Genomic DNA, 72,089 nt, shown 5'->3' with positions numbered 1-72,089 from the left:
CTCTGTGTTTCTCCTCTGCTAGCAAAGGAATAAAAGTTTTTTCCCTTTTTTTCCAAAACCTTGTCCTCATTATTAGATTGGCATCATGGACAAGAACCAAGCTTTTGGTATCAAGGACAGGAGAAGACTGACACCCAAGTAGATTAAGAAGGGCCTTGAATCTCATAATGGACACAGTTTTGGAAGTGCATGGAGAATGAGAGAAAGCTAAGTCATTCCAACAAAAGTTATTCAAAATAAAGAGAGTAAAGATAGGAACACAGTCTATCTCCCAGGAAACACAATTGATGAGAACAAGTAGGTAGGATGCAGAAAAGACACCTGCCTCCTCCAGGCTCCAGCCTCTAAAGGGTAAGGGCAAGAGAAACTTCAAGTTGGAGAATCTATGGAGAAGAATTTAGTCCTCCTGTCTGGAGTCTTCTAAAGGAATGCTGCCAGGAGTCTTGCTGAAGTATTTGAGGCTTTAGTAAGCAAAGAACAACAAAAAATATTTCAAACTCCAGTAAGACTATGGCACTACTGTAGCCAATTAGCCTCTCATTGGTTCCATCAGGGGGCAGTATAACATCACATTTTCCCAAGTAGGCACTGGCTTGGAGGATATTCTCATAGAGGGTAAAATAACAGGACAAAGCAGGACAATATCCTGGGGGTAATACTAATGTTTAAGAAATTTGAGGAAAAGGATCCTGAGGAGGAAAGTGAGAAGGATTAGTTGGATAGACAGAGAGAAATTGGTGTCTCAAAAAGCCAAGGAAGAATTTCAAAACCAAATCCAAATTAGCAGAAAGTATGTCCACTGCATTTAGCAATCATGTGGTCCTTAGTAACTTTGACCTTGGTGAGAGACATTCTAACAGAGGCAGAAATTAGATTCTCCTTTTCTCTTCTCTTCTTTTTCTCCCTACTTCCCTTTCTCTCACCCTACTGAATATTTCTTGAGCTACATCTGGGCTAGTCCTGCTTATATGCAACCTCAATATCATGGCAAAAATAGAGAAGCAAACTGTGGTTGTGAAATGGGAAGGTCATGGAGTCACGCAGAAAGGGCATGTAATGCAAACTGTTTATTATCCCAGCGGGGTTCTGGGAGATAAGGAAATAGGTGTGGCTTCCTTGAAGAATAGAGGAAGTGTGTTAGTTAGAAAGAGTGAATATGTATAAAATCTGAGAGTCAAAGATCTTCACTAGTTCTAGAAAATGAGAAACTGAAATGAAGAAAAGACTGGCTAAGGAAATCACATCAATATTATCAAGGTTTTAGCAATCTTTAGTAACACTTACATATGAATAAGCATTTGAATTCTATCCTAAAGGCTTGTGAGGGAGGTAATTGAAAGATTTTGAGCAGATGAGTGAAATACTTGTATTCATCAATTAGAAGGAATACGCCAATGGAAAAGAAAATGAGGCTAGAAGGAAGGAGGCTTTATAAAGCTACTGAAAGAATACAGTTAAGCCATAAAGAAGACTTAACTGAGGCAGAGCTCTTGGTATAAAGGGAAGTGCCAGAACGAGCACAACTTGATAACCGGTTGTCTATGGGGTCAAAGGGAATGGGAAAAGGCGTCTGGTTTATGGCTTGGGTAATGAATCAGCACACAGGATAAGGGACAAGCTGGGACATGAGATATGCTAAGTTCAGTTAGGAATATGTTAAGATTAAGATGTCCATATATGTGCAGTGATGTATAGGTGACTAAGGAGGTTGAGGCAGGAGGATCACAAGTTTGAGGTCTGCTCGGGCAATTTAGTGAGACCCTGTTTTAGAATAAAAAATAAACAGGGCTGAGGGTATAGTTCAATGGTAAAGTGGCCCTGGGTTCAATCCCCAGTACCACATGCACACACACACATACACACACACACACACACACATACAAAAGATTAGATGTCTGAGACACAGATGAATATAGTATCTGGGGCTCAAGAGAGAGATATCTGTACTACATACCAGATATATGAATAATCACTATACAAATTATGATTGAAGTCATGCCATATATACACACATGAAAGATCTCACTCAGAAAGAATATGTGAAGTGAAAGGGTGACTAAGGAGGGAATCCCCTAGTAGTAAAAACATTTAGGCGATGGCAAAGGAACAGTTATATACAAATGAGACTGGGAAAGATTTACTTGAGCTCTGCGTGATGGTGCACACCTGCAATCCCAGCTGAGTTAATAGAATTGCAAGTGTGAGGTCAAACTGGGCAATTTAGCAAGACCCTTTTTCAAAAGAAAAAAAATAAAAAGGACTGGAGATGTAGTTCAGAGGCAAAGCAACCCCTCTTTCAACCCCCACTATTGCAAAAAAATAAAAGATGAAAAAAAACACAATCCAGAGAAGGAGGAATTCCTTGATGTTAACACACATCTACCAATCTGCACAAATGTCTTACTGTGTGGGGAAACTCATTTGTTTTTTAATGTTCTCTTCTTCTCCTTAAACCAAAATATCCCTCACTGAATCACATGTGTCAGACACCAGACCAAAACAATTGGACTTCTTAGTGACAATACTGAAAGGACATTACTAAAGCTGTGGTTCCCCATTTAGATTTCTTTAAACATTTTTTTTTTTTTTTTTTTTTTTTGGTACCAGGGATTGAACCCAGAGGTGCTTGACCACTGAGCCACATCCCCAGCCCTTTTTCATTTTTTATTTTCAGATAAGGTCTTACTGAATTGCTTAGTGCCTTGCTAAGTTGCTGAGTCTGGCTTTGAACTTGTGATCTTTCTGCCTCAGTCTTCAGAGCTAATGGGAATACAGGTGTGTGCCACGACTCCCACCCCTGTTTAGATTTTGAAGAGTGAGAATTCTGTAGCTTTTGTTTTATTTCATCAAAATTCAGTTTGGCTTAAGAAATGTCAATCACCTCACTCTAAACTGGGATTTCTCAAACTGGGAACTATTGACACTTTGAGTTGGATAATTCTTAAATCCTCGTCGTGAGTGGAAATCCTGTGTATTGTAGAATGTTAGCAGCACCCCACACCTCCACCCGTAGGTCTCCACCATACCCGTGGCACACTCTGGAGCCCAGTTGTAATAACCCAAGTGTCTCCAGACATTGTCAAATGTACCCTAGAGGACAAAATCTCTTAGTTGAGGACCATTACACCATACTTCCCTGTTCAGAGCATCAGATAAAGACATCACTGGGTTTTTGGGGACTTCTTATTTTTGGTAGTTCACAGAGGGGGACATTGTAAAGTGGTTATATATTGCTATTGGTTATCAACCCATGTCTTGCTTGAAATGTTGTTTAAGTAAAGTAATTTTAATAAAACTGGACCTGATTAAAACTCATTGATGATTAAGGTAAGGAAAGGGATCTGTGGGAAAGGAGAAAGAGGTAGGGAACTTTATCACTGTCCCCAGGAGTGGTTTTGTCTCCCTCCCTTCCTTCCTTTCTTTGTACTGAGAATTGAACCCTGGGGTGCTCTACCACTAAGCTACATCCCCAGCCCTTTTTATTTTTCTTACTTTGAGACAGAGTCTCCATAAGTTACCCAGGCTGGCCTTGAACTGCAATTCCTGAGTTGCTGCGATTACAGGTGTGTACCAATGTTCCCAGCCAGTTTTGATGAATTCCAAGATGGAGGTACTGAACCCATTTATCAGTCAGAGACGAGTCAACAGAAAAGATAGAGTGAAAATTAAGGGGATAATTGGTGGGACACTTTTTCTTTTTTCTTTTTTTGGACTAGGGAGTGAAGCAGGGGAGCTTTGCCACTGAACTATATCCCCAACCCTTTTTATTTTTTATTTTGAGACAGGGTCTGGGTAAATTGCTGAGGTTTGCCTCAAATTTTTCAATTCTCATACTTCAGTCTCCTTAGTTACTGGGATTATGGGCTTGCACCACTGTTCCCAGCTGTGACTCAGTTCTTAACGAGATGAAACGGTGGTCTCCACAGCACCAGTGGACAAAAGAAAGGACACCTCTGCACTAAGAAAGGGTAAAAACTCAAGTAGGTGACACCTAATATTACTTTGGCACGTGGATCAGAGGCTGAGGTTATATACCACAAGACGCATTAGAGCCAATTGAAATGGGAGCCTGCTGAAAATGGTGACAGACAGAATAACTATTGTGGGGAGTGGGAATGAGAGCAAAACAGGTGTTTAGAGCTAAACAAGGCAGCTGAAGTTGCAGTGACACAAGTTCCCCAGTAGGAGACAGTGTGCTGGAAGGAAATGACAGCAACCCTTTCCTGTTGGGGGAAAGCAGTTTATTCTGAGGACACCGTTGGATTGATTCATAGCCCCAGTCACTGGGGCCACATTGTGGCAGTTGCCTACACAAAATGCAGTTGAACCTGAACTGATACAAACACCCCATGATTTCTGTTTTTTCTTCCATATGTTTCCTGGCTCTTAGTGCTCTTGCTCAAAAGACGGCCTACCCCCAGGTGGTTTTTCTCTTCTTGGCTGGCTCTTTACCTTTCCTGTTCTGATTGAATGAGGGCTCTCCTCTATTATGGCAGTCTGATCATCACTGTATTTACATATGTAGATGGTTATTTATTCAACTTACATTTATTTTGATCTTTTTTTTATTGTAACTGAAAGAACAAATACAGTTTTATGTCTCATTTTGCCTGATGAAAAGACTGGCAACATAGCAAAAGCCCAGACTACATTTGAAGAATAATTGGCCTGTGGATGTGGCCAGATGTGGTATCATTTCCCAAGCAGGGAAGTGAGATCATGACTATTTGGTAATCTGAGTATTCTTTGAGTACTTTCCCTCAAACCTGATGAAACTCAAAACCATTTAGAATTCATAAGTTCACAATTCCAATCCATTGCATGTGCCTGAATTTAAAATGGGACAGAACATTGGCTCCAAGTACATTCATGCTCTACTTAGCACATTTGATGTCCCCCTGAGAAAAGAAAGTTGAATGGATACAGTGGGATACTATTTCTAACAATGCCAAACAACCAAAATACAAAAGAATGTTGTTAGTTACTCCAAAAGTAGAAAGATAAAGAAAGTTGAGGAAAAATTACAGGATTTGGCAGCACTGAGGGAAAAGAACTACTGTTTAACAAGCACTTGAGTCAAATTTTGAGCAAGGGGATTGGCATATGTGAGCTCATTTATTCTTCATAGGGACTCTGAGAAGTAGACAGTTATTGTCCTGGTTTCACAGATGGAGACAGTGAGGTTTGGAGAAGCCAAGCAAGTTCATGTTTGCAAAATAAATAAGGACTAAAGTTGGTGTACAGACCTAAGTACATTTATATTACCCTGACTGCTTAGGAGATTGTGAAAAACTGTGAGAGGGTAAATCCAGGTGTGCAGGGGTAGCTAAAGTCATACTGCAAAAGATGTATAGGCAGGTAGAGGAAGCCACAGATTTGAGCATTATCTACTATCAGAACTCCTGGTGTGGTATGTCAAAACTCAGCTGTACTTTCTTCAGGACTGCCAATAATTCTTTTACTTGTTCCGGGTTGGCTTCTTCTCCCCATTCTCAGAGATGATTTCAAGACTTCACATACAACCTGTTATGGTTTAGATGTGAGGTGTCCCTCCAAAGCTCATATGTGAGATAATGCAAGAAGGTTCAGAGGAGAAATGTGTGGGTTGTGAGAATCTTCACCCAATCAGTGATTAACCCCCTGATAGGGATTAACTGACTGGTAACTGAAATGGTAGGGTGTGACTGGAGGAGGTGGGAACTGGGGTGTGGCTTTGGTGTGTATATTTGTATCTGACAAGTGGAGACCTCTCTCTCTGCTTTCTGATCATCATGTGAGCTGGTTTGCTCTGCCATGCTCTTCTGTCATGATGTCCTGCCTCACCTTGAACTCCAAGGAATGGAGTTTACTGTCTATGGATTGAGACCTCTGAAACCCTGAGCCCCTAAATGAAACTTTGCTCCTTTACAAGTGTACTGGTTGGGTCCTTTAGTCACAGCAGCAAAAAAAACCCAAAAAACAAAAAACAAAAAAAAAAACAAAAAAACTGACTAAAACAGAAATTGGTACCAAGTGGGGTTGTTGCTGTGACTATCCTGACCATATGGTTTATAAGCATTCGGACCTTTTTTGGAATTGGTGGGAGGAATTTTGAGATGCTTAGCCGTACAAGTTGAAAATACTTTAGACTGTTGTAAGCACAGCTCAATGACTGATTCTGGTGGGAACTCAGAAGACCAGAACGGCAATAGGACTGTGGTCAGTGAAGACAGGGCTCACGAGGATTCAGAAAGAAGGTTTCTATTGGAATTTGGAGTAGAGGCCATTCATGTTATTCTGGTTGAGAAATCTGCATTTTGCCTGTGTCCTGAGACTTCCTGTGAAGCTGATTTTGAAAGCAATGAACTTCTTTATCTGACCAAAGAAATTCCTAGGCAGCATACATTCAGGAAGTGGCATGGATATTACTGGAGGCAAGTTTATTGTAATAATCAGGAGCAGAAATTAGAGCAAAAAGATTTAAAAAACTTGAACTTGAAAGGCGGGAGTACAATTAGAGGAATGTTGAAGACTTTGCCCAGAGACAACGAGAAAGATGGCCTGAGGGCATCTCAGGAATTGACAAGACCACCCCCCATCTAAGGCTCAGGGAGTAAAAGTGAAAATTCTCTTAAGAAGACACAAATGGGGAATCTTTCTTGCACAAAGAGCCTACAAAGGTTTTTGATTGTGCTCAGCCACCCACATACTCAGAAACTGCTGCAGCCAGGGTCCCTGGAGGTGTGGTTACTGCTGAAAATGGTGGCAGAACTTGGAACCACATGGTGCTGGTTCTGCATGAATGCAGGATGCTAGAGTTAGGGGGTCTTGGAGACTTCCACCAAGATTTCAAAGAAAGGCCTTGGAAGCCAGGTAAAGTGCAGCTGGATGAGTGTCCCTTCAGGCACTCCTTGAGAAGGCAAGGTGTGGAGACTTGAGGAGGAAGTCAAAGCTGCAGTGGAGATCCCCAAGATTAAGAAATGCCAGTAACATGGGACATCATTCTAGGAAAGCTGCAGGAATTGAGCAGAGACAAGTCAGCAGAAAGGCTACTTGGGCTGCAATCAACAAGGCCACAGGGGTGGAACTACATAAGCCCCTTGGAAAGAACATCATGCCATGTGTTTCAGATGCCAAATGCAGAACTACAGGACTTGTTTGCCCATCTGGATTTTGGTCTTTCTTGGATTCCATCCCTTTTTTCTATGCCCCCAATTTTATGAATGGAGATGTTTACTCTGTCCATTATATGTTGGATACTTGTAAATTGCTTTTAATTTTACAAGAGCTTACAATGTGAGATTACTTTGAGCCTCAGACACGACTTGGAACTTGAACTTTGAGCAATCGTGGAACTCTTGAGACCATGGGGACTCTTGGGAATGAATAAAATGTGTTTTGCATTGTGAGATGAGTGTGACCTTTTGGGGCCCAGGGACAGAATGTTATGGTTTAGATGTGAAGTATCCACCCCCACAGCTCATGTGTGAGATAATGCAAGAAGGTTCAGAGGAGAAATGTGTGGGTTGTGAGAATCTTCACCCAATCAGTGATTAATCCCCTGATAGGGATTAACTGACTGGTAACTGAAATGGTAGGGTGTGACTGGAGGAGGTGGGAACTGGGGTGTGGCTTTGGTGTGTATATTTGTATCTGACAAGTGGAGACCTCTCTCTCTCTGCTTTCTGATCATCATGTGAGCTGGTTTGCTCTGCCACACTCTTCTGTCATGATGTCCTGCCTCACCTTGAACTCCAAGGAATGGAGTTTACTGTCTATGGATTGAGACCTCTGAAACCCTGAGCCCCTAAACAAACCTTTCCTCCTTTACAATTGTGCTGATTGGGTCCTTTAGTCACAGCAACAAAAAGCTGACGGAAACACACCCTCAAACAAACCATTACAGCTCATCTTCCTTTTTTTTTTTTTTTATTTTTAGAACTGGGAATGAACCCAGCAGTACTTAACTACTGAGCCACATTCCTCAGCCATTTCTATTTTTCCTCAGGCTAAATTACTCAGAACCTTACTAAGTGCTGAGGCTGGCTTTGAAATTGCAATTCTCTTGCCTTAGCCTCCTGAGCTGCTGGGATTATAGGTGTGTGCCACTGTATCTGGCTCATCTTCCTTCCTTTTTTAAAAAATTTTCCCATTTTACTTATACATGACAGTAGAATGTATTTTGACATATCATACATAAATGGAGTATAACTTTCCATTCTTTTTTTTTAAGAGGAGTGTTACTATTTTTTTTATTGTAAACAAATGGTATACATGTTGTTTATGTTGTTTCTCTGTTCGTACATGGTATAAGGCATACCATTTGTGTAATCATAAATTTACATAGGGTAATGTTGTTTGATTCATTCTGTTATTTTTTCCCTTCCCCCCACCCCTCCCACCCCTCTTTTCCCTCTATACAGTCCTTCCTTCCTCCATTCTTGCCCCCGTCCCTATCCCTAACTCTAGCCCTAACACTAACCCCTCCCACCCCCCATTATGTGTCATCATCCACTTATTAGCGATATCATTTGTCCTTTGGTTTTTTGAGATTGGCTTATCTCATTTAGCATGATATTCTCCAATTTCATCCATTTGCCTGCAAATGCCATAATTTTATCATTCTTTATGGCTGAGTAATATTCCATTGTATATATATACCACAGTTTCTTTATCCATTCATCCATTGAAGGACATCTAGGTTGGTTCCACAATCTGGCTATTGTGAATTGAGCAGCTATGAACATTGATGTGGCTGTATCTCTGTAGTATGCTGATTTTAAGTCCTTTGGGTATAGGCCAAAGAGTGGGATAGCTGGGTCAAATGGTGGGTCCATTCCAAGTTTTCTAAGGAATCACCACACTGCTTTCCAAAGTGGCTGCACTAATTTGCATCCCCACCAGCAATGTACGAGTGTACCTTTCTTCCCACATCCTCGCCAACACCTGTTGTTGCTTGTGTTCTTGATAATCGCCATTCTAATTGGGGTGAGATGGAATCTTACGGTGGTTTTGATTTGCATTTCTCTTATTACTAGAGATGTTGAACATTTTTCCATATGTTTGTTGATTGCTTGTAGATCTTCTTCTGTGAAGTGTCTATTCATTTCCTTAGCCCATTTGTTGATTGGATTATTTGCATTCTTGGTGTAGAGTTTTTTGAGTTCTTTATAGATTCTGGAGATTAGTGCTCTATCTGAAGTATGATTGACAAAGATTTTCTCCCACTCTGTAGGCTCTTTCTTCGCATTGCTGATAGTTTCCTTTGCTGAGAGAAAGCTTTTTAGTTTGAATCTATCCCAGTTATTGATTCTTGCTTTTATTTCTTGTGTTATGGGAGTCCTGTTGAGGAACTCTGGTCCTAAGCCGACATGTTGAAGATCTGGACCTACTTTTTCTTCTATAATCTACAGGGTCTCTGGTCTGATTCCGAGGTCCTTAATCCATTTTGAGTTTAGTTTCGTGCATGGTGAGAGATATGGGTTTAGTTTCATTCTGTTGCATATGGATTTCCAATTCTCCCAGCACCATTTGTTGAAGAGGCTATCTTTTCTCCATTGCATATTTTTGGCCCCTTTGTCTAGTATGAGAAAATTGTATTTATTTGGGTTTGTGTCCGTGTTCTCTATTTTGTACCATTGATCCACCTTTCTATTTTGGTACCAATACCATGCCGTTTTTGTTACTGTTGCTTTGTAGTAGAGTTGAAGATCTGGTATTGCGATACCCCCTGCTTCACTCTTTGTGTTAAGGATTGCTTTAGTTATTCTGGGTTTCTTATTCTTCCAGATGAATTTCATAATTGCTTGCTCTATTTCTGTAAGGTATATCATTGGGATTTTAATTGGAATTGCATTGAATCTGTATAGAACTTTTGGTAGTATGGCCATTTTGACAATATTAATTCTTCCTATCCAAGAACATGGGAGATCTTTCCATCTTCTAAGGTTTTCTTTAATTTCTTTCTTTAGTGCTCTGTAGTTCTCATTGTAGAGGTCTTTCACCTCTTTTGTGAGATTGATTCCCAAGTATTTTATTTTTTTCAAGGCTATTGTGAATGGGGTAGTTTTCCTAATTATTCTTTCCAAAGATTCATCACTTATGTATAAAAATGCATTAGATTTATGTGCATTGATCTTATATCCCGCTACTTTACTGAATTCACTTCTGAGTTCTAAAAGTTTTCTGGTGGAATTTCCAGGATCCTCTAAGTATATAATCATATCATCAGCAAATAGGGATAGTTTGAGTTCTTCTTTTCCTATTCGTATCCCTTTAATTTCTTTGGTTTGTCTAATTGCTCTGGCTAGAGTTTCAAGGATGATATTGAATAGAAGTGGTGAAAGAGGGCATCCTTGCCTTGTTCCAGTTTTTAGGGGAAATGCTTTCAGATTTTCACCATTTAAAATGATATTAGCCATGGGTTTAGCATAGATGGCCTTTACAATGTTAAGGAATGTTCCCACTATCCCTATTTTTTTCTAGTGTTTTGAGCATGAAGGGGTGCTGTATTTTATCAAATGCTTTTTCTACATCTATTGAAATAATCATGTGATTCTTGACTTTAAGTCTATTGATATGGCGAATTACATTTATTGATTTCCTGATGTTGAACCAACCTTGCATCCCTGGGATGAAACCCACCTGATCGTGGTGCACTATCTTTTTAATATATTTTTGTATGCGATTTGCTAATATTTTGTTGAGAATTTTTGCGTCGATGTTCATTAAGGATATTGGTCTGAAATTTTCTTTCCTCGATGTGTCTCTGTCTGGTTTAGGTATCAGGGTAATATTGGCTTCATAGAATGAGTAGTGGAGAGTTCCCTCCTCTTCAATTTCATGGAATACTTTGAGAAGTATTGGAATGATCTCTTCTTTAAAGGTTTTGTAGAACTTGGTTGAGAACCCATCTGGTCCTGGACTTTTCTTTATTGGTAGGCTTTTGTTGACTTCTTCTATTTCATTACTTGAAATTGGTCTATTTAAATTGTGTATGTCCTCCTTGTTCAGTTTAGGCAATTCATATGTCTCTAGAAACCTGTTGATGTCTTCGAAATTTTCTATTTTGTTGGAATATAGATTTTCAAAATAGCTTCTAATTATGTTTTGTATTTCAGTCGTGTCTGTTGTGATATTTCCTTGTTCATTCCGAATTTTAGTGATTTGGGTTTTCTTTCGTCTTCTCTTTGTTAGTGTGGCTAAAGGTTTGTCAATTTTGTTTGTTTTTTCAAAGAACCAACTATTTATTTTGTCAATTTTTTGTATTGTTTCTTTTGTTTCAATTTCGTTGATTTCAGCTCTGAGTTTAACTATTTCCTGTCTTCTACTACTTTTGGTGTTGGTCTGTTCTTCTTTTTCTAGGGCTTTGAGCTGTAGTGTTAGGTCGTTTATTTGTTGAGTTTTACTTCTTTTAATGAATGTGCTCCATGAAATAAATTTTCCTCTAATTACTGCTTTCATAGTGTCCCAGAGATTTTGATATGATGTTTCTTTGTTCTCATTTACCTCTAAGAATTTTTTAATTTCCTTCCTAATATCTTCTGTTATCCATTCATCATATAATAGCATATTGTTTAATCTCCAGGTGTTGGAGTAGTTTCTGTTTTTTACTCTTTCATTTATTTCTATCTTCAATTCATTATGATCTGATAGAATACAAGGTAGTGTCTCTATCTTCTTGTATTTGCTGACATTAGCTTTGTGGCATAATATATGGTCTATTTTAGAGAAGGATCCATGTGCTGCTGAGAAGAAAGTGTATTCGCTCTTGGTTGGATGGTATATTCTATAAATGTCTGTTAAGTCTAAATTATTGATTGTGTTATTGAGTTCTATGGTTTCTTTGTTCAATTTTTGTTTGGAAGATCTGTCCAGTGGTGAGAGAGGCATGTTAAAACCACCTAGTATTGTTGTGTTATGGTCTATTTGGTTTCTGAAATTGAGAAGGATTTGTTTGACATACATGGATGAGCCACTGTTTGGGGCATAGATGTTTATGATTGTTATATCTTGCTGATTTATGGTTCCCTTAAGCAGTATGAAATGTCCTTCTTTATCCATTCTGACTAACTTTGGCTTAAAGTTCACATTATCTGAAATGAGGATGGATACTCCAGTTTTTTTGCTGAGTTCATGTGCATGGTATGTTTTTCCCCATCCTTTCACCTTTAGTCTATAGGTATCTCTTTCTATGAGGTGAGTCTCTTGCAGGCAGCATATTGTTGGATCTTTCTTTTTAATCCAATCTGCCAGTCTATGTCTTTTGATTGATGAATTCAGGCCATTAACATTCAGGGTTATTACTGAGATATGATTTGTATTCTCGGTCATTTGGTTCATTTTTTAAATTTAATTAATTAATTAATTTTTTTGACACGACTTGGTTCCTCCTTTATTTGACAATTCCTTTAGGATAATTCCTCCCTTTGCTGATTTGCTTCTTTGTTTTTCATCTCTTCCTCATGGAATATTTTGCTGAGAATGTTCTGTAATGCTGGCTTTCTTTTTGTAAGTTCTTTTAGCTTTTGTTTATCATGGAAGGATTTTATCTCATCGTCAAATTTGAAGGTAAGTTTTGCTGGGTATAAGATTCTTGGTTGGCATCCATTTTCTTTCGGGGCTTAAAAAATGTTGTTCCAGATCCTTCTAGCTTTTAGGGTCTGGATTGAAAAATCTGCTGATATCCATATTGGTTTCCCCCTGAATGTAATTTGGTTCTTTTCTCTCACAGCCTTTAAAATTCTGTCTTTATTTTGTATGTTAGGTATTTTCATTATAATGTGCCTTGGTGTGGGTCTGTTGTAATTTTGTGTATTTGGAGTCCTATAAGCCTCTTGAACTTGACTTTCCATTTTATTCTTCAGATTTGGGAAATTTTCTGATATTATTTCATTGAATAGATTGTTCATTCCTTTGGTTTGTTTCTCTAAACCTTCCTCAATTCCAATAATTCTTAAATTTGGCCTTTTCATGATATCCCATTGTTGGGGGCTGTGCCAGCCAGAATGGCACCTGATCACATTGGCAGTGAGGAGGTTAATTGACATAAGCGCACTCAGGTGATTTATCACTGGCTGTATTCAGTTAAGTCCACGCGCACAATGCATGCACAAGTATTCCCGGGCGCGCCTGCTCAGGCCTACTCGTTTTAACCCTTGCTGTGATGTGGCAGCTGGCTTCTCACCTAATCGCAACTGGTGTGGCCCCACCCTCCGCCTTCTGGAGGGAATATAAGCGGGCAGTGGGTTGGGGCGTGAGAGACAGAAAGGAGCGACAGTAAGGCGCGACAGTAAGGAGCAGCAGTAAGCAGAGCAGTAGCTAGCAGAAAGAAGAGAGGAGAAGCCACTAGCAGAAAGGAAGAAAAAAAGGCAGCTAGCAGATAGAAGCGGCTCGCAGAGAAAAGCAGCAGGCAGCGGCAGAAGGCAGATCACAGAGCAGAGAATTGAGAACACACCTCTAGATGACAGATAGGCAGATCACAGTATGCGGGATGCATCATTAGGAAGCACCTCAGATAGACGCACGCTTAGTTCACAGGATGCAGGACGCACCTTTAAGAAGAAGCAGCAGAACTAAGAAGATAAGATTTCTGAAAGTGTAGTCTCTCTCTCTTAAGCAAAGTCTCTTTCTCTCCGATAAGCAAAGCCTCTCTCTCTCTCTCCTCTCAAAGCAAGCAAACCTCATTTCCTCTATCCTCTATAAACAAGCAAGCAAGGAAGGAAGTAGCTCAGAAATAGAGGTAGCTCAGTTTCCAGTCCACCACCCATAAGGACCCACGCAAACTTTTGCTGCAGGCGGTGACAAATACCTGTGGATTTGGCACCACAAAGAGTCAGTGACATCCCATAGTTCTTGGAGATTCTGTTCATGATTTCTTACCATCTTCTCTGTTTGTTCAACTTTGTTTTCAAGGTTAAATATTTTGTCTTCAATATCTGAGGTTCTGTCTTCCATGTGTTCTATCCTATTGGTTATGCTTTCTATGGAGTTCTTAATTTGGTTTATTGTTTCCTTCATTTCAAGGATTTCTGTTTGGTTTTTTTCAATATCTCTAACTCTTTATTGAAATGATCTTTTGCTTCCTGTATTTGCTCTTTTTAACTGTCGATTGGTGCGATCATTCAATGCCTGCATTTGCTCTTTCATTTCATCGTTTGCTTCCCTTATCATGTTAATTATGTACATTCTGAACTCCCTTTCTGTCATTTCTTCTGCCATGCTGTCATTGGATTTTATTGATGTAACATCTAGATTTGTTTGAGGCATTTTCTTCCCTGGTTTTCTCATATTGTTCAGGTATCAGTGGACTACTGAGATGTTGCAGATTTCCTCTATTGACTTATAATGTCCCTGAAGATTTCTGGTATATCCCCTCTTAGCCTTCAGTAGCCTGATGTCTTGGAGGAAGTTGATAATGCAGTGCTCCACAAGGAAGCTGCCTCTCTAGGGGTGGTGGCCTTCAGGTGGGGTATATTCCCTGCTAGTGGGCAGAGGTGCCTCCACTTGTTGACCAATGGTCAACCAAAGGGGAACTAGGCTGCAGGCTGAGGCAAGGTCTGTTTGTGCCTGTGTCTCTGGTTTTACCGTCCCTGTGGGAAAACCTCACCCGGCAGGGAAGACTCACTCAGTGGGGACGTCTCGCTGGTCAGTTCCCCTCCTGGAGGTTTCCCTCAATCCACAACTACCACCTGGGCAGGGCAGCCTTCCTCTGCAATGTTCCCAGGGGCCCAGACCTACCTCCTGGGCCTGGGAGCCTTGCCCTTCACAGATGAGTCTCCTTAGGCTGCCCCTCCTCAGAGAAGCTGCCCGCAGTTCTGGAACCTTCGCTCCACCCCTCAGCTTGTCTCTGTGCAGCTCTTCCACCGAGAAGCCGCCTAGGTCCTGGGACCCTGCTCTGTACCTAATCGCCTGGCTATGTGGCCCCTCCTCTGAGCTACCACTTGGAGCCTCATACAGATTCTTCGAGCCCCAGCACACCTCTTCCTCCAGGCAGCCACCCGGTGTTCTGTGTGGTCGCTTTGAGACCAAGCAACTCACTGCGCACCTCCTTCTCCTCCAGGCAGCTTCAGGAGCAGTTGCTCTGAGTCCAAACAGCTCGCAGCGCACCTCTTTCTCTGGGCAGCCGCTGGAGCCCGACAGGTTGCTCCGAAACCAAGCGTTGTGCTGAGCGGCCTCCTCTACAAAGCTCCCAGTTGTCCATGTTCACTGCTCCAGCGGGGAAACGGGTGTCTTGCCGCCTGGGCTGGGTTGCCTTCCTCTGCAGCGTTCCCAGGGGCCCGGACCTACCTCCTGGGCCTGGGAGCCTTGCCCTTCGCAGACGAGTCTCCTTAGGCTGCCCCTCCTCAGAGAAGCTGCCCACAGTCCTGGAACCTTCGCTCCACCCCTCACCTTGTCTCTGTGCAGCAATTCCACCGAGAAGCCGCCTAGGTCCTGGGACCCTGCTCTGTACCTAATCGCCTGGCTATGCGGCCCCTCCTCTGGGCAGCCGCCAGAGCCCCAGTGGTTGCTCCGAAACCAAGCGTTGTGCTGGGCAGCCTCCTTTACAAAGCTCTCAGTTGTCCGTGTTCACTGCTCCAGCGGGGGGAGGGGTGTATCGCTGGGCAACTCTACTTCACAAAGTTCCCTGTGTTCCGGTACTACCGCCCCATCCGGGACGCCTCCCCAATGGGAGAGACTCACCCGGCGGCTTTGAGTTGGTCCCAAGTCTCTCAATATCTCCACTTTTGAATCCTGAGTCTTGGAGCAACATGAAATGCAGCCACCCTCTAGTCCGCCATCTTCGTGTTACTCAACTTTCCATTCTTGTAATTGTACATGATGTGGAGTTACACTGGTTGTGTATTCACATATGAACACAAGAAAGTTATGTCCCATTCATTTTACTCTTTCCCATTCTCTCCTGTCCTGTCTGGTGAACCTCCACTCCTCCCTCCCTGCACCTATCGTGAGTCAGCATCCTCACATCAGAGAGAACATTCAGCTTTTGTTTTGGGGGGGATTGGCTTATTTCATTCAGCATAATAGTCTACAGTTCCATCCATTTACTGGCAAATGCTAGAATTTCATTCTTCTTTATGGATGAGTAGTATTCCATTGTGTATATGTACCACATTTTCTTGATTCATCTGTTGAAGGGCACCTAGGTTGGATCCATAGCTTGGCTATTGTGAATTGGACTGCTATGAACATTGATGTGGCCAGTCACTGTAGTATACTAATTTTAAGTCCTTTGGGTATGTGCCAATGGGTGGACTAACTGGGTAAAGTGGTAATTCCTTTTCAAATTTTCTGAGGAAACTCCATACTGCTTTCCAGAGTGGTTGTACCAATTTGCAGTTCCATCAGGAAAGTATGATGTTTTTCACCACACCCTTGCTGGCGTTTATTGTTACTTGTATTCTTAATAATTGCTATTCTGACTGGAGTGAGATGAAATCTCAGTGTAGTTTTAACTTGCATTTGTCTAATTGCTAGTGATGTTGAACATTTTTTCATGTATTTGTTGACTGATCATATTTCTTCTGTGAAGTGTCTGTTCAGTTCCTTTGCCCATTTATTCATTGGGTTTTTTTTTTTTTTTTGGTGTTAAGTTTTTTGAGTTCTTTATATATCCTGGAGATTAATGCTCTATCAGAGATGCAGGCGGCAAAATTTTCTTTCATTCTGTACGCTCTCTCCTCATGTTCTTGATTGTTTCCTTTGCTGTGGAACTTTTTAGTTTGATACCATCCCATTTGTTGATTGTTGATTTTACTTCTTGTGCTTTAGGGCTCTTGTTGAAGAATTCAGTTCCTAAGCCAAGATGATGGAGGTTTGAGCCTACTTTCTCTTCCAGTAAGCACAGAATTTCTGATCTATTGACTAGGTCCATGATTCACTTTGAGTTTTGTGCAGGGTGAGTGATGGGGTTCTAATTTCATCTTATTACATATGGATTTTCAGCTTTCCCAGCACCATTTGTTGAAGAGGCTATCTTCTTTTCATTGTCTGTTTTAGGAGCCTTTTTCCAGTATAATGGTATTTAGGTGGGTTTGTCTCTGTGTCTTATATTCTGTACCACTGGTCTATGTATCTGTTTTGGTGCCAATACCATGCTACTTTTGTTACTATAGCTCTTAGTATAATTTGAGGTCTGGTATTGTGATGTCTCTTGCTTCACTTTTCTTACTGAGGATTGCTTTGACTATTCTGAGTCTTTTATTTTGCCAAAATAATTTAATGACTGCTTTTTATTTCTATGAAGAATGCCATTGGTATTTTAATAGGAATTGCATTAAATCTGTATAATGCTTTTGGTAGTATGGCCATCTTAACAATGTTAGTTATACCTATCCAAGAGCATGGGAGATCTTTCCATCTTCTAAAGATTTTCTTCAATTTCTTTCTTTAGTGTTCTGTAGTTTTCGTTGTAGAGGTCTTTCAGCTCTTTTGTGAGTTTGATTCCCAAGTATTTTATTTTTTTTTGAGATGATTGTGAATGGGATAGTTTTCCTAATTTCTCTTTCAGTGGATTCATCGCTGATGTATAGGAATACAGTTGAAATATGGGTGTTTTTTTTAATTTATCTTTTAATTTTTTATGGACTGCATTTTGATTCATTGTACACAAATGGGGTATCATTTTGTTTCTATGGTTGTACATGATGTAGATTCATATTATTCATGTAATCATACATGTACATAGGGTAATGATGTCTGTCTCATTCCAGTATTTTTCATACCCCCTCCCTCTCATTTCCTCCTACATAATCTAAATTTCCCCTATTCTCTCTCTCCCCACTCCCACTCCCATTATATATCATTCTCCCCTTATCAGGGAAAACATTCAGTCCTTGACTTTTGGGGATTGGCTTATTTTACTTAGCATGATATTCTCCAATTCCATCCATTTATTTGCAAATGCCATAATAATATTCTTCTTTATGGTTGAATGGTATTCCATTGTGTATATATACCAGAGTTTCTTTATCCATTCATCTGTTGAAGGGCATCTAGGTTGGTTCCACAATCTAGCTATTGTGAACTGAGCTGCTATTAACATTGATTGGCTGTGTTACTATAGTTTGCTGATTTTAGGTCCTATGGGTATAAACTGAGGAGTGGGATAACTGGGTCAAAAGGTGGGTCCATTCCAAGTTTTCTGAGGATTCTCCATACTGCTTTGCAGAGTGGCTGCACCAATTTGCAACTCCACCAGCAATGTAAAAGTGTTCCTTTTTCCCCACATCCACACCAATGTCTGTTATTGTTTGTGTTCTTGATAATAGCCATTCTAATTGGAGTAAAATAAAATCTTATAGTTGTTTTAATTTGCATTTCTGTAATTACTAAAGATGTTGAACACTTTTTCATATATTTATTAATTGTCTGTGTGTCTTCTTCTGTAAAGTTTCTGTCCAGTTCCTTGGCCCATTTATTGATTGGGTTCTTTGTATTTTTGGTGTAAAGTTTTGTAAGTTCTTTATAAATTTTGGAGATAAGTGCTCTATCTGAAGTGTGTGTGGAAAAAATTTTCTCCCACCTTGTAGGCTCTCTCTTCACATTCTTGATTGTATCCTTTGCTGAGAAAAGGATTGTATCCTTTTTAGTTTGAATCCATCCCTTTTATTGATTCTTGCTTTGATTTCTTGTGCTTTGGGAGTCTTGTTGAGGAAGTCTGATCCTAAACCAACATGATGAAGATTCAGGCCTACTTTGTCTTCTATTAGGTGCAGGGTCTCTGGTCTAATTCCTATGTCCTTGATCCACTTTGAATTGAGTTTTGTGCAGGATGAGAGATAGAGGTTTAATTTCATTATACTGCTTATGGATTTCCAGTTTTGCCAGCACCTTTTGTTGAAGAGGTTATCTTTTCTCCACTGTATGTTGTTAGCTCCTTTGTCTAGTATGAGGTGACTGTATTTATGTGGTTTTGTCTCTGTGTCTTCTATTCTGTACCATTGGTCTGCCTGTCTATTTTGGTGCCAATACCATGCTGTTTTTGTCACTATTGCTCTGTAGCATAGTTTAATGTCTGGTATTGTGATACCTCCTGTTTCACTTTTTCTACTCAGGATTGTTTTGGCTATTTGAGGTCTCTTGTTCTTCCAGATGAAGTTCATGATTGCTTTCCCTATTTCTATGAGGAACGTCATTGGGATTTTAATTGGAATTGCATTGAATCTGTATAGTGCCTTTGGTAGAATGGCCATTTTGACAATGTTAATTCTGCCTATCCAAGAACGTGGGAGATCGTTCCATCTTCGAAGGTTTTCTTCAATTTCTTTCTTTAATGTTCTGTAGTTTTCATTGTAGAGGTCTTTCACTTCTTTTGTTAGCTTAATTCCCAAGTATTTTACTTTTTTTGAGGCTACTGCAAATGGAATGGTTTTCCTACTTTCTTTTTCAGAGAATTCATCACTTATGAATAGAAATGTATTAGATGTATATGTATTGATTTTATATCCTGCTACTTGCTGAATTCATTTATTAGTTCTAGAAGTTTTCTATTGGAGATTTTTGGATCTTCTAAATGTAGGACCATGTCATCAGCAAATAATGACAGATTTAGTTCTTCTTTTCCTATTTGTATCCCTTTAATTTCTTTGGTCTGTCTAATTGCTCTGGCAAGTGTTTCAAGGACGATTTTGAATAGAAGTGGTGAAATAGGGCATCCCTGTTTTGTCCAGTTTTTAAAGGGAATGTTTTCAGTTTTTCTCCATTAAGATTGATGTTGGCTGTGAGCTTAGCATAATAGCCTTTACAATGTTGATGTATGTTCCTACTATTTCTATTTTTTCTAGTGTTTTAAGCATGAAGGGGTGCTGTATTTTATCAAATGCTTTTTCAGTATCTATTGAAATAATCATGTGATTCTTAACTTTAAGTCTGTTGATGTGATGAATTATATTTCTTGATTTCCAGATGTTGAACCAACCTTGCATCCCTGGGATAAACCCCACTTGATCATGGTGCACTATCTTTTCAATATATGTTTGTATGCAATATGCCAGTATTTTGTTAAGGATTTTTGTATCTATGTTCATCAGAGATATTTGTCTAAAGTTTTCTTTCCTTGATAAATCTTTGTCTGGTTTTGGTGTCAGAGAAATACTAGCCTCATAGAAGGAATTTGGAAGGGTTCCCTCCTTTTCTATTTCCTGGAATACTTTGAGGAGTATTGGTATCAGTTCTTCTTTAAAGGTCTTGTAGAATTCGGCTGGTCCTGGGCTTTTCTTGATTGGTAGGCTTTTGATGGCTTCTTCTATTTTGGTGCTTGAAATTGATCTGTTTAGATTGTGTACGTCTTCCTGATTCAGTTTGGGAGGATCATATATCTCTAAAAATTTGTCAATGTCTTTGATATTTTCTATTTTGTTGGAGTATAGATTTTCAAAGTAGCTTCTAATTATGTTATGTATTTCAATGGTGGCTGTCATGATCTTTCCTTTTTCATCATGAATTCTAGTAATTTGAGTTTTTGCTCTCCTTCTCTTTGTTAGTTCGGCTAGGGGTTTATCAATTTTGTTTACTTTTTCAAAGAACCAACTTTTTGTTTTGTCAATTTTTTGAATTGTTTCTCTTGTTTCAATTTCATTGATTTCAGCTCTGATTTTAATTATTTTCAGTTTTCTACTGTTTTTGGTGTTGATCTGTTCTTTTTCTAGGGCTTTGAGCTGTAATGTTAGGTCATTTAGTTGTTGACTTTTTATTTTTTTAATGTATGAGCTTAATGCAATGAACTTTCCTCTTAGTACTGCTTTCAGAGTGTCCCAGAGATTTTGATATGTTGTGTCATTATTCTCATTTACCTCTAGGATTTTTTGATTTCTTCCTGATGTCTTCTGTTATCATTGCATCATTCAGTAACATATTATTTAGTCTCCAGATGTATGAGTAGTTTTTGTTTGTTATTTTATCATTCATTTCTAATTGCATTCCATTATGGTCTGATAGAGTACAGGGTAGTATCTTTATTTTTTTGTATTTACTAATGACTTCTTTGTGGTATAGCATATGGTCTATTTTGGAGCTGCTGAAAGGAAAGTATATTTACTCTGTAAATATCCATTAAGTCTATATCATTGATTTTATTATTTAGTTCTATAATTTCTTTGTTCAGTTTTTGTTTGGAGGATCTATCCAGTGTTGACAGCAGTGTGTTTAAGTCCCCCACTATTAATGTGTTTCGGTCTATTTTAAAATTGAGAAGTGTTTGTTTGATATACACAGATGCTCCATTGTTTGGGGTATAAATATTTAAAATTGTTGTATCTTGCTATTTTTTGCTTCCCTTAAGCAATATGAAATGTCCTTCTTTATCCCTTCTGACTAACTTAGGTTTGAAGTCCTCTTTATCTGATATGAGAATGAAGACCCCTGCCTTTTTACTGGGTCCATGTGCATGGTATATTTTTCCCCATCATTTCACCTTTAGTCTGTGGATGTCTTTTTCTATGAGATGAGTCTCTTGAAGGCAGCATATTGTTGGTCTTTCTTTTTAATCCAATCTGCCAGTCTATGTCTTTTGATTATTGAGTTTAGGCCATTGATATTTGGGGTTATTATTTAGATATGATTTGTATTCCTGGTCATTTTGGCTTATTTTTGGTTTTTTACTTGTCCTTTGATTGACTTTTCCTTTAGAATAGTTCCTCCCCATGCTGACTTGTATTGTTGCTTTTCACTTTCTCCTCACAAAATATTTTGCTGAGAATGTTCTGTAGGGCAGGCTTTCTATTTGTAAATTCTTTTAACTTTTGTTTATTTCATTGTCAAATCTGAAGGTTAGTGTTGCGGGATATAGGATTCTTGGTTGGCATCTGTGTTCTTTTGGAGCTTGAAATATATTGTTGCAGGCCCTTCTTGCTTTTAGAGTCTGGACTGAGAAATCTGCTGATATCCATATTGGTTTCCCCTTATATGTAATCTGACACTTTTCTCTCACAGCCTTTAAAATCCTATCTTTATTTCATATGTGAGGTATTTTCATTATAATGTGTCTTGGTGTGGATCTGTTGTAATTTTGTGTACCTGGTCTTCTGTAAGCCTCCTGTATTTGATTTTCCATTTCATTTTTTCAAGTTTGGAAAATTTTCTGATATTATTTCATTGAACAGGTTTTGCATGCCTTTGGTTTGTATCTCTGTGCCTTCCTCAATCCCAATAATTCTTAAACTTGGTCTTTTCACAATATCCCATAATTCTTGGAGGCTCCGTTCGTGGCTTCTTAACATCTTCTCAGTTTGTTCAACTTTATTTTCAAGATTAAATATTTTGTCTTCATTTTCTGAGATTCTGTCTTCCATGAGGTCTATTCTTTTGGTGATGCTTTCTATTGAGTTTTTAATTTGGTTTGTCATCTCTTTCATTTCAAGTATTTCTGTTTTTTAAAAATTTTTTTCAGAATCTCTATCTCTTTATTGAAGTGTTCTTTTGCTTCCTGCATTTGCTCTTTTAACTGTTTACTGGAATGGCCATGCATTGACTACATTTGCTCTCTTATCTCGTCTTTGGCTTCATGGATCATTTTAATTATGTAGATTCTAAACTCTTTTTCTGTCATTTCTACTGCCATGCTGTCATTGGTGTCTATCACAATAGCATCTTGGTTTGTTAGGGACACTTTCTTCCCCTGTTTTTTCATATTGTTTCTATATATTCCCCTCTAGAGTGAAGATGAGAGATACTGAAGTTCCCCCACTGCAGGCTTATTATGACCCTGCAGTTTTCCACTACCTCTCCTTTGAAGGGGAGATCAATACCAGTAGCACCCAATACAGAGAAAATGTAGCTCTGAACCAGATAACCCCTAAAAAGACTTTAACATTATTAAAATAAACAGAATGAGTTTGATTACTATTTACAGTATTTCTAGTTGTGAACGGGAGGATGGGCAAGGGTGTAGAATGTAAGTAAGTAAATAGATTTACCTGTCAAAGGTCCTCTAGTCTCCTGTAGGTGTCTCAGGAAGGGAGCCACCCTTCAAACTGATGAATGTCATGCCCTCAGGAATAATTCAGAATGCCTGCACCAGCCTCCAAAGAAGCTGGGGAGCCCCAGTGAGGGTGCACTGAGTCAGCACGGAGGCAGGCACAGTGTCTTTCAGCAGTAGGGGGGGCAGGCAGACAGGCTCAGTTACCAGCCTCTGTCCTCAGTGTGGGGGCAGGTTGGGGGGCTCAGTGCCGGTCTGTCTGCAGTGGAGGGGTGGGCTCAGCGCTGGTGTTCGACCTCCGCGTTGCGGGGCAGGCCAGGCTCAGCTGTGTTAATATTATAATCTGCTACTTTGCTGAATTTATTTGTGAGTTCTAGAAGCTTTGTGGTTGCCTAAATAATCATGTCATTAGCAAATAGTGATAGTTTGAGTTCTTCTTTTCTTATTTGTATCCCTTTAATTTCTTTCTTCTAATTGCTCTGGCTAGAGTTTCAAGGATGATGTTGAATAAAAGTGGTCAAAGAGGGCACCCTTGTCTTCTTCCAGTGTTTAGAGGGAATGCTTTCAATTTTTCTCCATTTGGAATGATATTGGGCTTGGGTTTAGCATATATGGCTTTTACAATGTTGAGGTATGTTCCACTATCCCTAGTTTTTCTAGTGTTTTGAACATGAAGGGGTGCCATATTTTGTCAAATGCTTTGTCTGTATCTATTGAGATTATCATATGATTCTTGTCTTTAAGTCTGATGACGTGATGAATTATTTTTATTGATTTTCATGTATTGAATCAACCTTGCATCCCTGGGTTGAACATTATTTAATGAAGGTGGGGGTATGGGAATGGGAAAGACAGTAAAATGAATCAGACATAACTTTCCTGTGTGCATATATGACAGTGTAACTCCAATGATTCTCTGTTCTTTTAGTGTAATTCCTCCCTTTGCTTGTATTTACTTTTTTAAAAATTTCTTCTTCATGTAATATCTTACTGAATATGTTTCGTAGTGCAGGCTTTCTGATTGTGAATTCTATTAACTTTCGTTTATCATGGAAGGTTTTTATTTCATCATAAATTCTGAAGCTTAATTTTTCTGGATATAGGATTCTGGGCTGGCATCCATTTTCTTGCACAACTTAGTACATATTATTCCAGGACCTCCATGCTTTGAGAGATCAGTTGATATCCACCCTGGTTTCCAATAATGTTACCTGTCATTTTTCTCTTGCAGTGTTTAAAATTCTATCCTTACTCTGTTTGTTAGGCATTTTCAAAATAATGCACCTTGGTGTGGATCTGTTGTAATTTTGTATATTTGGGATCCTGTAAGCCTTTTGTATTTGATTTTCCATTTAATTCTTTAGATTTGGGGAATTTTCTTATATTGTTTAGTTGAAAAGATTGTGCATTCCTTTTGTTTGTATCTTTGAGCCTTCATCTATCCCAATAAATCTTCATTTTTTTTTTTTTCAGTGCTGGGGAGTGAGCCCAGGGCCTTGTGCTTGACAGGCAAGCACTCTACAAACTGAGCTATATTTCCAACCCCTATACCAATAAATCTTAAGTTTGGTCTTTTCAGTTTATCCCAGTTCTTGGAAATTCTGTTCATGGTCTCTTAAAATACTTTCTCATGATCAACTTTGTTTCTAAGATTTGTCTTCATTACCTGAAACTCTGACTTCCTAGTGATCTAATCTGTTGGTGATGCTTTCAATTGAATTTTTATTTTGGTTTATTTATTCTTTTATTTTAATGATTTCCACTTTTTTTTTCAGAATCTCTATCTTTATTGAAGTGATCTTTCACTTCTTGTATTTCCTCTCTGATTTCACTCCTTATACTGTCCTTTACTTCACAGATCTGTTTGACTCTCTAATTTCTAAACTCCTTCTTGATATTTCTTCCACAGAGGTGTTGATGGATTCTGTTATTAGAGTATCTTGGTTTTTTTGGGGTGACTTATTCCCTTGCCTTTTCATGTTGTTTGTGTGTCTGCCCACCTAACATCTGGATCTGAGGCAGTAGAATTTCTCCCCTAGGGATTTATAGTGTCCCTGAAGGTTTCCAGTACCTCACTGAGTAGGGGGAGAAAATACTAACAACAACCAACGCAAACAATATACAGCATTAAGTCAAATAGTTCCTACTATGACATCCATAATGTTAATTATCACAATAAAAGATAATGATATGATCAGTTATTACCTACAATAAAAACAGTAAGTTTGCAAAAGGGTTTGCAATTTCAAATGGTGGACAGGGAGAGAAAAAAATGATATAAGATAAGGTGATTATGAAGGATAAGGAAAGAAGATTGAAGTAAAAAATTAAAGGAAGATTGAAAGAGAGAAAATAGAGATTGGCCGTTAGCAGAGGAAAGAGAGAGAGAGAATTGAGGGAAACAGGTAAGAGAAAAATATATATAAAAATAAAAAAAAATTTTAAATAAAAATTAAAAAAATACAAGACAAAAGTGAAATATACCAATCAAACATCCTAGTTCTCTAAAAACTGATCTATGAATAAAACTGGCTTCAAAAATTCTAGAAATGAGAAAAAACTTATATGAATATATAAATGTTTATGTACCATTAAGATTACAATTAAACTTTGAAGAAAGAGAGAGAGAGAAAAAAAATCTTGATGAAGAGTTAAAGAATTCTTTCCATTGGAGTTCAAAAGATTCTCAGCTTCTCTTCTCAGCAATTTTAGGTGGGGTCCTCCTCTGGAGTGCTGGGGTCCAGCCCTAGCAGTGGTCGGGGATCCTAGGTGGATGGAAGGCATCGGCATGGTGGAGAAACAGCAGAGACACCAAATGTTCTGAGGCTGACTTTATTTTTCTACTAGCCTTTTTATACTTTTTTTTTTTTTTTTTAGTAATGATTATATCATTTTATGGTTAGTTCAAAATTTAAAAAATCCTTCAAAAGTACAATCTATGCTTCTTCTCAAAGTCATACATTCTTTCTGTATGACAGCTTAGATCAAAACAACCTTATTTCCCAGCTATATTAAAACAACTTTGTCCCCCAGCTAAATTGAGGGCACCATGATCTGTTAACTTTCAATTTCTGGAATAAATTCATCACTAGATTTTCTAAGAAATTACCCTTACCATGAACTCCAGTGTTTAACAGTGAAAAGCTTTTACTATTATTAACAAAGGGCAAAGAAATCAACTTATAGTTAATATTTAGTCTATTCTATTTCATTTAATGGTAGACTACATTCCTATTTTGATTTTCAAAGAATTAGACTAAACGTAGGAAAAACATAAATTATATTTATGACTAACCTAAATATTTTTATTATGTAAAGTATCTCTAGAATCAAATATTAAAACGAGGAAAGCAACAAAGGCTAAACACCACATCCAAGCTCAGAGGAATGCCTCTTGATAAAGGCATTTTTAGAAATGCCTATATTTAGAAATTATTATACTATAGTAATCACAGCTTCCTTTTAACTCAAGCATAGTTACAATTGTTTATTTTCATATATTTTATCTATGTATTACTACTAAATTTTTATTGTGTACTCTTTTGTGTCCCAATACGGTAAAATCTTCCCAATGTTTTCCCAATAAGTTTCTAATGATATATTGATTATTAATATTAAAAAGCAACTACACAAGGAGACATGCCATGTCTATGGCCCCCAAGAGGGAGGATGATCTTTCAACAGAACCATGTCAAGTGTTGAGTCCTCTACTCCAACAGAACTGTGTCAAGTGTGGGAGTGGTAGGAAATAGATGCGGCATTGGAGTCTGATGCTCCACCCTCTGGATTGCTGGGGTGAGAGAAGTAATCCCATAGGCAGAGTTTCTGGAGGCAGGGTTTAGGCTGGGAACCAGGCTCTTTGCTGAATTCCAGTTGGTCTGGAGATTTTAAATCAATGTACCTCCAGAGCCCGATAATTGTGAGTTCACTCTGGAAGACTACACCAGGGATTTCCCCTGGACTCCAGTTGTGTGGTAGAGGAGCCAATTCTTAATCCCCTATATCAACTGCACCCCGACCTTTCCTGGTCTAGAGTTCAGTCTCCAAACTCAAACTCTCCCACATCTGCCCTTCCAAATTCCTGACCAGACACCTTTCAACTTGTCATTCAAGCAGCCAAGTTGGAGGGGTAGAGTTGGGTAGGTTTTCATAACCAGTTGTCCCCTGTGTAAACCTCTCACCACATTTGATTTTCTGCTGGTCACAAGTACACTATTGTGCAGTGTGTGTTGACTGGGCCTGTATTTCAGGCCAATCTCAGGTTTCCAAGGAATCAGCTCCCTCAGCTGCTGGATCCCACGCCATGCCTGAAAAATGATTATTTTCTTTGTTCTTTGCATGCCGCCTGGAGAGATGATGACTTCTTTCCCACACGAGGATACTGTGCAACATGCTTTTCAGTTTAGTCAGGCAATGTCCTTGATTTCTAAATGCTCTGTACCCAGACATGCCTCAGGCTCCTAAAATTCCCTATCCTTTAATACCCTTATCCCTCCACTTTGCTCATGGAGGGACTACTCTGGCTGCTTCTTCTGGCCTGGCTACAGCAAAAGGTATGCTGCTGGGGATTTCTGACCTATTTTATTACATCCAACCTCCTGAGTCCCTGATTTGCTTTGAATGTCCAGTTTTAAATTACAGTAAATCCCCCTTTTAAAATGCCCAACATTTAATCAAGGGCCAGTACTGATATCATCCCATCCTACATGCACTAATAATACAGTGGGGATGATTTGGTCACTTGGCTGCTTTTGAACAAGGCCTCAAAGATGGATCCAGGAGGGTTAGCCTCTACCCTAGAAGAGTCATCATCATAGGCCTGCCAGGCCATCCTTTCCTAAGGAGGATACCCAACCACCAAGGCTATAATATAACAGATGTGGATATTAGGTGTCTCTCCCTTCATTGTTGTACCCCCAAACCCCCATAAAAAAACTATTTTATTCTTCAGGAGTTTCAGGTTGAGGATGCAAATTGAGCAGTCCATATGGGTAAGTTAAGAAGGAGTAGGATAAAAGTTCTCCTCTCTACCCTTTATTCCTCTGGATATTTTAAAGTGTTACCTGAAGGGGGTTGGAGAATGGCATATTCCCCTATTCAGATTCCTAAGCCTTAACATTCCAAGCACAAAAGTGGTTGAAGTAGAACCAATCTGCGTAACAAGCAGTCTTTTGAAATCTTCCTACATAAAAATAATCCATAAAAACACTTATGGTTTGAATATAAGGTGTCCCCCAAAAGATCCTGGGGGACACCTTATATTCAAATTCTGGAATAGTCAGAGGTGAAATAACTGGATTGTGAGTACTGTAACCTAATCAGTCCATCTTAATTTGAATGAACTCACTGGGCAGTAACTAGGCAGGTGGGGCATGACTGGAGGAGGTAGGTCACTGGGGGTGTGTTGTTTTCCTAGAGGCCTCTCTTCTCCTCTCTTCTCCTATCTTCTCTTTCCCTTCCTTCTCTGTCTCTCTCTCTGTCTCTCTGTCTCTCTCTCTCTCTGTGTCTCTGTCTCTGTCTCTCTCTCTCTCTCTCTCTCTCTCCCCGCCACCAATCCTTCTTTGCTGCCATGAGTGGAATAACTTCCCTTCACCACATCTCTCCACTATGATGTTCTGCCTCGCCTTGGGCCTAGGGCAATGGACTTGATCCACCAAGGACTGAATCTATGAAACCATGAGTAAAAATAAACTTTCCCTCCTCTAAGATGTTCTTGTCAGATATTTTGGTCATAGTGACACAAAGCCAATTAGCACAAACACCAATCCCTGAAATAATATCATTTATTCCTCTTTACTCTGCTACTAACATTAGTGATCCTGGGCAGGGGTTCTCCATCCTTGGAATCCCATGATTGGGACAAGGGTTCTGGGTCCCATAGTATAAAGTTCTCAACGGTAGAAGAGAAGCACCGCTGCTTCCGTTATTTCCTGGCTGCTGCTATAAGCAACATGAGTTCCATGTCCATTCCAGTCAAAAGCAGAGAAGTCTCCACACTGCTTGGGATTACCCTCTGGGAAGTATCCTCCTCCACCAATGCAGTGCTAGGAAACAAAGAGAGGAGGAGGTGGCAATGAGAGGTCTGCTGGCAAGCCCAAAGCCCTTAATGGTCAAATACAGAGGGATCTTTGGCCCTCATCAAAACTCCATGGGCAGTGTTGATCTAGTTCTCCCATAAAAACTTCCCAACCCTTACCTTTAGAGACACTAAATTTCAACTTTTCTGAACATTCATTCTTGGATTGCCTGGCTAGACTCCTCCTTCATGAATTTCTTAACTATTGCTCCCTATGGGGGACACATCTCCCTCTCCTTATAGATTGTCTGATCCTCATCTGCTACAGTTACTAAAAATTCACTGATGGCCCCCAAATCCCTGTCTCCAGTCCATTTGTTTTTGAGCTGCAGACCTCAAACTCTATCATTGGGATCTCTCTGCAGGCATTTCAAGTTCCACTAAACCAAAACAAAGTTAATTACATCCAGTTATCATTTAACAATGCGGACACTATCTGAGAAATGCATCATTGGGCAATTTTGTCATTGTGTGAACATGATAGTGTATTTATACAAACTAAGATGACCATGATGCCACAAGGTAGTATAATCTCCTGGGACCTCTGTCATATAGGCAGTTTGTCTTTGATCAAAATATTGTCATGAAGTAGTGTGTGACTGCATATCCTTTCTTGACCCCAAATCTGTTCATCATCCAGACACTCTAACTTAATAAAAGATATTGCCCTACCCAAATGAAAACAATGTGGTTATTCTAGACTTCTTCTCTTTCCATCACCTGTGTTCAACTGGTCATAAATTTGAAGTCTTTGAATTCATCAGTATCTCCTGTTCATCCCTGTGAGCACTACCCTACTTTAGGCCTTCATTTGGAATATTGGAACCACCTCAATACTGGTCTCCTGGTCCTTAATCTTGACTCCTTGAGTCTGTGACCACTGTGCTACAAGCATTACTGTCACAAAGATGATCAAGACAATCTTCCCTTTAAAGTGCTTTATTGGCTCCCATCGCCTATAGAATAAAGTTCAAAATCATTGGTGTGATGGGAGGTCTCTTCCTATACAGTTGCTGTCTCTACCCCACACACATGGCATGCACAAAACTGTAAAACAGCTTGCTGCTCCCTCAATGCCACATGCTCTCTGAAACACTGAAGATTCTAAACATGTTATTCATTTACCCTAAATTGCACTGATATCTCATAAAGTTCTATCTGTCCATCTCTCAAGACTCAGCACAGAAGTCACCTTCCTGCAATCACTTCCTTGACACCCCCATCAAAGTTAGATGTTCTTGTAGCCCCTAGTTATTTGTTGTTTTGTTTTGCTTGTTTGTTTTGTTTTTATTTTTGGTGCTGAGGGTTGAATCATGGACCTCACACATGCCAGGCAAGCACTCAACCTCTGAGCTATACTCCTACCTCCCTGGTTTATATTTCTATGAGACCTTGGATTCATTAGATAGTAATTTCATCTTTCTGTGAATGGCTGTCCTGTTAGATGATGAATAAGGACTCTTTGTGTCCCCTGTACTTGTGCAGTGTAGCTGCCCAGTGCAGGCTTAACTAGGTAATGAACAGGTGCATGCTGGCACATGTGCACACCACATTACACATGCCTTAAGCCATGGCTTAAAGGAGCCACAGGAGCTAGGTAGTCACAATGAGACCTGCTCCTTTAGTGTCCCCATACTTAAAATTCCCCATCATGACCCCAGGGTTCTCCTGGACAGTGAAGCTGCCTCATCCTTCTCTGGCAATCAGTCCACATGGTGACCTCTGGACAGAGAAAGTAGCTGTGGCAGGGAGCTGGGATGGCCTGAGTGAGGTCTAGCAGTATATGTCTGGGACTTTCCTGGTAACCTCTCAACACATGGTGCATCCATGCAATCCCTGGGCAGGGTTGGGCAGGCCAAGTTTGACTTTGAAAGCTTAACCAGGTGGAGAAAAACAACACTTCATGTTTCTCAAGCACTCTCAGCTTCAGAAGCATCCATGTCCCTGAACATAATCCTCACCCTAACTCCAGGTAACAGAATGTTTTCTCCCAAAGGCTGAGCATACAACAATCAATGTTGCATTTGAAACCTCAACCCTTGATTTTGGTCCCAAACAGTACAGGACGTCTGTGCTTGCACAGGAGGTTTCACAGACCTGGTCCCTGAGACTCAGCAAGAAGGAAGGGCAGTCATGCTCCCCCCCACCCCACACACACACGCACAGAGTCAACCTCACTCGCAAGCCCCTTTAGTTCTCACAAAGACTCACAAATTCAGTGTTACATCCCGTGACCTTCATTCCAGCACACAAGGCATTGGCTGCTCTCTCATTATTAAATACTCTGAACTGGATAAATCCTGCAGTAAATTCTTCTGAAAATGAAATGCAGAAAACAGCACTCAGGTAAAATGCCAGAAATAGCTTCCTTTAGACCAACCCAGAGAGTGTTGACGCCAGTCTGAGGCTTGAGAGTGGAGCCCAGCACTACTTTGGTTAATGACTGGTGCTGTGACCAAACGGGACTTTTTCCCACCCCCGGAACTCTCACAGAGGGCACCTTTTCTATCACAGTCTGTATGGAGAAATTCAACAACGTTGGGAAATCACAAATACACATCTTAAATGGCTTGTAGCAATTAGCTTTTCTTGGTCTCTCTCCCAAACTCTCTTTTGAGACAAGGCCTCTCTAAATTGCCCTCAAACTTTCAATTCTCCTTCTTCAGCCTCTTGAGCAACTGAGATTACAGACACACACCAGGATGTCTGGCTTCTCTTTTATTTTAAATTCTAAAATCCTAGATATATTTATAACAGTTTTTAATTTTATAGAATAGGTCCAACCTTTAAAAAGGAGATGCCACCAAACTTAGATTCACATTAAATGATATTTACCCCTTACAGTAGAAATAAAATTGCCCTTTACACATGAACTGGCCTAGGCTTAATAAGTTGCTGAGGGGGTTGATAGTGGGGTTGCTATGAATAGAGTCTGAAGCCAAATTTCCCCAGTCCACATGCTGACTCCCCTGCCTATGCACTGTGACCTCAGGTATGTTCCTGAACCTCTCAGTGCTTCAGTTTTCTGATCCATAAATTGGGGTTAATAATAGTCCTCAAGGGTAGTTGTGCAAATTAAATGTGACAATACATGTAGAATTCATAAAAGAGAATGAGGCTGTAGTAATAAATAACCATTCCCTATCATAACTGAATTTATTCTCTTTGCTATGAAGAATTCAGGAGCATTAAAAACTCACTCTGGCCATTGGGTGAGTAATAAGATGCAGTTTTCTGAGCATCGCCGAAATCATAGATAACAGGTATTGCTGGACCGTTGTCAGTCCAACACTTTCCTATTCCATATTTCACTGGGTATTTCTATATGGAACAACAACAAAATAATCATCGATTAAGAACAATGGCTTTGATTTTGGGGGTTTGATGTCATTCATAAAGAGGAAGCAATATTTTCTTAGTAGCTGAGATTATTTCAAAACCAGATCAAAATAAGAATCTTTCCTTTTGCTCTTCTCCAACAAACCAGGCCAACTGATATATTCTCTCTCTCTCTCTCTCTCTCTCTCTCTCTCTCTCTCTCTCTCTCTCTCTCTCTCTTTCCCTCCCTCTCCCTCTTTCTTGCCCCAAATCTCCTCCTCTCTCCTGGGTTTCATATCTTAACTTTCTGAGGAAAGTGGGACAGAAGCCATCAGCAAATTAGATTAGGGGACATGAAAGGCTCATGGAAATTTGCTTCCTGCCCAACCTCAGACCCCTGCCTATCTCTACATCCATGAAAACCAGCCACAGTCAGCAGCCATGTGTACCTGGTAGAGGCCAAACAGATTATGTTCCAGATGCTGGAAGAAGCCAGTTATGGTGCGGTACCTCAGCAGAGAGCTGTTCCGCCAATTCTGCATGGGGCTGTTGTTGGGCACATGCCAGATGCCCAGGTCCTGGGCCTGGATGTCATAGTAGCCAGGGTTCTGGAAAAGCAACCAACACTGAGACTGACCAGCCCAGCAGGTCCCACAGGGGAAAAAAACACTCATGGGCTCCCTCAGCTGAGCTGACAGCTCTGGGCTCCAGGTGGACAGATGGCCAGCCATGCTCACATACCCTTTCCAGCTGATCAGGGCCTCCAACACTACCTCACTGTCTAATGGCCTCGTGAGGAGGAAGCTGGGATGCAAGAGGTGTAACTATGTCTCTCTTCTGCTCCAGTCCTGTGTCCACAGCCCATCTCCCAACCCTCCCTCCTGCTGTGACCCAGCCACACTCAGGTCCTCACTATTTCCCAAGTGGCACCCACCTTATAGTCGTCGCTGGTGGCTGCCTCTGCAGACCCAAAGGTGTTGTAATTGGCCCAGTTGCCATCTCCCTCCGGGTAGTCTGCTCTGTTGCCTTGTTGACTGGACCACCGATCGCCCACCGTGCACTTCCCAGGCATGCTGTTCTCATGCACACTGGCCACCAGGGTCCAGCCACCACCCGCGGAGGTCATGTCACAGAAGGTCTGGTAGACAGCACCATTCTTGGCCCGGAGGAAATACAGGCCATCTGTAGAGAGAACCAGTCAGAGCCTCCCTGAGTGTGAGCTCATGGTCCATCTCAGCCCCATGACCAGGACAGCTTTGGGAACTAGACATCTGACCTAAGGGCTCATCTCCTGAGTCCTATCACCTATGCATCCCTGGGTGTACTGGAATCTCCCCATGTTCAGAACATGAGCCGCTGACTGAGGCAAAACACAGAATTATCCAAGCTCTCAGCAGCGTTCCTCTCAGAATTAAGGACAGAATATTCATATGACCCAGCAATTTCACTTCCAGTACATACCCAAATTAATTAAAAACAGAAACTAAAACATATTTGTACATTAACATTTATTGTAGCATTAGTCCTTAGAAAGTTCCCAAGTATTCAAGGTTCTTAGAAAGTTCCCAAGTATTCAACAGAGAAATAAAATATTATTATACACATACATCACACACATTCTCTATTATGCATATATTGACATATATATCTATACACATTTGATAAAAAGAACTAATTATTCAAGCTACATGTATAAATCTTGAAAACATTATGCTAAGTGAAATAAGCCAGCTGTATAAGTACAGCTACCTTATGATTCTACTTATATGAGGTAACTAGAATAGGCAAATTCATAGAGACAGAAAGTACAAAAGCAGTTACCAGGACCTTAAGGAAGGCAGAGTATGGATTTATTACTTAATAATATAGAGTCTCTGCTTGTGGTAATGAAAATTTTCTTGGGATACATACTGGTCATGATTGCTTGGCACTGAAAAAGTAATTCATGCCTCAAAAACATACATTTAAAATTGTTTAAAATGATAAGCCTCATCCAATATGTAAAATACACATTTTAGCACATTCTTTTAAACTTAAAAACAAATGTGCCGGATTTGGTGGCACACTCCTGTAACCCCAGTAACTCAGGAGGTTGAGGAAGAAGGATGGGAAGTTCAGGTCAGCCTCAGCAACTTAGAGAGAACTTGTCTCACAAGAGAGCAGGTAGTGGGGGCAGACCTTGGGATGTAGTTCAGTGATAAAGTGCCCCAAGTTCAATCCCCAGTAACAAAAAATTTTTAAATATGCAAAAAAAAAAAAAAAAAAAAAAATTCCCATAGGACGAAATCCTGAGGGGGCTTGTTACTTACCATCTGCACTAAAGTACTTTTCTTTGATTTCTTTGCAGCTTCTAGGCAGAGATGCAGATGATGAAGGCCAGGTCCATCTCATAGGACTAGTACTGACCTCATCTGGAGAATATGAAGAGTTTCATTCTGTTTGCTGGTTTGACACAAAACCCAACCTTCCCTTGTCACTAATCCCAAATTCATTCCATCACTCCCTGCCTGGGTTGAAAGGCCCTGAGCTATCTAGTACCATCCATTCAGCCCATCTGAGCCAGCATCCAGCACAGATTTAACTTACCTCCCTCCACACAACCTCATGCTGTGTCAAGTCCTGCCATGGGCACCTGACATTCAAAGAAAATAAACACCCCCCAAGAACTTACCTCTAGAGAGAGCTGCCAAAAAACAACAGAAAATTTTATTAAAAGGAATGAATCATAAGCTCAGGAAAACAAAAGAAAGACTGAGGTGAGAATAAAGAAGTCTGAAGGAGCCAGGGGGATTGTTTGGGGTCGGATGACTTAGTCACAGAGGTTTTCTATTTCAGGTGACACTGTAGTGTATTCTGAGAGAATAGACATGATTTATCAGTTGGAAGAAAGAAAAGAGAATTCAAGGCAAGGAGAGCAATATGTCCAAAGACCTGGAGAAAAGAATAAAGCAAAGCCCAAACTGAAGAAATGCAGGTAGCTAAATATGGTTGAGACAGAGTGTGAGGTTGACAGTGCTGAGACTCTAGCCAAGAGACCCACAGGGGAGTACAATGATAAACCTCGTATACGAGTTTTAACTTTGCAAACAGTCTAAAAGTCTGGGGGGATGGAAGCAGTCACAAGCTTTGGAGTCAGAGGTATTCAGGCCTAAGTTGCTCAAGCTTCCAAGCGGAGAGTCCTTGGATTCTACTTAACATACCTGGGCAACTTAGGAGACCTATCTCAAAATTAAAAATAATACAATATGTTGGTGATGTGGCTCAGTGGTTGAGTGCCTCTGGGTTCAATTCCCAGTACTGAGAAAAGAAACAGTCCTTTCTCTTTAAAAAAAATTAAATAAGTAAATAACAATAGAAAGAAATACAGATTGTAAAATGCCATTGCTACTCTTGTAGAGAAGGTTATAAAGAGAACATTCTCTGGACATAGAGTATACCACATCATTTCTGTGGAGATCCCAAGGTCAATGTAGGCCATGATAGTGGGAAATGGTAAGGAGAGAACACAGTTCTGAAGGGAAAATGGGTTAACAAGGCTGTAGCCATTTCTCCCCTGCCATTTTTTTGCCCCCCCACACCATTTTACAACCTAGATGGTTAGCCTGTGAACTTCCTTGTCTGTCATTGGTCCAGATTGTTAGCCCATGACATTCCACTACTTAAGAATAGCTCCCCCATCATTCTCTCTCTCTCACTCTCTCTCTCTCTTTCTCTCTCTCTCTCTCTCTCCCTTCATGGCAGACACTGTTCGTCTGCTTAATAAAATCTCTTGTGTGAGTTCCTGTGTCCAGAGTGGTTTTCTGGGTGCTTTTATTGGTGCCATGACTCAGATGAGCCACTTAGGCAAGTGGAATCCCATATGAATCCCAGACCCCCAGACACTGGTCTCACCTTCCCTTTGCCTGAACGCTTGGTTCCACATCCACCACTGGCCTTCAGATTAGTGAGTTTTCCTCTAGAGTGACTTAAACACTCCTCTGCTGACCTGAGATGCAACCATTGATCATCTGGCACCCTCAAGGTAGTTGAGGAATGGGGGTTCCCCCAGCCATGAGTTTTACAGTTATGGTTGGCCCCCTTATTTGACCTTATCTGACCAGTGGGTCTCCAATCTTGATGGTGGAGATTCTCTCTCTGGATTGAGGCTCCTCTTCACTTTTCCTCTCAAAATTCCTGGTGCCAAGTCCTCAAACCCTCAGCTTTTGCCTGGCACACACTGATGAGGGTGATGGCTCCCATCATTGTGCTGCCTCCTCATCTGAGGCTAACTAGTCTGTGACCTCAGGACACCTTGGACACTGACTCCACTGTTTATCAGTCTCCACCATGGGATCTGGGTTCTCCATTCCAGCAGATTCACCCCTGGGGTGTCTACTAGACAATCTTAAATTCCTTCACCTGGCCCCTGATCGAAAGCCACCAAAACTTATTTGCTTGTGTAATAATAATTGATCACAATTATCAATTAATGACCATTGATCACAATCCAAAATGACCACCTAAGTTCACCCTGGATCCAAATATTCTATGGGACTTCTACGACTTCTGTAAGCGAGCAGGCAAATGGAAAGGGATTCCTTACCTTCAGGCTTTCTCTTTCTTGAACAATAAACCTGATCTTTGCTCTTCCTGGTAAACCCAAACACCTCCTTTTGGCAATGAAACCTTCAATTCCCCCTGCTTCTTCTCCCCATCCTACTCCCTCCTCCTTCTCCAACTTCAACCCGGCTAGCAAAGCACCTCCATACCAGTCTCCTGCATACCAGTCTTTCCCCATACCAGGCCCCTCTGGCCCCTGCTCCTCCGTCTCCTTTGTCCCACTGTTTTCTGCTTCTGGTCCCCCACCCAGCCCACCCATTTTTCCCATCATGTGGTCTAGTCGCCCTACAGGAGGTGGCCAGTGTGGAGGGAGTGGGTGGTCAGAGTCCATGATCCTTTCTTGGCCTACAGTCTTTCCCAGACTGAGAAGCAGCTAGGTTCCTTCACCTCCAACTCCACAAGATTCATTAAGGAATTTCAGTATTTTACCCAGTCTTATGACCTCACCTGGCATGACATTTATATGATCATGTCAAAACCTTGACCCCTGAGGAGCACAGGAGAGTCTGGGAACAGACTTGCAATTATGCAGATGAGGTTCACCAATCTATCCTGACCCACCCCATTAGGGCTGAAGCAGTACCAGATAGGGAGCCCCAATGGGATTATACCATGGAGACCGGGCATCTACAGAGGGACGAGTTCCAAACCTGCATCCTTGCAGGTCTCCGAAAGGTCACCATTAAACCCTTTAGTTATGTTAAACTTCAGGAAGTAACAGAACAAAACTGAAAACCCATCTGCCTTTCTGAGTCGCATCACAGAGACCATGCTCAAATATACTAATCAGGACCTGGAAACTCTGGAAGGATAACAACTACTCATGGCTTATTATTTTTCTCAAATCTATCTGAACATAAAGGCTAAATTGAGGTGGTTGGACAGGGGGCCCTTTACCCCTCAGTCAGAGGTTCTAGTGGTAGCATTCAGGGTGTGTAATGGAAGGGAAGAAAAAAAAAAAAAACTAAAACTGAAATACCAAATGCTAGTCAACGCCTTTCAGTCAGCTAGACCTGCCTAGCTGGCCACTACTAGGGGTATCCTAGCTCCAAGAAGACCTCCAGGCCCATGCCTCAAGTGCAGAAAAGAGGGTCACTGGGCACGAGTCTGCCCAAACCCCCAGCAGCTCACAGGTCCTTGTCCAAAATGCCACCAACTAGGACATTTGGCAGTGGATTGCCCTGGCACTCAGAGAAATGGTCACCCTCGCCCCCTCCACCCAGAGACTTACTGGGATTGGCAATGGATGACCCAATGACCATCACTGCTTAGGAGCCCTGGGTGACCCTTACAGTGGCAAGCAGGCAGCTCCCTTTCCTTATAGATATTGAAGCCAGAGCTGAAGAAATAGCTCATGTTGGAGAGTGCTTACCTAGCATGTGCAAGGACCCTAGTTCAAATCCATGGCCCCTCAGAGGGGAGAAAAAAAAGAAAGATATTGGAGCCACATTTTCAGTGCTATGGGAATTTGGGGGACCACTTCCCCTGCCAAATCCTCTATTGTCAGGGTAGAGGGAAAACCATACCACCCCCTACAAACCTGTCCAATAAGTTGCCATATTGGATAAATCTGCTTCACTCATTCCTTTTTGATAATTCCTATGTGTCCCATTTCCCACCTGGAAAGGGACATCCTAACCAAATTGTGTGCCTCTATTTCCTTTCTCCCACCATGTGCCTCCACCAAGACTCCTCTGCTATTCCTTTCCTCATGATCTTGCAGGAATATACAACTCAACCTGAGTCTTCATATTCCCTTCCTCCCTCCCTTGTTGATCCCAAGGTCTGGGACACCCACACACCCTCTGTAGCCATGTGTTCACCTGAACTCATTCACCTGAAGGACACAACATCCTACCCAGCCCAGGACCAATATCTCCTTTCCCAAAGAAGTCTCTTAGGGCTTCAACTAGTCATCTAGAATTTAAGGCAGAAAGACTTCCTGCACCTCACCAACTCACCTTATAACACTCCCATTTTGGCTGTTAAAAAGCCTAATCGATCTTACCATTTGGTGCAAGATCTTTGCATCATCAACTCGGCAGTTGACCTCATCTTCCCCATTGTGCCCAATCCCTACAATTTTCCTTTCTCTATCCCCTTCTCCACCACATACTTCTCTGTGTTGGATTTGAAAGATGCCTTTTTCACTGTCCCTCTTCATCCTGACTTGCACAATCTGTTTGCTTTCACCTGGATTGACCCTCTCACTCAAGTTTCTTCTCAGCTGACCTGGACAGTTCTCCCACAGGGATTTTGGGACAGCCCTCACCTGTTTGACCAAACATTGTCTCATGATCTTGCCTCTCTTACTCTTGTTTCCTCCTCCTTCAGAATATGTTGATGATCTTCTATGTAGTCCCTCTCTTAAGGACTCCCAAGGAGACACTATTAAGTTTTTAAATTTTCTGACTGACAGAGGGTATAGGGTCTCTCCAGCAAAGGTATAGCTTTCCCAATCTCAGGTTATTTACTTAGGAGTCAACCTCTCACCTGGATTTAAGGTCATCACTATAGAGAGAAAAGCATTGTTCAGGACATGCCCACTCCATCTACCAAGGAAGAAATCCTTTCCTTTCTAGGGTTAGCAGAACATTTACTATCCTGGATCCCAAATTTTTTCATTCTGACAGCCCCCTTGTATAAGACTTCAAAGGGTACCCCCACTGAACCTCTCCTCAACCTGGTGGAAGTCCCTTTCCAGATCCTAAGAAAAGCCCTTCTTCAAGTTCCAGCCCTATATCTCCCTGACATCACAAGACCATTCTACCTATTTGTCTTTGAGAAAAGTGAGTTCACTCTGGGGGTCTTAGGACACATGTTCAGTCCTACTTTTGGCCCAGTGGCATACCTATCAAAAAGGCTAGACCCCACTGTAAGAGGCTGGGCACCATGTCTTCTGGTAGTGACTGCAGCATTTGTCTTAACCCAGGAATCAAAAAAGCTTTCCTTTGGGGCTCCCACTGAAGTGCTCTCACCTTATCATCTGTCCAAGCTTCTTACTTATAAGGGCCTGCAAATTCTACCACCCTGTTGTGTGTTAGCTATGCAAGCTGCTCTTATTGAGGACTCTTCCATTTCCTTTAAGACATGCCCTCTTTTAAATCCAGACACCCTCTTACCCCCGCCTTCCAACATATACACTTCAGCAACACATAAATGCCTTGAAATTCTGAAAGAGTTACTTCCCTGCCTCTCCAATGTTCAGGAGGAGGCCTTACACAACCCTACTTTCATATAGTTCACTGATGGGAGCTCTTTTCTTCCTGAAGGGATCTGAGGGGCTGGATATGCCATTGTCTCCCTGGAAAAGATTGTAGAGTCAGGACCACTACCTAACAACAATACCAAACAATAGGCAGAACTAATCAGCCTCTCCCATGCTTTTGCCCTTGAAAAGGGAGAATCCCTCACAATCTACACTGACTTCAAATATGCTTTTCACATTATCCTTTCCCATGCCACTATTTGGAAAGGGAGGGACTTTCTTACTACAAAAGGGAACTCCACCACCACTCTAGCTACATCCTAAACCTCCTTGAGGCTGTTCACCTCCCAGCAAACATAGGCCTTGTACATTGCCAAACCCATCAGACAGACCAATCATTCATCTCTTCAGGCAACAACAAGGCAGATGAGGAGGCTATAAAAGTGGCCCTATCATCCACACCACCTCCCATCATGACTCTCCAGGATCCCCTACCTCCACCGCCACCCAACAGGGAGATACTTTCCTACCTCCACTGTCTATTCTACCCCAACCTTTCTTTGCTCTCACAATTCACTAAGACTCATTTGCAACTATCCTATGACATCTCATTTCTGAAAGAACTCTCCTCCACATGTGAAGTTTGCCTCCGAAACAATCCTACAGCCATCAGACCCCCCCATTTTCTGACTCGCCAGGCCCAAGGTGCCATTCCAACTGACAACTTGACTTCACTCACATGCCCACAGTAAGAAAATCTAAATACCTTTTGGTCATGGTACACACTTTCTTGGGATGGGTTAAAGCCATCCGCAGCTCCAATAAGAGGGCACTGTCTTTACCTTCATCCTTCATGAAATCATTCTTCACATTGGATTGCCTACCTCCTTCCAATCAGATAATGGGCCTAAACTCATCTCCCAAGTTTCCCAACAACTTGCCAAGGCTCTTGGAGTCCCTTGGCATTTCCACATTCCCTTTCACCCAAAGTCTTTAGGTAAAGTAGAACAAACAAACCAAACTCTTAAAAGTTCTTAACCAAACTTTCTTTAGAACTTCACCTTGACTGGGTTATACTTCTGCCTCTTGCTCTTCTGCTTCTTCACTTGCTCCCAAGGAAAACTACCAATATCTCCCCTTTTGAGCTGAGGTAGTTATCCCATCCTTCCCCCCCGGATAATACCCCTTCCTTCCCCTCTTCCTTCTCATATATCTGTTCCTCTCCTAAACCACATTTGGGCATTCCTATGAAGTTATGCTGACTCCTCCCTGCCCAGACCCTTGTCTGGCCCCCTGACTCAACCTCTTCAAATAGGAGACCAAGTTCTTATTTCTCCTCCTCAGGAGGCCACAGCACCTCTATCTCCCAAGTGGCAGGGACCCCATACAGTGATCTTGGCTATGCCAATGGCTGTCAAGTTGCCAGGTTTATCAGGATGGCTACGCATTTCTTGGGTTAAGCTCTACTCTCAATCCACAAACTCCTCTCCAGCTTCTAACCCTCAGACTTCTTACAACCAACACTTGGCCACCCCAGTGGGACCTCTCTGCCTCAGGCTGAAGGCCATCAATTCCTCCACCCTTCTTCCCATTCCAGAGACCCAGGGCCAGAACACTGAGGCACCAGAAACCACACCCAGTCATGAGGACTGGACTTCAGCTACATTCTTGCCTCCCCTGCCATTCACCCTGTCTGCCATTTTCCTAACTCTTAGATTATTCCCAATAGATCTGTCGGAGTGCCAGCCATTTTCTCCCTCCCAAATTGCCCAAGGGACTGATGGAAGACTAACTCCTACTGTCCCTAGTGGTGTTTTACCCATTTTACGTACGTTCACAGCCGATGCTCAGAGGATCCACTCTTCACACAGACAGTCACCACCACACACCATATACTCAATTTAACTGTCTCATGGCACAGGGATGTTGGATGTGCATGAGAGCAGGGTTCTCTTATCTCCTAGCTAGGACCCGAGATTTTAACTGCTCTTTGACTTTCAACAGTATCCCCTTGGAGCAGTCAGATATCACCCCCAAATTATCAGGAGTGTTTCTCTTCCAATTTGCTTTCAGGTGCATATCTTCTAATGGAAGCCACCCTGAGGGTTCACAAGAAAAAGGGAAGTGCTCTCAGGAAGAGTGCTGCTTCTATGTCAACCAATCAGGTATTGTTAAGGACAAGATCAAACAGCTGTAAGAGGAGTTGGAAAGGAGAAGGAACAATTCTCCCATTTATGTCCCCCATTCCTTATAATTGCCATCATACTGGCCTTTGCCCCCTGTGCATTGAAATTTTCACAAAATCAGATTCAAATAAATTTTTTTCTAATAAGACTATTAATCAGCTTGTATTTCAAGACTATCAGGACCTCATAAAGGAAGAATTGGTGCCTGGCTACAAGTGCACTCCCCAGGGGAACTATCCAGTCCCCAATCCCTGTCTACTGCAATGACATCTCCCTCCCTTGAATCAGCTCTATGCCCATGCCCAGCAAGGAGCAGTTACTGAAGATGGATCTTTGTCCAAATGCCCAAAAGGAATCTTCTTATAAAAATGACAATGGGGGAATGAAGGGACAATGGGTTAACAAGGCTGCAAGCCATTTCTCCCCTGCCATTTTGCTGCTGCCATTATTCTACCCCCTGCACAATTTTATAACCTAGATTGTTAGCCCACAAAATTCTACTACTTAAGAATAACTCCTCTGCCATTCTCTTTCTCTCTCTCTCGCTCTCTCTCCCTCACTTCAGGGCACTCTACTCCTCTGCTTAATAAAATCTCTTGTGTGAGTTCACCCATCTGTATCAGTTTTCTGGGTGCTTTCAAGTTCTTACTAGGGTCCCCTCAGGGCCACATAGAGACAAGAACCAGACCTAGGATATGCCTTAGAAATACTCTCACTGCTAGAGACCAGATCCCTCAAGAAGCCAGAAATCAGCAATCAGACTACATCCAAGCTGGCCTCTGTGCATCTCAAAGACATCATCTCTGGCTCAGGAGAGACCCCCACCCTGGAAGCAACTCTGCCAAGTTCTGTTTTCTTTGAACTCTGTGTCCAAGTGGGCTGGGAACCTGACAGTGAGACTCACCAGCACTGCGCCCTCTGGTGGCCACAAGGAGAAACAGCAGGAAACCCAGTTGGGTCATGGTGGTCTAAAAAAAAAAAGCAAGATGAAAGTTACTATCTTGATTATGTTTCTTTCTTTATCCCTGTGCCCACTCCTGTCTAGTCTACAAAGACTCAAAGGTCCCTTGTCTCTCTCTCTCTCTTTTTTTAACTCCACACATCTCTGGGAACTAAACCAGACCTGAGATGAGACCTAAGGGCTCCCCAAACTCACAGAAAGCAAACCCCTTCAACAATCAGAAATTGAAGTTGCCAGTTGAGTGGAGCCTGGAGCTTTCTCTGCAGAGGCTTCTAATGAGAGGTGAAGCATTGAGCCATTTATGGGGAAAGTACAGGGGCACAGCCCAGGTCACCAGACCCACCCTTCCTTGGCATGATACCCAAGGAGGTGAGGCCTCTGGTAATTACAGGAAATATATACAGTGAAGACTCATGAAATTAGCAGGACAAATATTAGAGGTCATCTACTAGCATTGTTCCTAAATTTGTGGAGTTCATGGACTTGTATATTTTCAAAAAAGAAAATAGAGGAAACTAGCGAGACTTGATATTGACTTTGGGTTTTTGTTTGTGCCTTTCTTTCCTGCTAAGTAAAAATTTATTCTTTTTTTATTTAGTTTTTAATTTTTTACATACCACAATTTGATTCACTGTACACAAATGGGGTACATCATTTCGTTTCTATGGTTGTACACCATATGGTATGTGGATTCATACCATTCATGTAATCATACATCTACTATCATCATCTTTTCATAGCAAAAGGAAACTTTAAGAAAAATAAGAAAGGTATCATTTCAGAATAAATATGTATTTAGCTTGAATAAATAGAGTTTCATACAAAGTTTTGCTATTTTTTCTAAATTTATTCATTTTGCCACAAACTAAATTTTATTACATATTGCATTTGGAATTAAATCAGTAAAAACCCTCTTTGATGCTTCAAACCTCCTATACCATTCCTGTCCCAATGTTAATCCAAATCCCATCAGCTTATAATAGAAGTGGTCATCTCCTCCCAGGGAAACCACATCCCTAAAACATAACTTCATTTTGGTACTGATAACATTGCAACCGATAGGAAAAGACTGTAAATCTCTCTTTGATTAAGATAGTATTTTTTATCTTTGTAGGTCTGAAGTACAGATTTGTACAAAATACTCAGAGATGCTGATAGAATAAAATAAAACAGTGCCCATGAAGGAAGGCCCACTTCTGCCCCTCTCTCCTCTTTGCCCTGCCTATAGTGGTAACAGCAATCTCCTGCTTAGCATTATCACCAGCTTCAGACATCTCATGAAACCCAAGGTCATCACAAAGAAGAACAAGAAGCTCATTCAGCCCTAGTCAGGCTGATATGTCAAAATTGAGAATAACCGATAGAAATCCAGAGATATCAACAACTTGGTACAGAGAAGATTCAAGGGCCAGAGCTTGATTCCAAACATTGGTTATGGGAGCAACAGGAAAGTAAAGCCCATGCTACCCAGTGGATTCTGGAAGTTCCTGGTCCTCAATGTCAAGGTGCTAGAAATGCTGCTGATGTGCAACAAGTCTTATTGTGCTGAGATTGCTCACAATGTTTCCTCCAAGAACCTCAAAGCCATCATGAAAAAAGAAAGCCAACTGGCTCTCAGAATCACAGGTTCCAATGCCAGGCTGCACAGTGGAGAAAATGAATAAGAGACCCATGTGTACATTTTCTTTGTATTTCAATTAACCCATAAAAACTGCACATGTGCACACAGGCAAAATATATACTTCTTTTAGTATTTTTTCTTTTTCAAAACTTTTGTATCTGTTCTAATTTGTTGTACATGACTTTTTCTTATTAATTCTCAGATGTAGTTTTCCATATTTTGGCATCTTTAGTATCATTACGCATCCCGTCCTTAGTAGTACACACATCATGGAACAGTCTACAATTGATTGATTGAACCTAGAATCTAGGAAAATGGTAGACCTGTTGGAGGGACATTATCCCTTCTAACCACCAGCATCCAATCAGTGACTGTGTTCCACTGATTGTACCTCCTACTTCCTCTGAAATCTCTTTTCCATGCCACCTCCTCCAAATCCCTCTGCCCTTGACACTTCTTTAGTTAAGATATCAGTCATTTAGAACACATTCAGTGGTGACTAATGGAAACTCCGTGTCAAAGTGATTTTAAAAAAAAGTAAATATATCACACCATGAAGTAAGAAATCTAGAAAGACAGTAGGATCCAGGCTTTGTTGACTCATTAGCTTCTCTCTACTTCTTCATCCTTAGTTCAAGATGGCAACTGGTATTTCAGGCATTATCTACAAGAGGAGGAAGGAGGGTAATCTTTTCCTGTGGTTCTATTTCAGGAGAGAGCAAGCTTTCTCCAGAGTGCCCCAGCTTCCTTTTCCTAATGTCTCACTGGTCAGAGATCAGTCACATGTTGCACTAGTTCCACAGGGCTTCCTTAACAAAGGATCAGACTGGTGCCCCAAACAATGCAAACCTGTTTTCTCACAGTTCTGGAGACTAGACGTGAAAGGTACACATGCCCAATTTAGTTCCTTCTAAGATCTGTTTCCTTATGAGGCCTCTCTCCTTAGCATGTAGTAGCCACCTCTCAGTGTCTTTACTTGGTCTGATCTGTGTGTGATGTGTATCCTGGGTGTCGCTCTTTGTGTCCAAATTTCCTCTTCCTATAAGTATACCAGCCATATTGGATTAGAATCCACCCTAATTACCTCATTTTAGCTTAATTGCCTCTCTAATGGCCCTATCTTCAAAGGCCATTCATCTGGCCTTGTGATTAATACTGGTGAGCCACACAACAAGGCTTTCTCTGGCCTCTATTTTCAAACCTCTTCTATCTCTAGTATAGGTCCACTGCAATCTCTTCTCCACACTTGTGCCAACAAGGATCCTTGTAAAACACAAACCATCCCTACAATCCCATTAAAAATATCCCTATCCTCCTACATCAGCTAAACAACCAGTTCAAAATCTATACCATAGGAGCTGTGCTAGTCATTTATTGTTACATAACAATCCACTCTACAACAGTAGTGTCTTAAAACAACAACAATCATTTTTTTTCCTTATGAGGCTGTGATTTGAGCATGGCTTGTTTGTTGTACATTAGTTGTAACATTTTTGTGTCTTCTCTTTTATTCACTCACTTATAAGTAGACAGTCAGGATAGGATGTTTGGGTTGAGTTATTCAGACATCTGAAAGCAATAGTGAGCCCATTGCTGGTGGCCACGGTCTTGTATGAATGTTGGACCCTTGCTCTCTTCCATTTTTCTCTTACCCACTTTGGATCTTATTTGTATTTTAGCTCTCCTTCCCTGATCACTGAATTTCTGTATGCTTCAGAACACAGGACTCAGAGGAGTTAAGAGGAAAATGGTAGGACAAGTAAGGACTGTTATAACATTGGCAATGACAAGTTGAGGGCAGAAGAGAGAAATAGCAGGAGATAGCAATGGCCGTCAAGTGCCATTTCCACTTACACCACAACCTATGTGGGGTGACGAGGGGCTAGTTTGAGGCTAGGTTGTATAGTGAGAAGTCGAAAATTATTGGGAGGTGAGGGAGGGGTAATAGGAATGTAAAAAAATAAAACCACTTGCCTAAGCCTGCACAAGGTCCTGGGTTCAATCCCCAGTGCTGCAAAAATAAATAAAAAAAAGAATAGATGCTTGTATGATAGACTATTGCTTTTGGTGGACTTAGATTCATCCTCAATGGCCAGTGCATGTCAAAATAATTCAAAATGTACCTGAGACAGAAGATTGACAGGATGTGTGTGCACCATGAGAGAAGCACCTCCTCACTCCAGCCCAGCATCTGCCTCTAGAGACTTGGTTATACTTTCTTATTTAAAAAAAGAAAGCTTTATTGTAAACACACACACACACACACACACACATACACACGCACACACACAGAGACATAAATATAGTGTTTAATGAATTACAAAAAGGCAAATACCTGGATAATTATCATCCTGGTCAAGAAATAGAACTCTCAGCACCCCAGGAGCTTCCCATATGCTCCTTCCAGATTATAAACCTTGCCCTTTGCCCTGCAAGTCATCATTTGCCCTACTCTTTTGGTAATCAGATTCTGTGCCCAGGTCACACTGTCAAAAATGTTAAAGATTTATAGGCAGGCAAGTTGGCACACAGCTTATGTAATCACAGCTACGAGGGAGGAATAAGGCAGGAGGAATTCAAGTTTGAGGCCAACATCAGCAACTTAGTGAGACCCTGTCTCAAAATTTGTTGTCTCTTGCCCTGAATTTCTCAAAGCATTCAGCCTCAAAGTGATACTTTCTGTTCACAATTCTTGGTTAGAATAAGTTGTATAGTTCTGCTGAACTTCAAAGAAGAAAAGTGCAGTTCTTTCTATTGGGAAGTAAACCTAGAACATCTGGGCAAGCACTCTACTACTGAGTTACATCCTTGGTCTTTTAAATTTTATTCTGAGACATGGTCTTAGTAAATTGCAGAGGTTGGCCTTGAACTTGTGATCTTCCTGCCTCAGCCTCCTAAGCCACTGGGATTACAGGTAGGTGCCTTCATGCCTGGTGGTCATTCTTTATAGTTACAACTTTATAGTTACTTGTTACTTGTTACAACAAGTAGCAGAGATACATGATAGCCAAGTCAGTTCTCAAACTCTCCCTTCTCTTCCAGCCTGCCTTCCATTTATTTATTTATTTATTCGCCCCATACTGGAGATTGAACCCAGGGGTGCGTAACAACAGAGCTACATCCCCAGCCCTTTTTAATTTATTTATTTTTTTTTATTTTTGAGACAGGGTCTTGCTAAGTTGCTTAGGACCCTGCCAAGTTTCTGAGACTGGTTTTGAACTTGGGATCCTCCTGCTTCTGCCTCCTCTTCCTTTCTTATATAATGCAATAGATACTTATAACCCATGACATAACCCAAGAACTAAAATGTTATCAGTCACCTACACCTACCCCAGTACTCCTTTGCAACACTCCACATCATTTCCCCTTTAGGAATTGCCATAATGTCAATTTGTGCTTATTGTTGTATTGCTTAAACTACTTTTATCAATCACATGTATATGCAACACATTGCAAACATGACTAAATGTATTTTAAAATTTCTTTGTTTTGGAATTATATAAAACTACTATTATATTACATTTTTTTGATACCTACTTTTTTTCTATGACATTAAACCACTACTAGTCCTCTAATGCTGTTGCAAAGTCATCCATTCATTTTCTTTTTTTTTATTAAATCTTTTTTTTAATTTTACAGACTGCATTTTGATTCATTGTACACAAATGGGGTACAACTTTTCATTTCTATGGTTGTACACAATCTAGATTCACACCATTCATGTAATCATATGTATACATAGGGTAACACTGTCTGTTTCATTCTACTATCTTTCTGTCCCCACCCCCTCCCACCCCATTTTCCTCTACACCATCCAAAGTTCCTCATTCTTCTCTTCCCTCTGCCACTCCCCCTCGTTATATATTGTCGCACTTATCAGAGAAAACATTCGGCCTTTGGGTTTTTGGTCTTGGCCTATTTCACTTAGCATGATATTCTCCAACTTCATCCATTTACCAGCAAATGTGATAATTTTATTCTTCTTTATGGCTGAGTAATGGTACCTCTCATCTGTTCATTTTCAGTGCTATTGATATTCCATTGTATTGATTTATCATGATTTGTTTTTCTACTATCAGATCATTGAGCATTCATTTTGATTCTGGTGGTTTTGCTTTTTTCAATTAAGCACAATACTTCTAAGAACATTATTGTGTGTATCTCTAGGTGCAGCTTTTTGTTGCTATGACTGAGAGACCTGACAAAAACATCTCAGAGAAGGAAAAGTTTATTTGGGCTCAAAGTTTCAGAGGTTCAGCCCGTGGTTGTTTGACTCCATTTTTCTGGGCCTGAGGTGAGGCAGAACATCATGGCAGAAGGGTGTGGAAGAGGAAATATACTCAGCTCATGGCAGCCTGGATGTCTAGGTTGGTGAAAAAGGAACTTCTGTTTCCCTTGTGATTAGGGAGGGGGAGAGATTAGGGAGGAGCAGGGAGAGAGGAAGAGAAAGAAACGCATCCATTTTAAAAATAAGTTGCAGTGGCAGAGCAGCGAGGGCTATATTCAAAGCTTAAGTGGACCAGTGTTCTGATATGTGGAAGTTCTAACTCCTCAGTACCTGCAAATGCAACTTCATTTGGAGATGGGGCCTTTTAAAGAGATAATTAAGGTTAAATGAGATCATCATGGTGGGTGCTCATCCTATGTGCTTGGTGTCTTTATAAAAAGAGGAGGTTGGGTCACATATACAGACTAAGGGTCAACAATGTGAGGGCACAGCAATAAGGTGCCCATCCACAAACCAGGAAACGGGCCTCAGAAGAAACTGAACTGACAACACTGAGGGCTTGGACTTCTGGCATCCAGAATTGTGAGATAATAAAGTTCAACTAAGTCACTCAGTCTATTTTATTTTGTTATGGCAGCACTAGCAGACTGATATTGCTGTATTTAAGGGTGATGGCAACTAAGCATGTTTTTAACTTGTACAAGAAAAATAATCTGGGCATTACTGTATTCATCCTTGACAGTTTTTTACTCATAATAAGATTTTTACCCACGGCCTCTGGTCCCTATTTGAATCTCTGAATCCTGTTTTAGAGTCAGATCCTGTGGAGGTGCAATCTTTTCTCTATGACTATAAGGCACCTTTTTTTTTTTCCTATAAAAATTCCTATGTTGGTCTCATGGGTAGTAGAGGGTCAGGTGGTGGTTTGTTGTACGAGGTACCTCAGAGTAGCTGTTTTTCTTTAGGCAAAAAGACAGAAAACAGAAAGCAGAAAATAACAAACAGAATTTATGTTGAGGATTCATTTTACATTTATTAATGTAAATGTAGCAAAAAAAAAAAAAAAGCAGAAAACCAAAACCAAAACCAAAACAAATAATAAAACCACTGTATCACTAAGGCAGGAAACTTCTGGGAAACAGGTAGATTAGTGGACTATTGGTAGTCAAAACTTTTTTTCAAGCACATAACTGCAGCATAGTCAATGACCATAGCATTGCTCATACCCTGGAGTTCAGTAATCCTTCATGGGAATAAGCCCTAAGGGAATAATTAAACAGAAATAAAAGGTTTTATAAATATATATGGAAAATGTTCATTGTAGCATGATTTGTAAGAGTAAAAGTTCTCAACAAAAGCAAATTACTTGTTTGGAGTACATAAACCAATGGAATATTATGCATCTATTAAAATGATAATAATAATTATTTTTTTCTCACCATGCCACCTGTTTCAGTGCAAGAGCCTACAGGCACAGAGGCCAGGCAATGGTTTGGGACCACAGTTTGCTCTGGTAGGGGACACTATGAGAGGTAAAAAAGCCTAGGTAAAAATTATGATTATGAATAACATGAAGAAACATGAAAAATGTTTATGATTTTTGGGTGCACATATCTATTAAGAAAAGAAGAATGCAAAATAACTTTCATTTTATAATTACAGCTATGTGAAAAACATCTTATAGGCAAAAATAGACAAAAGATAAAAATAAAAACAATTTAAAAATATTTACTTATTTAGCTGGACACTGTGGCACGTGCCTATAATCCCAGAGACTTTGGAGACTCAGGCAAGGAGAATTACAAGTTCAAGATAAGCCTCAGCAACTTAGTGAGGCCCTAAGCAACTTGGAGATTCCCTGTCTCAAAATAAAAAATAAAAAGGGCTGGGGGGCATGACTCAGTGTTTAATTGTCCCTGGGTACCAAAAAACAAAAAAAAAAAAAATTATTTATTTTTGTGGTACTGGAGTTTAAACCCAGGACCTCATCTCATGCATTCTAGACAAATGCTCTACTGCTGAGCTTCACCCCCAAGTCCAAAACAATTCTTCATAAGTCTATATATATTTGAAAAAGCAGTTTTATTTAAAGTATATATTTTACATTTATATATATTTTTTTATTTTGAGACAGGGTCTTGGCCAGGTGCTAAGGCTGGCCTTGAACTTGTGATCCTTCTGCCTCAACCTCCTAATGCCACCATATCTGGCTCAGACATAAATTTTAAACAACAAAGTTTTGTTTCAGGAAAAACCTCTAGAATTCACTTAAGGATAGTATAAAACTGACTTTTCAAAAATAGACATTTGCTAGGCACAGTGGTACATACCTGTAATCTCAGTGATGCAGGAGGATCACAAATTTGAGGCCAGCCTAGGCAATTTAGTGAGAACCAACTCTGAGAAACAGAAAGTTCAGTGGTCCATTTTCAAAATACAGTATTTAGCCTTAATTGAAATGTAAGATCCAGTTGTAGCCATTTTCAGCCATTTTGAGATCCAATTATAGCCATTTTAACTATAACCCTTCCCTTCATCCACCCCAATTTTAAAATTAGCCAATCTTGTAGATTGTAACCCTGAGCTCCTCCTATCATAGCAAGGGGTAGTACTGTGTTAGGGATAAAAACAGATGGACTGCCTTGTTGCTGGATTTTCTTTGGTCACATGCCCTTCTGCAGAAGTAAGTTTGCTGAACCACTTTTGAGCATGCGTTTGATTCCTTGCAGCACCCCATTATTTCTAACTTGTCTCAGAATGAAAAATAAAGGGGCTGAGAATGTAGTTCAGTGATGGAGTACCACTAGGCTTAGTCCCCATTATTGCAAATGACAACAACAAGAAAAAACACATGTGCAGAAGAAACCTGCTAGTCAGGCAATAATTTTTTGACCTCACAAGTTCAAAATTCCCCATGCAGCCCTGAGCAGTGAGGCATGCCTGTAATCCCAGCCATATGGGAGGCTGAGGCAGGAAGATCGAGAGTTCAAGCCCAGTCTCAGGAAATTAGCAAGGCCCTAAGCAACTTAGTGAGACCCTGCCTCTAATAAAATATTAAAAAAAGGACTGGGGATGTGTCTCAGTGGTTAAGCACCCCTGGGTTCAATCCCGTAACCCCCCCCAAAAAAAAAATCCTAAAGAAAAAAATTCCCCATGCAGAACATGACTTCAAAGAGAAATATGCAACCTGTGAAGAAGCATGATAGCCATTTACACCTATGCAAAAGAACCCTCAAACTTCCCTTCTTGCCATCCAATCAACAAGCTACTTCTTCCTTCGAATAAACTCCCCCACCGACAATTGATCAAGGAGGCAGCTTTGAGATTATAGCTCCTGGTCTCCTTGCTGATGGGTTGTGCAATAAAGTCTTTTCTCCTGTGCCACCACCAGTATTAAAGATTGGACCCAGGGCCTACATGCATGCTAGGCAAGCACTCAACAACTGAGCCACATCACCAGCCCCAATAAAGCCTTTTCTTTTCATAAGAACCTGTGCTATAGTCTAACAGGGAGCTGCCCTTTGTAAATTTGCTTATCCTCCCTTTGCCTGGTGTTCTAAATTCTAAAGAAAAGTTACACCTAAGTGATTAAACTAATAATTACTAAGTAATCTTTCTCTAGATTTACAGAACCCAAAACATCTGGTGACTTTCAGATAACATCAGAATATGTAACTCCCCTTTACTCTTTAATTCTCTGCATCAACTAACACAAAATGTGTAAATTGCTGTGATGTTTAACTTAAGGACCCGGGTAGGGATAATATGTTTGTCTAAAGAGTTACAGGAAATAGGTGTAGGAGTTAGGGTCAATTGCAAGATTCTGACCAGAAAAAGAAGATCCATGCCCTGGATGGTGAAGATCCCACCCAGCAGTGTTCTTCCTGCCCATTGCCCCCTGTACCTCCTCTCCCTCTGTATACGTCCCTTTGCTTACCAGAGTTCCCAGGTGGCCTTTTGGGGGGATGATAATCTCCTTTATCTACTCAGGATTCCAGCTCTTGAATAAACCTGATTTCCTTCCCACCAACTCTCATGTCCCAGGAGCATTTGCTTTCAAATCATGAGCAAATGGACTTGGGTCCTGGCAACTGTTAGGAAGAATTTAACACAGGCAACACCATTTTGAAACATATCCTCCATCTTAGGATAAGAGCCACCTCAAGGTCACTCTGACTCAACCTGACCCTAAACCCCAAACTATACTGCAAAGGAAACTGCTATCTGGGACAGAAATCCTGAAAATACCTGATTTGACTTGGAACAGTGACCACCTCAAAGAATGGACGTGACAACCATAAGGACCGTTCCCTGACCACCCCTAACTACAGACTTGTATAACCTCCCGACTCCCTCATGCACTTATTGAAGCCAGAATTAAGGACAGGTAGTTAGTGTAGAAATAGAAAATCGGGTCAATTCAAGGAAATGAAGCCATGAAGCCATCTGCCTTTGGAAGTTGGAGACTGCCCCTGGAAGAATGGAATGTCAAAGATCTCTGGAGCCCATTGATTACCAAATTTACCTGCCTTTATCAAGGACTGCAAACAAGGAGCTGCTAATTAATGCCCCCTGGTCCTTACCCGCCTGAATCACCTTGGCCCTCCCCCTGCCCTTGGCTTCTCACTTATGCAAAACCAGGCCTAGTCACGAAGGCAGGAAGGAGAGATAAGGGGGGAGAGAACTGGAGAACAAAAGAGACTTTAACCTATAAAAGATGCAGGGTGTGCTCACTTCTTGGGACTTTAGAACATCAGCCATGGCCCCCTTCTCCCTGCCGGGAGAAGTCTGTATTATTCCCTTTAAATAAACCTGCTTAATATGCTTGCCTTGGCGTGCTTCTCTAGTGCTTAATCTTCAACATTAGAAGAAGCAGAACTCGTCACCGGTAAACGGCGGTATCAGATTTGGAGGTCCCACCGAGATTTACGCCAAGGTAAGTAAGCTTCTCTCTCCACGCACCCCACATCTGTTTGAGGTACATCTTTCTTTCTGTATCTTTATTTTTGGAGGGCAAAATGGGCACCCGTCGGCTACTTAAATGCAGTTAGTGCAGCCGCCATCCTTAAGACTCGGGTGAGAGGTTTCCCGGCCCAGGCAAGTCCAATCCCCTACTCTGTAGGCATGTTGGACTGTGCCGAAGCCGTTTCCTACTTTTCTGTCCAGGCCCGGAGCGCAATTGCCGCAAGTACACAGTGTCCCTAGTCCTGATCTGCCCAGGATGCGTGGAGGTGGAGGAAGGGTTGGAGCAACTGCGGGGTTCTCGGCCCGGGCTACTCTCGGGTGGACCCCAAAGGTTCCTTCTCCAGACTCCCCCTCCCGACAGCCCTGAAGGGTATCCAGGCTGATCAGTAGACAATGGCACTGAGGGAAAGCGCCAATCACCCTTGCCTCCGTATGGGCTGTACAGTGCACAACACTCCCACACATCCACTCCCTCCTGGATGCTCCCCTTCCCTTGCCGGTCAGACATTAGGAATTCAAGCTGTAGGATTAAGGCCTGGGATGATTAGTATGAAAATGCCCAGGTTCCCTTTGTTCGCATAGTTAGCCTTCACTAGTCTAGACATCTAGAGTCTCCCCATTACCTTTCCCATGCTTAAATGTGCTCACTGTGTTCTCTTTAAGCTGCAAGAGGGAGGCATTTAAAAACCCCTCCCGTGAGACCCTCCAAGCAAAGGGTGTTATACACCTAACAACCAATAGATGTCCCCTCACCCTCCGGAGATTCCTTTCATCTACAGGGCAAGAAGATAGGCAAAAGGCACACTTTTTACTTTTGTCATCGTTTTTCATAATTAGGAGTTTATAGTGGCAGGGAGGAAAGCAGTAATGCCCTTAAGTCTGAATCCTCCAAGGGTCTCTAGCACAGGGCAAACTAGAGCCCCAGCACTTTGCCGAAGGAGGCCAGAAGTACTTTGGCAAAGCCAGGTAGTGAGAGACGGGTTTTCTGGACCGGATTGAAGCTCAAACTTAGGGAGACGTCCCTGCACATAGTCTCCGGCGCGGGTGCCTGAGGTCTATTTTTCTTTTCTTCCACTTAGATGGGAGCTTCACTCTCAACAGTATTGCCAGGTTCACCACTAGCCTGCATACTGCTAAATTGCAAATGATCAAGAAAAGTGCCTTTCATATGTTACCATGTTTGACAGCAATAATCTCTACCATGAGAGGAGAAAGTCTTGAGGAATCGCCCACTAAGGGAGGAAAATTGAGGGAACCCTCCCAACTTAAGCCAGACAAAAATAAATTTAAGGAGGCTTTTGGAGGATCCTAATAAATATTGAGATGTTTCAAAACTTATGCCAGGTATTTGACCTCACCTGGAAAATTATGCTATTAACCATCTAGAGCACAGGCAGTTCCCAGAAACCATCCAATAATGAGTAGGATGCGTAAAAAAAACTATTATGCAGCCTTCAGGAAAGTCCTGCTATTTTCATGGAGAGACTTAGGAAAGCAATAAGAAAGCACACCACTCTGAATCCTGAATCCATAAAGGGCCACCTACTTTTAAAGTATAAATTTATCATTTAGTCAGCCCCAAATATTTAGAGGAAATTTCAAAATTGGCACATGACCCTGATCAATCCTCAGATGATCTTCTCCAGCTTGCATCTTCTGTTTTTAATAGACATCAAAAGGAAAAAAAGGGAACATATAGGCAAGAAAAAGGACTTATTAAAGATCATTCAAACTGATAGAAACTTTTAATGCCTTGCAATAGTCCATGCAATTTGCCCATTTTAGGAGTTAAAAAGCAAACTGCCTAGTCCAAGACCTTAGAATAATGAAGCAGTAATTTCCCCCACCCTGTAGTTCTTAATTCATACACTTTTATCTTGGATTCCAACTGCTGCTTGGTTTACTGTTAGATTTAAAAGATGGTTTTTCCTGTTTATGCTAGACTCTGAATAGCAATTTGTTTGCCTTTGAGTAACCAGATACTGTATCTCAACTAACCTAGACAGTATTGCCTCAGGATTTAGATGGCCCTCACCTGTTCCGGACAAACCTTAGCTAAGGACTTAACAAAATTCAGAGATAAAACATTCTGTGATTGTTCTCCAGTAAGTAAAGTACATACTTTATGTGCCTCCACCCAGGAGGAATATCAAAAGGCCATTGCAGAACTCCTAAACTTCTTAGCTAATAGGAATTATAAGATCTCAAAAAAATAAAGCTTAATTATGTCATCAACAGGTTCAATACTACAGAAAATAACCACTATAGGACAATATTCTGCCCCAGGAAGGGGCCTTACTTCAAGCTCCTGTCCTCAGCTTACCTATGAAGCAAGATTTAACCTGTTTGTCACAAAAGGGGAAAATAAATCCTGGATAGGCAGCCATAGGCAACTCAATAACCAATGGCATATCTCAGTGAGGAACTTAGCAAAGTAGCTTCATTCTCAAAAGAAATGGAAAATAAGGTCTCATAATTTTCTTTGACATCCAACCTGTACTGATGAGATGGCTAAAGTGCCTTAGGCACAAGGTTTCTATTCAAACCTGTTAGATCCTTCCAGATCTCAGTCAAGGCTTACATTGAAATGTAAATAGGAAGCCTAAAGGCTCTGTAGGAGACCGGTCTCAAACCCAAGAAAAAAAAGGTAAAAAAGAGCCTTACTTAAACTCCAGCAACAGTAAATTTTATGGTGCCTTACTAAAGTAATTAACGGCCGTATCATTTTTCCAGGACTCTTGTTTTTTTTAATTCTATATATTTTTTGAGCTCATGATTTTTTTTGATAAGTTCTATTTTTTTATTCAACTACAGCTTTTGAACATCTGTTACATTGCAATGGAGATTCACCTATAAAGTTACAAGGCCTTTGATTTTGTGTTATTTGTATGTCGTGCTGTCTGGTGTTGTCTGTATCAAAACTGAGCGCTCCTAAAATTAAAATTTAAAAATGGATCCAAATACTTTTAATTCACGTGATTTAAAGGTTCAATTCAAATTGGGTAAACTAATGAAAGTAAAATGTCTTTGAAAATAACTCGCAAGTCTCTAGGTGGTCAATCTAATAAAATATTGATATTAATAAAATGTCTAATATCAATTGTTTCTAGGACTTTTCTTCAACAGGAAAGAGATAGCAAATACTGTTCAGGACACTTGCCTGCTTTCTTGGTTTTTACAGAATAAGTGAATTAGAGTTAACATGTATGGGATTACTCAAATGTGTTTGTAGAGACATCTGATTAATTTTCAAAGTTAAAATGCTAATTGTTAAATAACATCAAGTACTCTTAACTCTTTAAATTCCATGGGGTATCATACTTAAACATTATTGGTGTTTTTATAGGTTGGTAAATAAAAGGGTTTAAACTTGCTTTGTGTCATCACTAAACTAAAAACAAGGTTACTAAGAGTTATGTCCTAACAAGTGCAATTCTATGTACAAAGGGTCCCAAAAGTTTCAACTGTGTTTCAATTAGAGTACTATAAACAACAAAATATTTAATCTTATTAAAATAGAGCAATTTATCTAAATTCAGAAATTTCATAAGAGTTGTTTCAGAATATGAACAAAAAAGGGTCAACAGATAGGAAAGAGAAAATAAAAGGTTCTGGGTATGGAAATATATTTAGTAAAAGGAAAAAGGAAATGTTTCTGTGTGATGAAATACATGAGGGTCTAAGTAAGTGCTAAGAAAGTCTGTGTACGTAAAGGGCAAGTTTCAACAAGTTTGCGTGTAACTAAGTTGGTTGTATGTATGTGAAACAGCTAAAGCTATTTAAGGTTTTTCCTAAAGTGAAATACTAATGTTCTGATATAAACCAAAGTTTAATCTATATGGTAAAATGGCAAGGATTTCTTAGAAACACTAATTTACTCTTAACTTTGTGTCTATTAAGTTTTATTCTTTAGAACAATTAGTCTTAAAAATTGGGGTTTATACAATTATGGTTAAACAACTGTTAGAGTATTATACTGTGTTACAGAGTCTACATTTTTCTTTAAAAACTAAATTTGGTAAGAAAAAAGTGTCAAGGTAATTGTAAAGTGGTCACTAGTTGTATATTAAATGTGTTAATATTTTTCCAGGTATACAAGTTTTTAAAGCAGGGAATTTATCAAGCTGCTATTCTCCAGATAAACTTGTCTGTAATGGTAATTTTAAACTTATAAAGAGTAAATTTTATTGGGGATTTATTTCTATCATTTAATGTTCTATTATAGGACCTGTTATCAATAGGGTATATGTAAAATTTGTTACTTTTTACACTGAGATAAAGAATTTCAAATGTAGATGTATTTCTAAACATTAGAGCCTGACTTGTTTAAAGGTTAATTTTGTGAAACATGAAAATATTTTGCCACTTTGACACACAAAAGGAAAGTTAAAAGCTCTCTCAGCCTTTCTTTGATTAATGTTTTAGATACAATGTTAAATTGTGTTAATTATAAAGTTTATATAGACTCAGGAAACAGTATATGTGAACTACTTAATGATATTTAAGGAAGAAGCAAAAATCAACATCAGAATAAGAACACTTAAGATCTGTAAAGAGCCATGCCTTACCTGAGATAAGGCTCTGCCTCCCACCTTACTGCATGTTAGAGTGACTCCAAAATAAGTCAGACTTCAGCTTATTTAAAGTTATATGATCTCAAATAGGGAATATAATGTGGTTCTCAGTCAAAATTCAAGATAGCTATTATACAAGCTAAATGTATTTTTACTCTTGCTAATTTCATTTTGTAAAATTGTTACCTGTTAATGTTTTGCAGAAGTAGGTGCTTCAAGAACACGCAACCTAGGTAACTTGTGATAATAAGCCATCACCTAACAGATAGTGGTAACTTCCAGTATTAATGCAGACTCCAGCTAGATAAAAGGGTAAATAACTGCGAAGCTAATGGACATTGAATTTAAAGCCCAGTAGTACTCTTACTTTATGACTGGCGAGACTGGCTTGCTGGATGACTAAGATCAAACTTAGAGATTGGAATTAAATACAGAAGGCAAGATAGACCAGTATTTGGATCTTTTGCCCTCAGTCAGCCTGAACCCAGGGAATAAGAGGACTTCTCTAAGGAGTGCTGCAACTCTGGGTCACACAACCTCCTGATCAAGGAGATTGTTGAGACTAGAGGATGAAAAATCACTCAGTGCATCTGCTGCAGAGGAGGGTCATGGAAAAAGGGAGACATCCCTTAATGCTTCCAAAGGAAGTCACCTCATCAAGGAGACCCTACCTAACCAATGGCACTGGTGGAGCTAAGAAGCTGCTCTTAAGTTCTCTACAAGTGGCCCCTGTGGGAAATCAGCTGACTCTTTAACAAGACAGGAACCAGGTCAATTTGACCAGCTTGATCTTAGACACCCAGCAAAACAGTTAAAACCAAAATATAGCCATTCTTGGGCATTTAAAAGAAATAATAGTTAAATGTAACTTAAGATGTACACTTGTATTAGCCCACTAGAATAAAGACTGGAAGCTACAAATGAAAGAAAGATTCTTCAGCAAATGTGCCTGATAACTATCAAGAGAAACTGCCAGAGTCAGAAGTTTTTAGTCAGTTTAAGGCCTGCAGACCTTCCTAAGCTACACAGGTAGACTTAATCTATGTTTGCTCGAATGATTATCTAGCCCTAAGTAACAGAAGTATAGAGCTCTCTACTAAACGCAGGTTATACCAATAAAGGGATATTTTACAAAAATCAGATGACATTAAGTAGTTTAACTATATTTTTTTGGGACATCTATGACATTAAGAGTTAAATGTTGTGTTTACATTCCTGATAACCTGGACAATGTTAAAGTTCCCAAATAAAGGCCTTGTCCTTTCCAGCCTTTGCTAGGCCTAGTTATGGGAACAATTTCTCAGTTCTTCCACCGCCTGGTGAGAGATTGACTTCTGTCATTTTCATGATACTCAGTGGCATGTTCCAGATGCTGCAACATTTACTTTGTACTAATCTCATTTCAGTACCCATGTCTTTTTGTTCTTCTATCATAGAAGCACCCACCCCCAGATGACTTTACAACCTGCTCTTCCCCAACCAGACTTCTACCTTGGACCCCTCGATTGACCCGATTTTTAAAAAAGGAACTCCAAACTGCTTTACCCCTCGCTGCCCCCTTTCAGCTTCGAAGCAGCCAGAACGACCGACGCCCCCTTTTCCTTAAAGCAGTTAGGAGTTCCTATAGCTAAAGGGGGGAATGAAGCCAGAATTAAGGACAGGTAGTTAGTGTAGAAATAGAAAATCGGGTCAATTCAAGGAAATGAAGCCATGAAGCCATCTGCCTTTGGAAGTTGGAGACTGCCCCTGGAAGAATGGAATGTCAAAGATCTCCGGAGCCCATTGATTACCAAATTTACCTGCCTTTATCAAGGACTGCAAACAAGGAGCTGCTAATTAATGCCCCCTGGTCCTTACCCGCCTGAATCACCTTGGCCCTCCCCCTGCCCTTGGCTTCTCACTTATGCAAAACCAGGCCTAGTCACGAAGGCAGGAAGGAGAGATAAGGGGGGAGAGAACTGGAGAACAAAAGAGACTTTAACCTATAAAAGATGCAGGGTGTGCTCACTTCTTGGGACTTTAGAACATCAGCCATGGCCCCCTTCTCCCTGCCGGGAGAAGTCTGTATTATTCCCTTTAAATAAACCTGCTTAATATGCTTGCCTTGGCGTGCTTCTCTAGTGCTTAATCTTCAACATTAGAAGAAGCAGAACTCGTCACCGGTAAACGGCGGTATCATTATGAAAAAGGGTCTCTGTCTCCACTGGGCCCCTCTCCACAGGCTTGTCCCGAATAAACCTGTGTTACTGTTGAGCCACCTCTCCTCTCTCTTTGTTTCCTTCATTCAGTTCTTTCCTTACAGTAACAATAGTTTTGACTCATGGGGTGAGGGGGCGGGACTGCAATACCACAGTTGATCTGATAACCTAGACAGCCACTAAGTGACTACCGGGCAAGTGGTGTGTGGAGTGTGGGTGTTGCATGCCCCCAGTGGGAAGGAGGGAGATGACATGATGTGCCATTATGCTACTCAGAACAGCACACATTTTATTTATTTATTCATTTTATTTTTTTCTAAGTGTAAAAATGAGTATCTTATTTTTTACAATTTTTTATTCATTCATTTTAGTTACACATGACAGTAGAGTGTATTTTGGCATAGTACACATACATAGAGTATAAATTTCTATTCTTTTTCCATGCTTGTATTTGTACACGATGTGCATTACACTGTGTATTCATATACGACTATAGGAAAGTAATGTCTGATTCATTCTATGGTCTTTCCTATTCCCATCCTTTCTCCCTTTTCTTTGTTCCCCTTTGTCTAATCCAAAGTACTTCAATCCCTCCCCCCTCCCACTTATTGTGAGTCAGCATCTGCATATCAGAGAAAACATTTAACTTTTGGTTTTCTGGATTGCCTTATTTCAATTAGCATGATAGTCTCCAGTTCCATCCATTTACTGGCAAATACCATAATTTCATTTTTCTTTATGGCTCAGTAATATTCCTTTGTATATACGTACCACATTTTCTTTATCCATTCATCTGTTGAAGGGCACCTAGGTTGGTTCCATAGCTTAGAATAGCCTGAATTTGTGTTCAGGTAAACACTAGCCAGTGCCTAGGGAAGTTCATTGTTCTGGGCATAAGGAGGACTCTAAAGAATGTGATATGAAAAAGAAAAAAAAAAAAAAAAAAAAAAAAACAGAGATGGGGAAAGTGATCACTTCCCTTGTCTCCAATCTTTAGGTGAGGATCAAAGCAGAGTGTCCTTGGTTGTAAAGTTAAAGAATGTACCTGTAGTGAGTAACTGACCCAGGCCTGGATATAAAGTAAACTGAAGAGTTGCCCAGGATAGTGAGAGTTCCCCTTCCTCTGTTCCCACCAGCTGGGCTTCAGGAGAACTAATTAGCACCACTTACTCCTTCCTTTTAGAATGTAAAGGACTTCCCCTGGGACCTAACCACATCTCTTTGAAGTGTAAATGCCCCTGTGAAACCTCGAGGTTCAAGGTCAGAGATACAGAAGACTTTGCAAGCCTGCTTTTGTAACCAGTTCCCACTCTAAGACCCTTATAAACACAATTATATGCTTTTTGAAACCTTGTGTCCAATTATGTACTGTTTTAGACTAGAAAATTTATGATACTAGACAGCCTATAAATGTTAAGAAAAATTAGTCAAATGGGCTCAGAATTTTGGAGTGCTAATCTCCTCTGGGCCCCTCGGTGTAAAATAAAACTTGGTTTCTCCTACTTTTTCAGTGCCATCTGGTCATTTCCACAACATACCCATAAAACGTGAAGAAATCCACATGCACAGTGGGCACACAGCCTATCCTACACACTCCTCCTGCTTGTGGGTGTTGTGCAGCCCTGCATTATATCCCAGCCTGTGCCAGTGCATAGGTAATAAAATGTCCCAATCCTCTTCATGGAGTCCTCCAAGTTCTTTCTTTGGGATCCAAAACAGTATGCTGGAGCCTTTATAACCCTGAAGTTGAACAGTTTGTTTTTCAGTAGTGGGGATGGAACCCAGGGGTGCTCTACCATTGAGCTACATCCCCAGTCCCTTTTAATTTTTACTTTGAGACAGGGTCCTGTTAATTGCCCAGGCTGGCCTTGAACTTGCAATCCTCCTGCCTCAGTCTCCCCAGTTTTTGGGATTACAGGCATGCACCACCACTCCTGGCTTCCATTTACTATTTGGACTTTGCTTGACCACTTGGAAAGTAAAAACATAGATGGGCTGTGGATGCATAGCAAATAGCCAGAGAAGCGAGTCAATTTCATATATGTGGCTTTGAATTATTTTAAATACTACTTTCAGCTTAAAGAAAGGAAAAGGGTTGTGGGGAAACTGATTTGGGGAAGATAGACAGGAAAAGTATGGTGAATAATGGTGAGGCTTATTATGCAGAGTTAAGTCAGTGCCTTCTCTGTTGATGAGAGTCTAGTGATTTAGCTCTCCTTCCCTTCTGGGTGCAGAGAGTAAAACATTCCCACAAATGGAGATCTCCTTCTTGGAAATCTCCCATACAAAAGAGAACTTCTCTGTTCTCAGAGGCAGTTTCTCCAATATCTGAGATTATAGGTATATAGCAACTCATCTGGCATGGAATTTTTTTTTTTTTCACTTTTTTTCATTTTGTGGTATTGGTGCTCAAACCCAGGGCCTCATGGACGCAAAGCGTATGTTCTTCCACTGAACTATACCCCAGACCTCCAGTAATTTATTCATTTATCAGTTGATGGACACAGGGGTTATTTCTGTGGATCCTGTGTGTTGACTGAGCCATATAGTGCCAGCTGGATCATTTGTGAGTCTACAGTAGCTGGGAGCTAGTCAAGGCCTCCTCAGCTCTCCTCAACATGCCTCTTTCCTTGTGGTGTGCCCTCCCTCCAGGGCCTTATCATAAGACCCCTTTCTCCCCAGTATGATAGCTTGGATTTCTGTATAGCTTGAAGACTGTGTTCCAAGCTAGCAAAACAGAAGGAACTGTTGGTTAGTAGCTAGCAATGAGCAGTGTCATGCATGGCAAGGTTACAAGTATTCTTTAAATTACTTTAGATGCTTCTTTAAACTACTTTCAAAGTGGATAAGAAAGCAAACAGTGGCAGTTAATTTGTAGAAAATAAACAAAAGCAAAGGAGCTAATGGGAAAATACATAAAAGGAAAAGGCTTAATGGGACTAACTCTTGACAGGGTCCATTGAGGATGGTGTGAAGCTAGGAATCATGGTCCATTTGTCTGGGAAGGAAGATTCCTTCAGTAGTGCAGGTGCACTAAGGTAACTTTTAACTGGCCACTAACACCAATGCCCACATTAACATTAACATGGGTTGTGAACAAAACTGACATATTTCACTTCTAGCCTGAAGCAAAGCAAAGTGCTCTAGCACTGAGCTACACCTCTAGCCCTGTTAGAGTTGGAGGCATCCTCTCTGGAAATATTTGGCTTACTCTCTTTTTCTCTTCCTCTTCCTTCCTTTCTTTCTTATGCTAGGGTTGGAATTTATGGCCTTGTGCATTCTAGGCAACCACTTTACCAATGAGCCACATCCTCATCTCCACATTCAGGTATTAAGGCATCACTTTAACAAATGTTATTGAACACCTACTATGTAGCAGACACTGTTAAGCACTGAGGACAGACTAGTGAATGAAAACATTGTTTCAACTGTCTAATAGTGACCTTTAACATGTGACTGTATAGAAATGTTCAGTGAACCCCACAAAAATGTCATTTGAGGGAGAACTATGGTTTGTAATTCAGATTCCTAAGTAATGAGCCATTAAAGATACATAATGGACCTAATGAATTGATCGAAATCAGATAGGGCTATTCACAATGGTCAGCTTCTTTTGGTAAATGTAAGTGATCTTCAATGGCTTGAGATAGGTAAATCTTCTTTTCTACCACCTCCCCACTGAATGATATAATCATCCCTTGTATCATCCAGGGATTGATTTGAGGACCCCCTCTGCTGCCCCACCCAGACCAAAATCTGAGTATGCTCAAGTACCTTATATAAAATGGAGTAGCACTTGCATATAACCTATGCACATGCTCCTGCATACTGGTCCTGGGGATTGAATCCAAGGGTACTTTACCACTAAACTACACCCATCGTACTTCAAATATACTGGATAATTTACAGTCCCTGATACAATGTAAATGCTACAAAAATAGTCATTACATTGTATTCTTTTGGCATGTGCTGGGGATAGAACCTAAGTCCTCACACTTGCTAGATATGCTTTACCACTGAGCTATGTCCCTAGCCCCTGTTACACTGTATTATTTAAGGAACAGTGAAAAGAAAAGAAAAAAAAAAAAGGCTGTATATATTCATACCAATGCAACTTTTTTGGAAATATTTTGGATCCAAGGTTGGTTGAATATGTACAGGTGGAGCTAACAGCCAGTCGTCTATATTACAAAGAAAGAAAATCTCACCTGAAATGTATCCTGCATATTTACTGGTGGGCATGTGCAAACCAATCATATTGTGGGAAATAACAAGACAGCACTCGAAAAGTAGGAGAAACCAAGCTTTATTTTATGCCAGCAGGCCCTGAGGAGATTAGCACTCCAAAATTCTGAGCCCTGATCCACAGTTTCTCACAATACTTAAAGGTTATTTGATGTCATCTTAGACCCATCCTATCATTGGGACTTTTTTGTCCTTTAAAAAAAAAAAATTCCTAATCTATATGACTGAAGGCCTGTGCAGCATCTCTAATATAAAGCATGCTCACAGAACAGATAAGAAGAAACAGCTCTTTTCACAGACATCTATCACATTTCAGAAGGATTTAGTCAGACTCAGGGCAGTTATCAACAATGCACAAGGTAGGAACTCCTGGTTAATTAGGCTTCCTGGAGAAAGGCTAAGAGAGGGAAGGGAAGCTGACCCCTTCCCAGGAATTAAACTCTTACCATAACGTTTTTGAAATTTTATTTCACAACCAGGTCTGGTTTTGCCATCACAATATGACTTATCCTTTGAAGTTCAGTAAAATATAAGCACTATGGTACACTCATACATTGCTGGTGGGGTTGCAAATTAGTGCAGCCACTCTGGAAAACAGTGTGGAGATTCCTTAGAAAACTTGGAATGGACCCACCATTTGACCCAGCTATCCCACTCCTTAGCCATACCCAAAGGACTTAAAATCAGCATACTACAGAGATACAGCCACATCAATGTTCATAGCTGCTCAATTCACAATAGCCAGATTGTGGAACCAACCTAGATGCCCTTCCGTTGATGAATGGATAAAGAAACTGTGGTATATATATACAATGGAATATTACTCAGCCATAAAGAAGAATAAAATTATGGCATTTGCAGGCAAATGGACGAAATTGGAGAATATCATGCTAAGTGAGATAAGCCAATCTCAAAAAACCAAAGGACAAATGATCTCGCTGAGAAGCGGATGATGACACATAATGGGGGTGGGCGGAGGGCAAGAATGGAGGAAGGAGGGACTGTATAGAGGGAAAAGAGGGGTGGGAGGGGGGAAAGGAAAAAATAACAGAATGAATAAAACACTATTATTCTATGTAAATGTATGATTACACAAATGGTATGCCTTTACTTCATGTACAGAGAAAACAACATGTATCCCATTTGTTTAAAATAAAAATAAATTTAAAAATATATATATAAGCTATAGATAAAAATATATATATAAGCTATAGATTAAAATATATATATATATATATAAGCACTATGCTTTCAGATACTCCATCCAACATTTGCCTGTGACAATGCTAGGCAAACACTTAAACCACTGAGCTCCATCATAGCCCCTGCCCATTTTTGAATTGAGTTTGACTTGAGCTGAGACAGGAGAATCACATATTGAATTTTGTTTTCTGAATCATAAATGTAAGTTTATAAAAGTTAAACTCATGCTTCAATTGAAGTTTAAATTTTTTTTTTTTGTACCAGGGATTGAACCCAGGAGTGCTTTACCACTGGGCCACACCTCCAGCCCTTTTTAAAAATATAATTTATTTAAAGACAGGATCTTGCTGCATTGCTTAGGGCCTCACCAAGTTGCTGAGGTTGGCTTTGAACTTGTGATCCTCCTGCATCAACCTTTAGAGCTCCTGTGATTACAGGTGTGCACCACTGTGCCCAGCTGCTCAATTGAAGCTTTTTATGCTTTGGGCGTGTGTGTATTTTTATTTTTATTTTTTCAGTTTTAAAACTGTTTTAATTTTGAGAAAAAAATTAAATTGGGAGAAATTTTGCAAATAATTATTTTTAAAATAAATTTGAAGTTCAATTCTAAAGTTGTCATTACCAGGGAGACACTGCAATATTTTACTCCAATCCCAATCTATTTATTTCTTTATTTAATTTTGGGTACTGGGGTTATTCCAAGGGGTACTTTACCACTGAGCTACATCACCAGTCCTTTTTAGTTCTTTTTTTTTTTTTTAAATTTCGAGACAGGGTATTGCTAAATTGCACAGACTGATCTCAAGTTTGTAATCCTCCTGCCACAGCCTCTCCAGGAGTGCACCACTATGCCCAACACCCAATCCCAATCTTGGGCAAAGGTCTAGCATTAACTAGGAACCACAAGGATCTATAAGTGACTACTAGAAATAGGAACTGTTTCGAACTTCAAAGGATGTCCTAGGCCCCTGGGGAAACCTCCTCAGGTCCAGCTTCTAGAGAATGTCCTCTCTGTCCCTCTTCTTCCTCCTGATCCTTGGGACCATTTGACACAACAAAACTCGTTCATGCAAATGTGGGTTGACTGAGGACTCCCTTTGATGTCACATTATCTGGGGAGAAGGCACTAGGGAGCAGATGGTGTGTTCTACAATTTCAAAGAAGTTAATGTTGTCTAGTGTTTGTACAGTGTTTTATAGTTTCCAAAGTGTCATTGATAAACCATCCCATTTGATCCTCATGATAGCCCATGAGACATGTTAATATTCTCACTATACAACCAAGGAACTAGAGCTCCCCCAAGGGATGATTAGGGTTTGCCTTCCTAGTCACACTGCTGTACTATGTTGCTCCAATTCCTGCTTCTGGTCCTTTATTCCTGGGTCTTTATCCTTGCATGTGTGTGCTTAGGGGAACCTCGTGGATCTAGGTCTTCCTTTGCTTTTTGCCAGAAATAGGTGCTTCTGCTCTGTTTTCTTTCCTCTGATGCTGCATCAAGGTGTTTTGCCAGGTGGCTGTACTCTGTGGATAGGATCTATGGCTGAGAAAATTCTCTTTCAACTTGGAGTAAAAATTGAAAATGTAACCAGACGTGGTGGTGCATGCCTGTAATCCCAGCAACTTCAAGAGGTAGGAGAATTGGGAGTTCAAACCCAGCCTCAGCAACTTAGCGAGGCCCTAAACAACATAACTAGACCCTGTCAAAATAAAAATAAAAAAGACGAGGGATATGGCTCAGTGATTAAGTGCCCCTGGGTTCAATCCCTGGTACAATAACTAAACAAATAAATAAATAAATAAGTAAAATTGAAAATGTAGCTAGGAGTTATGGTACAAGCCTATAATTCCAACTCCTCTTCAGGCTGAGGCAGGAGGATCACAAGTTCAGGGATGGTCTTGGCAACTTAGTGAGACCCTGTCTCAAAATAAACAGAAAAGGGGAGAGTTGGGTGTTGTGTCTTGGTGGTCGAGCATCCCTGGGTTCAATCCCTAGTGTGGAAAAAAACTGAAGATGTGTCTCCCAAACACACTATGATGTTTGTTGGGTAAGATAACAAGCACTTCTGGGATAACAGTGAGGCCATGGACTATCCACGCCCCAGGTTACCTAGTGTATCCTTAAGGTTACTCTTGCATTTTCCTCATCTCTCTTATTCTCATCAAATGTCAAACCCCTTCTTTCTACTTGTTGGTCAGAATAGTGATATCTCCAGAAGTCATGTGACCAGTCTGAGTTCATCAATTAGGTAGAAGCAGGTATGAATTTTCCCTCCAAAACTCCTCTTTCCAGTCCAACCAAATGCCAGTGGAAAGAAATGCACAAAATTAGAGATAGAATAAATTTTCATGGTAAGTCTTGTTTTAAGAGAATGGAATGGGTTCTATTTCCTGATTTTTCAGGGCACGCTTTATGATTTGTACAAGAATTATGATTTTCCAGTTTTTGTCACAGATAAATCAATCAGTAATACTGAGTTATACTGAAACATTTGATAATAAATATGCATACATGAAACTTATTGGCATGCTCTAATATTTTTTACTTATTTTTCATGCAGTTATTATCACTTTTTTGAAGATGTTCCCTTTTTGTTTTAATTTAATTTAAAAAATGTGGGGGTACTTGGGATTGAACCCAGGGGTGTTCTACCACTGAGCTGCATCCCCAGTACATTTCATTTTTCATTTTGAGACAAGGTCTTGTTAAGTCACTGAGGCTGACCTGGAACTTGTCATTTTTGTGATCTTCCTGCCTCAGCTGGGAACTGCTGGGATTATAGGCATTCACCACTGTGCCTGGCTAGAAGAATTTATATTGCAGAATAACTAAGGAACTTTGAATCCTGTTAAAAACTGTGTTTTATTACTAGAAAATATTTAGGAATTTGAACTGGCATCATCATGACAATTTATAGTCATGGGAAGGAACTGACCTTACAAACTTAAGGACCAAACTGGTGATTCCCGGAAACAGGGCATTTTGTGACATGCAGAGAAGACCTTGGGGTCAGTGGTGGTTGTGCCTGGCATTACTGTCATCCACGTAGCTCCACCAGTCATTTGACACAAAAGACACATTCAGGAGGGCTTGCTTTGACTTTCCCTTGATGCCACACTATCTGGGGAGCAGGCATTCGGTAGCAGATGGTGAGCCAACCCAACACTTACAAAGAATTTGATATGATCTAATGCTTTCTTAGTGTTTTACAGTGTACAAAGTGCTCATGACCATTTCTTATCTCATTTTGAACCGTTTAACACTCTTATAGGTCAGTAAACATTTATAATTCCTAATCCATAATTCCATAATTAAAAAAAACCCATACCACATTCAATTATAAGGGCTACTGTAGATTCTGCTAGAGATGTTGAGTTCTATATGGTATATTTGACAAATTCTTTTCTTTTTTTCCTTTTTCTTTTGTTTTGCTTTTGATGCTGAGTTTTGACCTCAGGGGCACTTTACCACTGAGCTACACCTCCAGCCCTTTTTATTTTTTATTTTGGAACAGGGTCTCACTAAGTTGCCTAGGCCAGCCTCCAACTTGTGATCCTCTTGGCTCAGTTTCTAGAGTCACTGAGTTTACAGGTGTGCACCACCATGCTTGTCTCAACCTATTTTTTCTAAAAATGCTTAAATTTTTGAATTCTAATTAAATTTTGAATTCATCTGGTGCTGAGTTTTGGATAAAGAATTGTGGACTTGAATTCCTGTTTCTTCCTTACCTGTGGGAATACCAAGGTATTTCCCTTACAGGTTCTTGGACCAGATGGAGGGTGATTACTATAAGCAGATGGTAGGGAAGATTCTAGGTGAGGGGAATTATTATTTTTTTTTTTCCCCTTTGGTGCTGGAGAAAGAGCCCAGGGCCTTGTGCATTCTGAATATGGGTTCTACCACCTAGCTGCAGCCCCAGCCCTGTGAGGGTAACTTTAGTTCTCCTAACTTCTCTCTTTGTTTCCTGGTCTAAAAGCCTCTTGAGATAAAGGTGGTTGTATTTTAAGCAACCAGGGGCTATTCCACCTCCAGTGGAATGGGCCACTGAAAAGGTGTGGGTGCCTCCCAAGAATTTTGTATTTTTCACCTGGACAATTGGAATGCTATCAATGGAGGATTTATTTTTTTTATAAAGAAGTATCAGTAATTAAGTCTCAGTAGGGAGAAAATTAATTTAGCAAGCTGAGATCAGAATCATCCTTTTAGAAGACATACTGAGAGTCTGTTGCAGTCCATGTCATATGCTAAATTCCAGGAGAAACAGCTGCGTGGGAAAACAGAGGAATAACTCAATGTCATAATCTTGTCTTCAAGATCAGAGTTTGGCAAATGTGACTCACAGCCTGGTTTTGTATGGTCAGCAAGTTAAGAATGATTTTTACATATACAGAGATTGTTAAAAATAAGCAAACAAGCAAATAGACAAACACAAAATAAAGAATATGCAAGAAAGACTTATGTGGTCAAAAAGTCTATAGTATTTATTGGCTGGTTCTTTGCAAAGAAAAATTGTGATACCTACTCAAGATGATCTATCTAATGGGGGAAATTAGACACAAAAAATAATTAGCTCTAAACTATATAAAGAAAAATATCTATAAATAGAGATTTATAAAAGAAAAAATACAGAGGAAAAATAAAGTTCATATAAGTGATACCGCCATTTACTTGGGACAAGTTCTGCTTCCTCAGGTGTTGAAGTATAGCATCAGAGAAGCACGCCAAGGCAAGTATATTAAGCAGGTTTTATTTAAAGATAATAATACAGACTTCTCCCGGGAGGGAGAAGGGGGCTGTGACTGATGTTCTAAAGTCCCCGGAAGTGAGCACACCCTACATCTTTTATAGGTTAAGGTCCCTTTGTTCTCCAGTTCTCTCCCCACTTATCTCTCCTTCCTGCCTATGTGACTAGGCCTGGTTTTGCAGGTGAGATGGGCAGGGGGAGGGCCAAAGTGATTCAGCCAGGTAAAGGCCCAGGGGGCATAATTAGCAACTCCCTGCCTGTAGTCCCTGACAAGCTCGGGTAAATTTGGTAATCAATGGGTTCCAGAGATCCTTGACATTCCATTCTCCCAGGGGTAGTTTTCCAGAGGCAGATGGCTTTCATGGCCTCCATTTCCTCCATTTGGTCCGATTCCCTATTTCTACACTAACCGCCTGTCCCCAATTATGGCTTCATTAGGATAAATATTTGAAGCTGAGTGTAGTGACATGTACCTGTATTCCCAGCAGTTTGGGAGCCTGAGGCAAGAGGATCGTAAATTCAGTGTCAATCTCAACAACATAGTGAGACCCTAAGTAACTAAGTGAGACCCTGTCTTAAAAAATAAAAAGGACTGGGAATGTAACACAGGGGTAAAGTACTAACTGGGTTCAATCCCCAGTAAACCCCCAGCCCCACCAAATATTTATATATAAACATATATATAAATATGTATGTATATATATATATATAGTTCTTAAATTACTTTCTAGATTTAATGCAACTCAGAACAAAATAACAACAAAAAACCACCAATATTCAACTTCATTAATAAACAAAAAAAGCAAAGTGTAAGTTTGCTTTTGAAACATTTCAAATTGACCAAAACTCAATAAATCATCATTTCTGACTATAAACACAGCTCACCATTCCAACTTCAGTTTTCCCTTACTTTCTTCAAATGTTGTTAGCAAAATATTAATATTCCTAGTCTCCTAGTAGTTAGGGTTGCTTTCTTTTTCTTTCTCCCTGAATACAAATGTAATGCCCAGAGAGACAGTAGTTATCTATCCTGAGGCTGATAATTATATATAAAGGATGGTGAAGCAGGAA

The 72,089-nt window shown here is 40.4% G+C and overlaps 1 protein-coding gene across 3 annotated transcripts; it reads right to left on the bottom strand.

The window, feature by feature from the left end:
* Positions 1–28,785: 28,785 nt before the first annotated feature.
* Positions 28,786–43,243, bottom strand: LOC124959803 (intelectin-1a-like). Of its 3 annotated transcripts, none has more exons than XM_047518235.1 (8): positions 43,169–43,243; positions 34,930–34,959; positions 34,598–34,649; positions 33,223–33,470; positions 32,738–32,896; positions 32,171–32,291; positions 31,182–31,285; positions 28,786–28,938 (listed from the first exon to the last, which is right to left on the bottom strand). In XM_047518235.1, exons 1-8 carry the CDS (start codon positions 43,241–43,243, stop codon positions 28,786–28,788), a joined length of 942 nt encoding a protein of 313 aa, XP_047374191.1. The 3 variants fall into 3 exon arrangements, with proteins under 3 accessions (XP_047374191.1, XP_047374182.1, XP_047374174.1); XM_047518226.1 differs by lacking the exon at positions 34,930–34,959 and adding an exon at positions 39,099–39,114 and having other exon boundaries at positions 34,598–34,683; positions 43,186–43,243; XM_047518218.1 differs by lacking the exon at positions 34,930–34,959 and having other exon boundaries at positions 34,598–34,699; positions 43,186–43,243.
* Between the last annotated feature and the right edge of the window lie 28,846 nt (positions 43,244–72,089).

The sequence above is a fragment of the Sciurus carolinensis genome, chromosome 1 (assembly GCF_902686445.1).
Source record: "Sciurus carolinensis chromosome 1, mSciCar1.2, whole genome shotgun sequence".
NCBI classification, from domain to species: Eukaryota; Metazoa; Chordata; class Mammalia; order Rodentia; family Sciuridae; genus Sciurus; species Sciurus carolinensis.
The sequence above is the reverse complement of the archived record's forward strand: the minus strand, read 5'-3'. Positions and strand labels throughout refer to the sequence as shown.

Bases quoted from the DNA above. Each gene is read 5' to 3' on its own strand.
- LOC124959803 (XM_047518226.1), bottom strand. From the start codon at position 43,243: ATGACCCAACTGGGTTTCCTGCTGTTTCTCCTTGTGGCCACCAGAGGG. The intron at 32,292-32,737 runs GTACACATGGCT...TGTTCCATATAG, and splicing joins ATCTGTTTGGCCTCTACCAG to AAATACCCAGTGAAATATGG. The intron at 31,286-32,170 runs GTGAGTTTTTAA...TTTCATTTTCAG, and splicing joins TTACTCACCCAATGGCCAGA to AAGAATTTACTGCAGGATTT.